Source organism: Lupinus angustifolius, chromosome LG18 (genome assembly GCF_001865875.1).
Source record: "Lupinus angustifolius cultivar Tanjil chromosome LG18, LupAngTanjil_v1.0, whole genome shotgun sequence".
Classification (NCBI taxonomy): Eukaryota; Viridiplantae; Streptophyta; class Magnoliopsida; order Fabales; family Fabaceae; genus Lupinus; species Lupinus angustifolius.
The window spans coordinates 181,872-251,085 of NC_032026.1; the positions used below are offsets into that span (position 1 = coordinate 181,872).

The following is a 69,214-nucleotide window of genomic DNA, read 5'->3' on the forward strand; positions in this document are numbered from 1 at the left end:
GAAAAATATTATTTTTTAATAATTATTAACTTTTTTAATATATATTTTTATATAATTTCGACTCTTAGGACTGATATTTGTTAGGAGTTGTGTCCACTTACTTTGAAGGGGTTAATTGTTTAACATTGAGATATGAGGATATCATTAGTTGCCTAAAAAAAGGATACATCAAAATTTACCACATTTTATTAATTCATCTCATCAATTTATTCTGTAAGTAATTTTCCTATTTCCTTAATGTTGATAACAAGGATAAACAAAATTCATTATTATCTTAATGTGAGTGTAAAGATTTATGCATAGTCAATATATTATTCATTATTTATTTATATAAATTTTTTGAAGTGAATAATAATTAAACATGAACGATAGATGATACATTGATAGTGTATAAAACTCAACACTTTTGATGATTGCATTTATTTATCTCATCTTAAACACTGAAAATCACAGTTGAATAAGAACATATTTTTTCTTAAAAAATAAAACTTATGAAACAACGTATGGATTACAAGACGTGAGAGAAGAAATTATGTTAATTATTGAGAGTTTAGATGTTGAAGACTATTTATCTTTTAATTACAGAAATTTACATATGATGATATTTTGACTATTTTTTTATACTACTAAAAATATTTCTTACTTTTTGGGTAATAAATTAATCTCTTTCATATCATATATTATATATATAATGATATTTTGACTACTTTATTATATTTTTGATGTATGTTTTTTATTTATTATTACCAAATAGCAAAGTAATACATTTTGAAGCAACTCTTACTTGTAATGCACGATTCTTTTTTCCACAGAAATCGTGGTTGTCAGCCATGACAACTTTTTCGAGAAAAATATTTTATTTTAATAACTTGTGGTATTAGCTACGATGTTATTTTATTTTTTTTAAATTGTGGTTCCCAACTATGATTTTGTTTCTTATTTCTTTGCTTTCAAGAAATCTTCTCTGGTAACCATAATTTTCTTATTATTTTTTTCATATAAATAAAATAAACAAGACTTTACATCTTATATTTTAGTTCAAACCTTTTGTTTTGTGTTTTTTTCTACTTTGCCATGTATTATATTCAAAAGGGTTATACTCTACGCTATGTGGCTAATATTTATAGTTTCTAAAACTTAAATAATCAAGTCAACTCAATTTTTTATTGTTTTTAATTTAAAAAATTATTAATAAAGCTAAAAACTATAAAATCCTACAATGTTTAATTCATTGGATTAGAGAAATGAACACACAACTTTTTAATTATTTTCCTTCTCCAATTTTATTTTCACTGTTTTATTCATTTCCCTAATCAATAACTGTAGAATTAAGATATGTTATTCCATTTTCCTATACCCAATATATTATTACGATAAGATATTAAATTAATTTTTTAAGTTAATAATATTATATGTGGTAGTATTTGATTAGTTGTGAATAGAAAGATATAATTATTTTGACATAGATGATTTCTATTCATAATTGTAATACTTTTATATGAAATTCAGTTTATATTTGTAAATAAGTAAATGTATTATGATTATTGAATTGTAAACATAAACAAAAGAGTGAAAAGTATCATGATGAGGATATAATTCCACTTTTTCGATTTTATTTTGTTTTTTTGCTTCTTTATTAAATGAAATAAGAGACAGAATTAATTAGTATTTTGTGCATGTTAAGAATAAAATAGTATCATGTACAATTAAATAGACTTTAGGAGAGAAAATAATAGATTATTTAGGGTTTAAATAATTTCATACAAACAATAAATATTGTTCAAGTGAGCATAACCCAAAAAAAATTACAAGAAGAAAGACATGTAAGTTTGAACTTGGACCTCTCCTCTAACACATAAATCACTAACTACTTCACTATTAAATAAAATTATTACAAAGTGTACATTGTTTATTTTATTCATGAACAAACTACAAAACTTAAAATAAGATTTATAAGAAAATGCATTACTTTAATAATAACTCAAAAAGTTATACAAAGATGATAAAATAATGAAAATAGCTAAAGTACAATTTTCCATTTTGGTACTATATTAAGATTCCTAGGACTTGTTGATTTTATCATATTATTATAATAAACATATGATCCCACTCTTTCTTATATCTTAATATTCTCACTCAACACATAACCTAATTAACAAACATACTCACTAGAATATTATTACAAAGTCTTTACACATTAAGACTTTAGTCACTCTATTTTTTCATGTCATCACTTTTCCATTATTGATTTAAAGCTCCATTCCTTAATTACTTCATGTATTTCCTTCTTGCCAATCTTGGTCTCCTTTGAAAATATCTACCTGAAAAGTAAAATAAGAACATATACAACTTATAATTAAGCAGCCATAACTTATCTATGATAAGAATTTTCTCTTATCATATTATCCAAATTTGATTATAGTCACAAACTCAACTTACCCTTCATAATATATATCTATATATTTGCATATCTTAGTTTTATGTATGAGTGTAATAATAAATATGTACTATCAGTGTAAGGATTTACACACAGTCAGCACATCATCTCTCATTCATTTGTATTACTTTTTTGAAGAGTTAGTGATGATTACAAACGAATAGTGAATGGTGGACTGATAGTGTATAAATTTTTTACACCGTCAATGCATATATTTTTTAGTGTAATAGATATACACTAACAGTTACAAAGATATATACATAGTCAGTACATCATCCGTCATTCATTTATATTATTTTTATTTAAAAGTAAAAAATAATTAAGAATGAATGGTAGATAATGTAGTTAGAGTGCATATATATTTTTTCTCATGTATTTTTCTCTTAAGTTTAAATACAGTTGATCATGGACAACGATATGAAAGTTTAGATCACTTACTCATAAGAGGCCGAAGAGTAATAACATGAATATATGCTCTAAAGAACTCTCTATTCTCCTTTTGCAACTCCTTCCATACTACACAAGGAATATAAATTCACACATGTTACAAAAGAACCTTTCATAATATGTGCAGGTCACAAATTTCCGAAATGGATAACTTGTGTCCAACGATGTTTCATTCCCTGTCCTGGACCAATCATATATTATCATATGAATAAAAGAAAATTTTTAAAAACAAAAAAAATAAAATTCTGATTGATTCGGAACAGGGAATGAGACAATGTTCGGAACAAATTATCGATGTCCACAAATTTAAGAATGATGTAAAATGTTACCTGTAAGTGTAACAAGTGGTTTAATCCCTGCATGCTCTAATAGTGCCTTTATGCATTGTTCCTGACTCATGTGAAATATCAAACATCTCTCTATGAGATTTTGAACCTGCATTAATTTTTCATGCATGAAGTAGGGTTAAGCTTATATACTATTCAAATAGTAAATAATGTAATACTCTAGTGAAACATGTTTATAACAAAAATAAGCCTTATGGGTATACATATATATAACAATAGTGTTGATTAAAAAAGGAATGAGATATTGATATATTACTATACGTACCATCCTAATATAGTTATGTGGGTGGCAATACAAACAAGGAAGAGGGTAGTGATGAGTGTGATGCATATTTTGCTTGTTTAGTTAGATAGGTTTGGACAAAAACAAAGAGAACAATAGAAGAAAGAAAACAAATGGGAAAAAGTGCACGAGGGTGAAGATATTTTAAGGAATAGGTTTAATATACAAATGAGTGTTATATCTTATTATGGCGTTATCCACACATATCTAGAGTGAAGGGCCAAAATAGCATATGAAATCCAAACGATGGGTTCACCTCATCTTCTAACAGATAAGAGAAATGAATCATGCATGGTGCCCCATCTCACTCTCTATTCATTATCGGCGTAAATATTTATACACAATTATCCATCATATTAATTTTTTTGAAGAGTTAATAATAATTAAATATGAATGATAGATAATACAATAAAAATGTATAAAACTCATACATTGTGAGTGTATACGTTTTTTTTTCTTTCTCTTTTTCTTGACATTGAATTTTGTGTGTTTACTAAGTAAAAATGTGGACAACCCAATAGCCACTTAAACCAGGACTCTCGGATACACTATATTAAAACCTCATTTATTGCCACTTATGAGGTCCTACATGTTAGATAATGCATTGTATTCATCCCAAGTCATGGAATAAAATGTGGAGATATAATTGGAGGATACATGAAATCCTTTTTTGATAAAGTAATCATCTTCCAATTGGGTAATATACTTAATATATTTCTCCCTCTATAATAGATGAAGAGAATGAATATTCACTATAATTCAGAATCATATATCTTTATTTATAGATATTATAAAAAGGAGAGTATATTTGCTGTACCACAAAGTGTGCCAATTCATATGACATTGCTTGTAATTAGTTGTAGAAAATATATTTAAGTTAAAAAAGTAATGATTAAGTATTTTTCTGACTAATCATAAATAATGACACATGAAGATACACTTTTATGGGACAACGGATTTTCACCCTATAAAGAGTGATGTAATTTTGAATTTATGGTCTTTTAGAAATATAGCATCTCGTTGAATTCAAATCTTTCATAAAGAGTGATTATCTACATTTACCATCTATGTGTTATTATTTTATGATTAATTAAACAAATATATTTAAATTAAAAGTTTAATGATTAAATATTTTTCTGATTAATTATATATAATGCCACATGTAACACCCAATTTTTTTAACAAATGGGATGAATGTATTGGAGTGGTCCCATGTGCATGGAAGCCACTTGCTTCCAAATGAATAGAAGTTAAATTTTTAATTAAATACCTTCAGCCAATTTCGTTTAAATACTAAAAGCCAAAAAATTAAATTAGAAGTTTCAGTGATATCTTTTGCTAAGCACATATCTTTAGGCTATTTTTGGTTGGGTTGATATTTTTTTGAAAGTGGATGAATTTATAAGTTTTTCATCCTTTGTTTTTACAAAGAAAAGTAAGATGAAAAAAAAAATGTTGCGTAACTCCCAAAAACACCACATTTTATAGAGAAAATGATCATAAACCAATCATCAATGTAGAATTACAATCTTACCCATAAGATCATCAATGATGTGTTATGGTGTGAGATAGACAAACACAATAGATTGAGTGATATTGAAATTTGTATAAATAATATTTTAATTAATTAATTTTAATATAAATATATTTTTCATACATCATTATTTATATAAATATTTAATTTTAAAATAAAAGTGAGTATTTGTATGTTGATATTTGTATTTATTTAGTTATGGATATTTATGTTATTTTGTCTCATCATATATTTTATTTCCTCTCTCTTTTCCCTTTCTCTTTCATATCAAACAACTAAATAATTATACTTTCGATTGTTTTTCTTTCTTCCAACTTTTATTCCTTAAGTTTTATTTCCTCTCATTTTCTCTTACAACTTTTATTCCTTAAGTTTTATTTCCTCTCACAAATCAAACAGTGTTAAGTTTTATTTCCTCTCATTTTCTCTTACAATTTTAAACTAAGGCTGTTGTTAAATAAATAAAAAGTAAAATCTTTAGAATCTGTTCCCGATTTGAGTTTTGGAGGAGAGGGAAATAAAAAATTACAAACCTACAAAAAGTTTCTAATTTGGTATTTGTGAAAGAAAAACTATTTAAAATAAATTAGAGCTAAAATTATTTTTTATACTTTTTTAACATTGTTCCATCTCAAATTTCTAAACAATAAAAAATATTTTATGATTTCAAATTTTTGTAAAAAAGTAACAATCACTCAACCTCAATTACCACCACTGATGTCACACTCATCGCCATATCCAACCACCACTATCACCCTTACTACCATCACTAGTAGTTAAAAAAATCTACTTCCTTGTAATTACAATGTTCATTCGAATATGAAGTCCAATCTTGTAAATACAACATATTGTTTTTTTACTACTTAAGGTTTTAATATATTTTGAAATCATGAAATTTCTAGTGGAGCAGGTGATATGCAAAAATAATTAGTATAACACCGTGAATTTTCTATGTATGTTTGATTAATTATTTATTTTAATAATGATTAATTTTAGAAATTAATCGGTATTGAATTAGACTAAAACGTAGTTGAGTGTTAGTCTTGTTTTGTGATTTTCTATTTTATGGTAAATTTTTGTAATTTTATGTGACGGAAAGTTTTTAAGCTGTTGTCGGACTTAAATTCGTCAGAATTTGGCCCAATAACGTGTTTTTGAGTTCCGTAACTTGGAATCAAATTCTGATTGCGCCATTGGCTTCAAAATATTATTTCGAGTCAAGATAGACATCAAGTTTTTCTAGAACGCATTTCTAATTATTTTTCACTCCGAATTCCGTGTTTCGAAGTTCTAACCATAAACCGAAATCGGGAGATTTTTATTATCCGACCGGAATTAGCCGACAATGCTCGTGAATGGTTTAATCGAGAATGTATCATCGAAAAGGTCACATCACTTTCATGTAATAAGCTTGCCTGTTAGACAATCAAAAATACATATTCTCTTACACAAAATCCCCTAAATCACTCAACAAATCCTTTCACTCCACCACCATTAGACACATCACATATGCTAGTATAAATTTACTTATTTTGTATTAAATTTTATGATTTGATAAGGGTGAGGCTCTCATATAAATACATCACATCATTCTCTCATTTTTGGAGGCTCTCCTATAATTACCTCACTCCATTCTCTCATTTTTACATTAAATTTCCTATACAAACTAAGGTAGTCTTTTATTTTTCTTTTTCATCTTCTTCTCATACTTCATAGAAAGTTATGAGTTTTTATTATGTTGTTCATAAAGTAGAGTTTATATTTTTTTTTAAGTATTTTATGAAGGCATAACTAAAGGGGATGATAATAAAATCATATGAACCTTTATGTAGTTTTTGGCTTTTGTAAATGTTGAAAAATTTTCCTTGTTCTTAGATGGAAAAACTATATCTTTGGAAAATGTTAGATGAGTTATTTGTTTGGAAATATTAGAAATTATTGTTAGTATTTGAATATGTTTAAAGGTGACAATTTTAACATCAAATGAACATGGAAATATTAGAAATTATTGTTAGTATTTGAATATGTTTAAAGGTGATAATTTTAACATAAAAGGAACCTTTAATGTGTTTAGGAAAAAGTTTGTATTTTATTCTTGAAAGTTTATGATGTTGATGAGTTGTTGTTGAAAATGTTTCATTTTTAGAAAGTATTATGTTTTAAAAGTGGTTTAGCATATTTTACTTTTTGATTTCCAAGTTAAAATAATGATTTGGGATAAAAGATGATTTATTAAAGTATTGACTTCATAAACTTAAAGTGTTACAAAGTTTTGGATATTAAAGTGGTAGAAAGTCTTACCTTAAGCTTTACTTTCATGACTATGAAATTAACACTTACTAACCCTTGAGGTTTTTTCCTAAAAAATTAGGAGGTGTTAAGATGTTCATGAAAATTTGTTTTAGTGCTATACTTGAAATAATGAGATTTACTTATAAACTTAAAGTGTTATGAAGTCTTAGATGGTAAAATAATTTAACAATGTTGAATTTTAGTTAAGTGAACTTACTTTAAAATAGCAAGATTTAAATGTATTGATTTTGCTTAAATTGACTAATTTTAAAAATGATAAGTCTAGCTTAATGATCTTATTTTAAAAGGTTGATTTTAGTAAAAATGTTTTACTTACAAAAAATAAGATTTATGAATATCGAAAAAATGTAATGAAGTGAGAATACATGTTTAAAAAGGTTATGTCTAAGGAAAGACTTGGTATTTAAGGGTGTCTTTACGACCCACCTCTCTTTCCTGGGAACTAGCATGGTGTATATCCACGGATTAGGACATAATTCAGGTATAAGTTTTATTGAAAATCTTACTTTAAAAAGTGTTATTTGATTGTAAGACTTTCAATGACAAATGATGATTCAAGGATATTCAACATTGAATCGGATGGACGAAAGCACTTAAATTCATTTTAAATCGCAAGTTATATCTTCGCGTAAAAAGTTATTTCTTAAGTATAATTATTATCGTCAGTTAACTAATTAATGTTATTTTGGCGTAATGAAGAGTTCAGGAGGAGATTAGATCAAATAAGCTCACCTACAAACAGAGAACCTAGCGACCCGACACACTCAAGTGAGGGAGAATACATCGCGACATAGTGGTGTCCGAATATGACACCCGAATCTCCTAAACTATCTCAAAAGTTTGGAGTTATATTTGTGTATTAAGAAAACCCGTACTTAATCAATTATTTTGCGTGCCTAGATTTTGTACGGATACTTTCTTAAGTTGTATGATTAGGATAACTTAAAATATCAAGTACTGTAGTGACTATCCATGAAGAACACCACTCAAGAAACTAAAATGCATTAGGATAAAAAACAGTGGAGAGTTTCAATCGGGTAATCCAAAAGGGCGAGGAAAATGGTTCTGGTGGCTGGACCACCTCGCCTAGGCGAGCCCGCCTCACTCAGGTGAGGGAGAAAACATTGTGATACAGTGGTGTCTGAATATGCATCCAGACCTCCAAACTTCCTCACAAGTTTGGAGTTGCCTTGGGTATTAAGAAAACTTGTTCTTAATCAATTGTCTGTTTGTTTGGATTAAGTACAACAATATTTCTTATACCGATTTATGTTATGTTTATATATGCAAATACNCTGTTTGTTTGGATTAAGTACAACAATATTTCTTATACCAATTTATGTTATGTTTATATATGCAAATATCATGTTTACTCTTGAATTATAATGTTTGAATGATTATTATGAGAATGATATGTATGTGATACTTGTTAAATTCAAGGTTTAAAAACATGTGATATAAATGAGAAATATTTTCTTGGAGAAAAGTAATTAAAATGATATTCAGACTCTTCTCGCTTGAGCAAGACAGCTCTCGCTTGAGTGAGAAGTGTTTAGAGAAAACTAATGTTTTAGCTCGGGGCGAGAGAGCTCTCGCTTGAGCTAAAATAGGCATCAAAAGAACTGATTGTTTTCTCGCTTAAGCAAGACAACTCTCGCTTAAGCCACAAATGCCTCAAAAATGGATGTGCCCTCGCTTGAATGAGACAGCTCTCGCTTGAGCGTTATGACTCCATACAGACATTACTTTTTTTAAGTCGTCTGAACGATAACTCTCATATATACGATAAACTAATGACATGTTTGCCATCAAGAAGTTATAAAGGTAAATAACTATATGAAATTCTTGAAAGAAATAAAAGTAAGAAATTGCTTTGTTAAAGGCAATAGCCCTAGCTTGAGTGTGAAGTGTATTTACCCTTGGGAAAGACCGTGACTCAGATGATTGAACCCGGCTCCTGAAATCGACAAACTTATACAAGTACCTTTGTTCTTGCACCTATTTAGGGCAAGATTTCCGACTGTGATTAGGGCGATGCCCAAAAAAAAGGATTACATGATACCACGCAGCGATGTCGTTTGATCGTAAGAGGCTTCCGAACAGATATTTCGTGTTTCCCGACTCACATTTTTTCTTTCTAATATCAAAGATTCATGTTTTATATATTTTATGTTGGTCGTTACATATGATAATATTTTTTTTTATAGAAATTAAAAAGAATTAAGTGTAAAATAGGAAAACGAAAATGATAGCATGATGATAGTTATTATAGAATAATATATTTTTTGGTACATGTTGTAGAAGAATATAAAAAAACTGATATATGATTTTTGTTGTGAAAATAAAAATATGTGAATGACAAAATATGGAAATATAAATTACACCATGACTTATTTTGTATTATCTCTTTTGTTTTTGGTTCCCATAGGTATCTTCGCACTGGAGGTAATCATGTCCGAGCCGGGAACATCCACAAGTACGTGAGGCTAACTTTCCTAGCGAACATTTTTTCCATCCACAATACTCGAACCCGAGACCTTGCTTAAGGAGAATCAAGCATGTACCACTTGAACCAACGTCTGTTTATTAAGTAATATAGATTTGTTGAGATCATTAAATAAATATGAATGATGGAATATATTTTTTGGTATAACCAATAGTATCCCCTATATAAGAAATTAATCAACTGTGTGACTGTCGCTTTTAACAAATATCTCTTATATAACTTAAATCATTAACATTTTATTCTATCTAATGATATGACCATGTTGTCCAATAATGATCTAACACTTGTTCAATAAAAATGTTGTCGTATATAATTGTTAAGTAATATAAGACTTTATTAGATTATCGTACAGACTAAAAAATAAATGTTTATTCTTATGAGCATACTTGTTGAGCGAAACAACCAAACTTAAACGGAAATGGATTATTTCCTTTAAGGTGAGGATAATATGGAGTTATTGTTGAATCTGTGAAACAACAATGGTAATAGTAGCATTGTCATCATCTTCACCACTCCCATGGAGAAACCTCTTCTCTTCATTACCCTCTTCAACTCCACCACCACCCACAACCACCACCACCTCCTCCACCGCCACCCCTATCCCAATCCCCAAATACCCACCTCCTCACAAAACCCCACCTCCTCCCACAAGCCCCAACCCCGGCTTCAAGTACCACCGCCACTCCAAGTACCACAAGCCAGTCCTCCCCGGCGAAGTCATCTCCTCCGACGGCGACCGCTCCGTCGTGATCGGAGAATCAGGCCTCTCCTACATCCTCCCCGGTGCTCCCTTCGAGTTCCAATTCAGCTACTCCGAAACACCGAAGGTCAAACCTCTCGCCATTAGAGAACCAGCTTTTCTTCCATTCGCTCCTCCGAGTATGCCGAGACCTTGGACTGGGAAAGCACCATTGAAGAGTTCGAAGAAGAAGATTCCATTGTTTGATTCATTCAATCCTCCACCACCAGGGATGAAAGGAGTGAAGCATGTTGAAATGCCGGGTCCGTTTAAGCTTGGGACTTATCCTAAAGAAGGGAAAACGAGGGAAGAGATTCTTGGTGAACCGTTGAAGAAATGGGAAATTGGAATGCTTGTTAGGCCTTTGTTGTCTCAAAATCGACAAGTTAATCTCGGTTAGTACTAATTAATTATACGTCGTTTGATCCATGTAGTAGACCCACCAAGTCAAAAAAGGCTGGACTGTTGTGCCTTATTTTATCTATTTATTTATTGGATTGATTTGTCAAGTACTTAAGCATATTATTTGAGTGTGCTGCTTTCTTGTTGTTTATGATTATTGTAATTTTGATAATTAATTGTGTTGTTTGAACTATATGTTGCTTGTATTGGTTTATGATGATAAATTGATAATTAGCTGGATTTTGTGACTTAAGGATATGGTGTTTAGGACTGTCTTAATGATGTTTAATTTGATGTCTAGGAAGGGATGGATTAACACATAACATGTTGGAGTTGATACATTCACATTGGAAGCGTTGCCGTGTTTGTAAAGTTCGGTGTAAAGGTGTCCCAACTGTAGATATGAATAATGTCTGTCATCATATTGAGGTATCGATTCTCATTTCTTCGAAATAGATTCCTAATCTTTTTGTAGTTCGTGAGCAAAAATTTCTTACCTCAAAATATGTCAATCTGTGGCCATATTGATAATTGACACAGAATACTTGCACAATATCATTCCTGGAGTAGATTTCTCAACACAGAATATAACCTGGAGATGATAATATATTATTTGAAATTATTGAGATGAAACTGTTTTTTCAATGAATTTTAAAGTTGTAGGCCTAGATGTGTTTAAAATTATCCGTCGCATATACTTGCTTTTTGCACTCTTGGGCATATAGTTTGGCCATACTTTAACCAATTAGGGAATCAACGCAGTGCGGAGCTAGAGTAGGTTGAAAACACATATGCATGGGGGTCAATCTTTAGGGGGAAATAACAAAAGTATTACATAATTAAGCAGTTTGAGGGCGGCCAACGCCTCACCCTGGCATTGAGCGATGTGCCGCCACTGAATCAAAGCTTTTTACATTCAACCTTGGGGAATTCACACTGAGTTGTTGAAACATACATGGTCATACTGATAGCTGATGCCCTTGCTGGGTGGTCTCAATGCATGGAATGCCGATATATTGGGAGATTGCTATATATTTTGATCCACATAGTTGTAATGAAGCCCATGGGCTACAAGTGCAATGACTTTTACAAGGGAGTCTGGCAATGAAGGGCTGTTGTAGCCCTTCTTCTCTTTTCACTACAGCAAGATTCAGTTGAAGTGTTTTTACGTCTTACGTTTCCTAGTTGAGATAATTGATTTTCTGTCTTCAAATCTGAAGCTAAAAGTCGTCAGTGATTAATCCGATTGGGATATAGATTTGTTGAGATTTTGTTACACTTTCACTTTTCTTATTTACTCGTCCCCCAGGGACATAAACTATTTTTGAACTATTCAAGAAAGTTCATGGTTGCATAAAATTATTTGTTTGCTTTGAAGCCAAATCTTTGTATGTTATTACAGGAGAAAACAGGGGGTAAAATAATTCATCGACATGGTGGTATAGTTTATCTTTTCCGTGGCAGAAACTACAACTATAGTACGCGTCCACAGTATCCAGTGATGCTTTGGAAGCCAGCTGCTCCTGTTTACCCCAAACTTATACAAGATGCTCCAGAAGGATTAACAAAAGCTGAAGCTGATGAATTACGCTTGAAAGGGAAAAACCTGTTGCCAATATGTAAATTAGGTAAACATCTACTTGGACATTCAGATCTTTATTTCTAATGCACACACCCACATTGCAGGCAGAAATTTGACAATGTAACATCATTATTCTCTTTTGGCATCGATTCGGTGCTCTGCCCATGAGTTTTTTAGAGGTGTTTTTTGTTAGACATGCTTTGTTGCATGGTTCTGTAACTTAGGTTTAATGTTATTCTTTTTATTATGTTCGTGAGGATAACTTATCCTCTGCTTTTTTAATTTTCACTTATCTTGTAATATAACTATTTTGTTATTAAAAAAATAGTCTTTATCTTCTCATGCATAGTGTAACTGAAGTCACTGAAACTCAAATTGTTTAGCTTTAAGTATTTCAAAAGATTGGCTGAATTACATTTTGGTGGCATTAGTAGCTGTTTTTGTTTTGGCCAGTGGGTACGATTGGCTTGGGATTAGGATTTGGCTCATTTTCCTCTTCAGCCTCTTTCTTTTCTTCAATCAATTGAGTTCGACCCGTTTTTAATATCTGAATGAGGTCTGTTGTTCAAGTGGATGGTTATATTTCTTTCCTCACTGAGTTTGGCTTGGGCAATTAAGTCTAAGAAATACATTTTCAGAACTCATGTTCTTCTCCTCACTGATTTTGGCTTGGTCCAGTATCAGAAAATGGGTCTCAACTAGTGCAGTTCCCATTTTGTCCTCCTTTCTTTCACCCCTTTTGGAGAATTCTTCATGGTGATGCCTTCATCTTCTAGGTCTCACCTCCCATTCCTAACTGCTGCTTCTATCCACTCTGTCTATACTGACATCATCTCCACGATCTGCCTTTTGAGGGCCTGGAAGCCCAGGGTGGAGTGAAAAATTGCCCCTCTTTACTCCTTATATTATTCACATGTTAATTGGGGATCCATCTGGTATATACTCGACAGAATAAAAGGGTAGCCAGAGGAAGGAAGGATAAATGGAAGACAAAGCGGTTAGATTAGTTAGAGGGGATCGACCAGACTAGTTATCTTAAATAGGGGGAGAGGACAGATGAGGGGGTATTCAGGCTTGTTAGTTTTGGGGAACCAAGCATCAGCTCAGTTGCAAAAGGGGGAACCCTTTGTTGAAGAGGAAGCCCTTATAAGGAGTTTCTTTTCGTTTTCTGTTAAGATTCAATCCATCACATTGGATTTGTTATATGCCTTTCTCTATTCTTTATATCTCTTAACTCTTTTTCTTGGGTTCATAACAGCGTCCATGAATATGATAGTGAAATAGAAATTGCAAGCAAATAAGCTGAAAAATAGACTCCAGAATTTCTTGGTTGGAGGAAAGACAACCAAAATCAAGTAAAATTTGAAAAAAATTGGTTTTTATTATATTTTCTTTTTTTCTTACGTATAGTCCCTGTTGCACACTTTTCTGTTTGCAGTTATTATGATATGACAGTCTTCTTTTGGGCTAATTACATATATTCATTTAAGACAAGTTATGATTCTTATTTCTATCTTTAAACTTCTAATTTAGTTCTACCATTTTGCAGCCAAAAATGGAGTCTACATCTCCCTGGTAAAGGATTGCAGAGATGCTTTTGAAGGAAGTCCTTTGGTGAAGATTGACTGTGACGGGTTGGACCCCAGTGATTACAAGAAATTAGGTGCCAAGCTCAAGGTATCTATATATCCTTTTACTTTTTGTGTGTTTGTGTGTGGGGGCTAGCCTAAAAGGGATCATCATGCCAATGTTAGAAATTTGAAGGCACCCGTATGGTTAACTAGGGAATGATTATGCCACGATAAAAATTTCTGCTTTCCACTGCTGAAATAGCTCATCATCCGTATCTGTGACAAAGCTCGGTATGCTTATTAGTGTTTCCAGATTCCTTTAGGTTGCAAATCAGTAGAAATTGGGGTAGTTGTTGCAATTTATTACTGCAACATATATGTTTTGGGCTTTGAAATTGAAAAGCCTCTAATAAGTATTTTTTCCATAGATTATTATGCATCATTATGTGACCTTAAGTATTGCTACAATCATTAGGAGCATTGTGCTGAATTTGTTTTTACCTTCTTTGTGTTTGCAGGAATTGGTTCCTTGTGTGTTGTTGTCTTTTGATGATGAAAAGATACTGATGTGGAGGGGAAAAGACTGGAAACCAAGGTACCCAAAGCCTCCTCCACTTTTTAGTCCCGTTGAAGCTGGCATTACAGAGGATTTGGACAATACAGGTACGTGTCTTAGAGAAGATTTGGTTAAATGATTTTGTATTTGCTCGTTATGACTCGATCGAATGCTTGTACAGTACAGATCCATATGATGTAAGTGTATACTGTGTATATCTTATGAGATATTCGCTCTAGTGATATAGATGGTGATGTTAGATGGTCTTATTTTTGCCTATTTGTTTTATATCATCCACCTAACCAAATGCCAAAATTTACATTTTGATTCATAACATTGGCTATTCTTTAAGGGAATGTTTTATTTTTTCACAATGTTTTTCAGGTGAGATTGATGATGATAATCAATCTAAGCATGACGGCTACATAATGAAGACAAGCTCAAAAATGCTGTCTCTCTGGAATCGTGCGATCGAGTCAGAAAAAGCTTTGTTGCTGGAAGAGTTTAACCTTGGACCTGATGCTCTCTTGCAGAAGGTAGAGGAATTTGAGGGTATTTCACAGGCCATAGAGCATTCCTATCCAGCATTTATTTCATCAGGTGAAGATGGTGTTAAACATTCAATAGCAAACTTTGGAGATGGCACAGAAAACAGTTATTCTAGTGATGAACCGGATGCTGAGGACGATGATGATGATGATTACGACGAATATTCTGATGACGACTATTATGACGATGACTTGTTTGATACAGTAGACTCATCAGTCCAACCTGGATCATTAGCTGTTGATTACATTGTCAACAGGCTGAAACCAAGAGAAGAGAGGTAAGGTAAAAGTAAAACATTTTGATTTGATACTCCTAAGACAAGTTGAGAACTTGTTATTGAGCAAAATAGGAAATGTAAGATTACAATAATGAAAGAAAATAGTGAGTTGTAAATAACCAATTGGTCTTTTTCTCAAATATTTCTGTGCCTATATTAAATTTTGACTAAATGATAATATTTCAGTATCAGTATGTAGATAGGATTAATGAATAATTTGTAAGTATTTACATAAAAACTTCCATAATCGTAAAATCTATGTAACTTTGGTGAGCCACACTATCTTAACTTGCCCAAACTCTTATTATAAAACGAAAATAAATAATTTAGCTAGGAAATAAAAAGGATAATACACAATGGATGTGAAGGTGGAAATGCAGTGTTGAACAAGTATATTATTAGGAAGAAAAGATAATTAATAAAATCTTGATAATAAATTAAAACTTTACCTAAAATTTAATCTTAAATAATAATATTTAATAATATAAATAAATTTGTCTCTAAATATGATATGTGTTCGGCAAGTTTTTTTCTCCATTCATTCATCATCTCCTTTCGGTACGTGGCAAATTCCAACGTCGACAGGTGTCACAAGCGTGGCGACAAACTAGTTTGATTGAACAGCAAAGCTGACATGATACGACGCCGTGTCCCAGCATTCCATGCGATGGCCCTGCAGAAAAGTTACCCTGCAACTCATCAACACCGTGCTCCTGCGTTTTCAAAATCATCACGCGCACCAAATAACTTATTATGTTTCCACGCGTTACACGTGGCATCATCCTATTGTTGAATTATGACGGTGCTGCCATTTACCCGCTCACCGAAACACCACCACCGCATGTCTTTCTTCAATTTTAAAATAAAAAATTGGCTAAGTAATAGATTTTTTCGGAGCACATCTACTATCTCATAAGTTGTATCATTATATGTGTCACTAGTTTGTTATTGGTTGAAAAAATCTATTGAAGTTAAAAAATTAATAATTAATTATTTTTCTGATCAATCGTAGTTGATGACACATACAATGATACATCTTATCGAACAATAGATGTGTCCTCAGTTCTTTTTCGGAGTACATAATTGCTTCTCTAATAAGTGTTGTTCCAAAAAATTGAACAAACAATCTTATGTTATTCTAATTTACAAAGTCTTTTATTACTAGACATAGATATTATTAGTTGGGAGATTATTAAGGAATGACAATGACTGAAAAAATATTATTTTAGCACTACTTTGAATATACTAATTTTTTTGGATAAACAACTTATCCCCTTGTATACATGGTTGCTTCTCATTTTGTCCTTTCCCAAAATCTTCTATGATATATAGAAATAAAAATTATCATCACCAAAGTAATAAGATGATTTTTCTTTACTTTTAAATCAAATCATAAATATCTTTCCTAAGATGAAAATATTTACATTTACATGATACTAAACTACATTTATCGTTAACAATAAGTGTTGGTTCAAGTGGTATATGATTGATTCCCTTTAAGTAAAATCTCGAGTTATAGTCTTGTGGACGGAAAAATATCTGCTGGAAGAATTAGCCCCACATACCTATAAATATTCTCAACTCGAATAAAATTACCTCCAGTACAAGAATACTGGTGAGAACAAAAAAAACTGCCACCAGTAAAGATAGTTTTGGTTAATAAAAGATTATCTAAAACTTGTAGAAATCTGTTATCCTTCAAATTTCAAATTGGATAACAACAACAACCATATATTACTCCTATAAATTTGATATTTAGAAGACATAAATTTGAATTTAAAATACACTGATGAAGCAAGTTAATTAACTAGGTGGAAAGGAAATAACAATTTGAATAATGCAAATCAATTAGCATCTGATAAGAATTAAACATTTGTTGTCTGTTACTTTGAATCTTTGACTTATCCTAGAATAGAATCTTGTACTATATAGATTCACTACATTAAATCACATAGTACCAAAACTTACAACTTTTGACCTTCACATTTATTTTCTCATCCCCAATCAATTAAAGATACCCTTATGCATGATTTAAACACAAATTTAATCGTTTAAATAAAGGTTTCTCTTTTAATAAAAAATAATAAAAAGGGTTTTTTTATCTTATGAATATTTTGCCACTATATATGCATGATTTAAGGGTTAATATTTCACTTCAATGCCAATAAACCTTTTCTTCAAAAAGGACACAAGTTCATACAACTTTGCACTATTTTTCTCTCTCCATTTTTTCTATGCTTTGGAGTGATTCTACTAGAGAAGGTTTTGGTTTGTTCAGAAGAGTATTGAAGAGGACATGCAGCATGTTCTTGGCTATGGACATGAAGAGACTTGCATTCTCTGAGCCATTTTTGTCACATAGAAGAAAAGTGTTCTCTGGGTTTAGTTTAGGTGTTGCAGTTTCTCTTATTTTTCTCACTCTCTTGTTTTTCTGTTATTCCCTCAGGTCTCCAAAATTTGAAGTCTTTCTTTCAGGGTTTGATAGTGTTGGTCCAAATCTTCCTTTTTCTTCTTGCCCCTTTAATAATAATAACCAATCTTCTTCAGAGTCTAAACCTTCTTCTGTGAGTTTCATTGAAAATGGTAATAATGCAAGTATGCATGCACAGAAAACAAATGTGAACAATGATGTGTCAGTGTCTGATAAAGGAGATTTCTTTGATCCTAATATAGTTTCAGACAAAAGTGGTGTTGAAAATTCATCTAGAATAGCCAAAGATGTTGGATTGCATGATGGCCAAAGAAGGGTGGCTTCAAAATCAAATCTTTCTGGTAAAGGAACACAGAAAACTTCTGAGGGAGACTTATTGAAGAATAACAATGCAGGAAATTCTTCATACAAGGGAAAGCATGGGAGGGATTTGAGTAAGAAAAATAATGTAACTGTTACTCAGAATGATTCCAAAGTGAAGAAAGTGCAAGTTGGTTTATATGAAAAGTGTGACATATTTGATGGTAATTGGGTGAGAGATGATTCAAAACCATACTATCCTTCAGGTTCTTGTCCCTTCATTGATAGGGATTTTGATTGTTACCTTAATGGGAGGCCTGATAGTGAATATGTGAAATGGAAATGGCAGCCAAAAGGGTGCAACATTCCAAGGTATGATTACTATTTATCACTAACAACAACCATGATGTATAATTGATCCATAATAAGGAAAATAAGTTGACTATAAACTAATGAGTAATGTCTAGAGAATATGAAACTAGAACTTAGTCTTTTGTAACATTGACAATGTGAAAGAGGGTTTGGGTTATCAAGAGTATCATTTCACCCAAGATCGAGTTACGTGACGGTCCTCTTAACAACTGTCGCTCCTTTACACCACTAGACCAACAACTTGGTGGTGGTTATATATGTTTAAACAAATGGAGTTAAGGGATCCAGTATGAAAATACTCTTCAACCAGCCTTGTGAAACTTAGGGATAGTGCCAAGAGGTTCTATAGCATTATGTGAATCCAATCTTCTTGAATTGGAATATTAAGTTTAATGTTTTAGGATCAGTTTTGGCTTGATGTTACATTTTTTAATCTCCTTGACCTAGTATCCCTACAATAAGAGCTGCAAGACTAACCCTCGGGCCACAACGATGATTAGGTAAAGTTCTCTAGAAGTCGTGACTCTTATGTTCGTAATCTTGACGTGCAGCATGGCTCAGTGCATAAGGCTCCCACCTAGTGGGTCGGGAGATTATATGTACCTAGCCTGACTAATGACATGTATCAGGGCTTGATGTTACTTTAATTCTAAGCAATGACATTTGATTTAAGCGATAAATGATGCGATTACTTTCCATGTATTCGGTCAAATATTGATTTCACATTGCTTCTCAGTTTGAATGCAACTGATTTTCTGGAGAGGTTGAGAGGACAGAGGCTGGTTTTTGTGGGGGATTCACTGAACAGGAACATGTGGGAGTCCCTGGTCTGTATCCTGAGGCAAAGTATCAGGAACAAGAAACATGTTTATGAAATTTCCGGAAAATCGCAATTTAAGAAGAAAGGTGTCTATTCTTTTAGATTTGAGGTAAGTTTCATGTACATCATCTATATAACATTTTGTAAGGTATAATAAATCATGTAATGTTTTCTCATTTACTATAATTTCTTTGCTGTATTTTTAGGATTACAATAGTTCAGTGGATTTTGTTAATTCACCATTCCTTGTTCAAGAATCAACTTTCGAAAGCAAAAATGGATCATTCGAGACATTAAGATTGGATCTGATAGATCAGACAACTACCAAGTATCAGGATGCTGATATTATAGTCTTCAATACAGGCCATTGGTGGACCCATGAGAAAACATCAAAAGGGTTAGTCCATTCTCTTTTTTCTTATACATTGCCATAAAATCGCCGTCTAGGCACCAACGAGGCACATTGGTCTAGTGGTGTAAGAAGAAAAGTACTAGGCCAAAGGTCTAAGATTCGATTCCTGGGATCGACACTTGTTCATAGTGACAACCATGCACCCGGAAAGGGATTAGTTTGTCACTGAGAATCATTGTCTAGACTCCAAAGTTGTCCTGAAATGCATAGATTAGAACAATGTTCATGAAGATGAAAAACAACAGAATTTGAGCATGATAGATTAAATTCTGATTTTGTTGCCTTAAGATTTGTGATTTTGTTGTCATGTGGTACTTTTACAGAGAAGATTATTATCAAGAAGGAAATCATGTATACCCAAGACTCAAGGTTTTGGATGCATATACAAGGGCTTTGACTACTTGGGCAAAATGGGTTGACCGAAAAATTGATGCTAGCCAAACTCAAGTTTTCTTCAGAGGATACTCAATTACACATTTCTGGTATTATTCTCTTTTACACATTTGAATTAACCACTTTCCAATAAAACTAACCTCATATCTTTAGACTTAACAAGTATCATATTTGGTTACTGTGAATTTTCCTCCTTCTGAAATTTGTCTAAGGTGATGACTTAAATTGAATGTTTTAACAATTTACTCATACATTTCCAACTGCTATGTCTTGACAAATATATTGTACTACACTGCAGGGGTGGGCAATGGAATTCAGGTGGACAGTGCCACAACGAAACCGAGCCGATATTCAACGAAAGTTACTTACAAAAGTATCCCTCGAAAATGCGGGCAGTCGAGCATGTCATCGAAAACATGAAAACACCAGTGATATATATGAATGTAAGTAGGCTCACAGATTACAGAAAAGATGGCCATCCTTCCTTATACAGAAAGGAATACAAGACAGCGGCAACACACGACTCCGCGGCTTTATACGAAGACTGCAGCCATTGGTGCTTGCCTGGAGTACCAGATACTTGGAATGAATTGCTGTATGTTTCTCTCTTGAAATATGGTAAGAGGACTTGGAAAAGTTGAGTAAGATTTCTTTAAATAAGGATTGTTCCACAACCACTTTCTTATTCTTTGTGCATACTTTAGTTTTAATCTATGTATATTATGAGTTTCCCATTGGAAAATCCTTCATAATAAGTGTCTTGAGTTATAACTTACTACTTTGATGTGAGTGGAAAGATTGTGTATTAGTTCTGTACTCATGTATTCATCTACTTTCAAGTTCCAAGCATGTGTTATGATACATTAAGGAGAGTAAAACTTTTCCATTGATTTTCTTCAAGTAGGATTTTATATTCAAGTCTTGTGATTAGAAACATAGACTAAAGGAGAGATTTGTTGTCTTGAATTTGTAACACCCAAATAGCTTAATGATAGCGACTCAGTGGGATAGTGACTATTTATCCCTGAGGTTACGAGTTCGATTTGCGGAAGGCTCCCTTGGAGAGGAATAAAATATTGCATGGGTATTTAAGCTTAATGGGTCTGGGATGTCGCATGCGAGACTGGAGTGTTACCGATGATACGCTTACTATATTCATGGGCCTTAGAGGTCGCATGTCAGAATTCGAGGTTACAGAATTAATCTTTTCAATTTTACATCAGTAGGAATTTAAACTAGTTTTCAAGATATAGAGAATCTTAAAATAAAATTAAATAAAATATCATATTATAAGTAGATGAGAGAAGATATCATATTAAGGTTTTAAATTTGTGACTTTTATGAGTTATGAAAATGTTATTGTGGTTGTATCAACTGCAGTTATAGTCGCGTAGACCATAAATACCCATAATTGTTTGAAGCATCAAAGTTTTCGAAGTTTCTAAAATCCCTACTGAAATCATTATTTAAAACATTGCATGCCACTTCCATTAGCACCCTCCATGTCTCCTTAACTAGGAATAAGTCCTCTGCCTTAACATCATATTCCATAATTCATATCACGTTGACTATATGATGATATGTCCCAACTGAACTCAAGTTTTGTTGGTCAACTTAAACATTAAGATGTTACGGTTCAAGGCAAATAAACGTGGGTTTGGTCGAAATAGTAATTATTATTTATCATTTGACTTCATGTTACTTTTGATCGTAAGGACATAACACACCAAACATAAGGATAGAACACATACATAGGAGAAATCAAAGAACAAACATAGATAATATATGTTTGTGTATGATTACATTATATAAAATGAAAGAAGTAAAATAGAGTGATACATAGCCCATATAATATTAATGGATTCCATTGCCTTTTTCTGACCAAAGCTTCTTGTATTCCTTTGGAGAATGCTTCGACTATACAGAAATGAAGGAATAGTGTGAAGGGTGAGGATTAGGGCTGGAAATGAGCCGAACCGAGTCGAACCAGAGCTCAGTTCGGTTCAGCTTGATAAGAATTGGTTTGGCTTGAAACTCAACTCAAGTTCGATACGAGTTATTATTTTAACTCGAGTTCGGCTCAGTTAAAATAACTTACTATTGCTTTTAAATAGGTGATGATTGATTAAGGAGAACTCATAAGAAATGGCATCTCCTATTTATTATCCAAATAACATTATTGCTTATACAAAGCGGTGGAACAATATAGTGCCCATTAAAAAAATAAAGAGAATAAAATATTTTATTATGTGATTTATTTTTCTTTTTATAATATATTTTAAAAGAGAATAAAGTATATTCTCATATCAGGAGATAACAAGTTTACTTAGTGTTTGACATGTGTCTTATTTGTTTTCTTTCTTTCAAGAAGTTTTTTTTGAAATATATTATAAAAGACATATATCAAATACTAAGTGGAGTTAATGAGATAAATTATATATTAATATGAGAAAATCATTCGTTCTAATTTTAAAATGAAAACTTCTTAAAGAAATAAGACACATATTAAGATTGAAATGATTTAAAAAGATAGATTATATTCTGGTATGGAGATACTTTATTCTTTAAAATAAATTACACCATAAAACATCATAATCTTGTCTTATGCCTTTTCAGTTTTCAACATTAGAATTATTTTATTATTATATGGTGAGCAACAAACACTGAATATGCTAAGAGCATATCTTGTGATGCTTTCTATCATATAATAACTATTGGAGTTCTTCTTCTTATTCTTATTATATTTCCTCACAATGGAATTTAAAATTAAACAGTAGAGCATCATACAATAATTAAAATTTAACTTTCTCCTAACTTTTTTGGATGTCATTTTAAAATTTACTTCCATATATATTACTATATATATCATCATTAAAAATTATTTTTTATATATATAATCATCTATGAGAAGAAAATAGGAAAAATTATATCTTGGTCGACTCTATTTTTATGTCCATATAAGCTATGAACTACTCATTCTAGACAATGGATCATCTTTCCTATAGTGTTTTCGTCTTCATGTTTTGAATTAATCAAACTTCACGAAATAATATAAAATATTAATTTTTGTTTTTATAATTTTTCTTTTTAAATGAATAATTTTTTTATCAATCTGGTACACCAAGTAAGACATGAATGAGAACATAGGTAGATGAGGCGTATGCAAATAAGCCCAAAATGACTTATTAGGGTGATAAGCCCAAATGATAACCTCTTACAAATATCACATAACAAGCATGGTTTTAAATTGCACTCAATAAGGAATCATGATTAATGCAATTCAGAAAACTACCATAGCAGTATTGCTGAAAAATTACAATTATTGATTGCAATTTAAAACCATGAAATCAGCATAGAAGAAACATGATACTGATAATAACTTTTTCCCAACCTGCAATGTTCATCCAAGTTTACATTAAAAAAGATGTGTATTTATAACTTGACACACATTATTTTTCTTGTCCATATAAAATTGGAAGGAAAAATATTAGAGTTTAAAATCGATGGAATGACGGTGTAAAGTTTTTACACTGTCGGCATATTATCTACTATTAATTTGTATTACTTTTGTTTGAGAATCAATGATAGTTAACAAATCAATGGTGAATGATTTGCTGACGACGTAAAAACCTTTATACTGTTAGTGTATATGTATTAAATCCAAAAAATTAATACAATGAAAGTATATGAGTTTTATACAATATACATTATCACTATATCATGTTTTATCATCATTGACTCTTTCAGATAGAAACAAATAAATAGTGCATAAATATTAAGCTCCTAAAATTAACTTTTGCAATATCAAACTATCAACAACTTTACTAGAAGAACTTTCATAACAACAAAAACTATTGGTTAAGTAAACTTCAACATTTCAAGCCATAACATATTGAAGAAGCCTAAGGAACAATCAATGATTTTGTAGTGTAATTTCATGAGAAGGAATGGTTGAAGTGTTAAACTTTGTACCTCTTTCACTTGTACAATTTTCAGCAAATTTCAAACTTGCATGATGAAAGCCTTTATCCTTCTCCATTAAGTTCCACTCAGCCAAGTAATAATCTTCTTCTGATACATTTTTAGATGATGATGGACCAAAAAACATGCCACCCCATTGTGGAAAGTATATTGAAAATAATGGTAGAGTGCATATTATGATCATTACACCCATTAGAGTTATTCCCTTTTCTTTTCTAAATGTGGATCCTTTGAAGAAAATTAACTGTGTCAAAACTGCACCTACATTTCCTCCACCTCCTACCATCCCAGATATCACCCCTAATGACCTGAAATGTATGTAGTTTGTTAATACCGAAATGTTTCGTGTACACCAGAGACTGACACTTTCGTGATACTTTTCAGGTTTATAGTATAATCTACCGATGTTTCGATATATTGTGCTATAAACCTGAAACGTGTTGCTAAAGGTTGCTTATAGGTTAATATAATTACGTGTTCGATTAAGAACCTTCATTGCCTTTTATGCTTTAGTTATAAGTGTGCATTTTCTAGTTTGAAGATTGAAATTAATCATTATAAATCAAAATATAGAAGATTAATAACTGAATTAACTTCTTTGTAAAAGTGAACAAAGGGGTAACATATTTTATAAAACTAGAGGTATAGTTTAAGTGATTTGATTGAAATAATGAGTGAAAAAATGTACCTTCTTGAAACAAAAGGAACAACTCCAAATGTTAATCCACATGCTGCTTGAACAAACACAGAGAATATGATCATAACAACAATTGACACACTTAAAGATCCTACTAGGCCAAGTATTATGCAGAAAACTCCCCCCAAAGTTTGGCATAACCATAAGGCCCAAAGCCTACCCCTCATTCCAAATCTCTTTCCAACTGCATCAGAAATAAACCCTCCTGCAGGTCTAGAAAATATGTTAGCCAAACCAAAACTAGCAGCAATCATTCCAGCTGTGTGAAGTTTGAGATCGAATCTGTCATAAAAGTATTCGGCTATGATGTTATCTATAGTTAACTCTACACCAAAGCAATATCCGTAAGTCAATGCTAGAATCCACCCTCTATAATTTGTTATACCATGATACAAGACTCTTGAGAATTCGTCTTTCGGTTGCTCCCCTGACTTCTTCAGTCGATTGAAGTTCCCGTTAGGCATATCTTGGCCTAATATCAGTACTGAAAATGCTGTCAACACTTGGAAAATTGCAGGAACAAAGAATGTTATTCGCCATGCTGTGAATTTTGTTGCACTGATATCACGAATGAGCGAAAATACAAGAGGCATGATCAGTTGTATTGCTCCTCCTCCAACATTTCCCCATCCACCTGAACAATATAGAACATAACAGAATCAAAAATCATCACATAGGAGCCAAATATTAAAAAAAAAGAAATGCATATCATTATATATTTGCTATAAACTATAGAGTATGGTGCAAGTTGAAACATAGGTAAAGTTGTTGTCTGGTGACCTATAACAGATTCAGAAATCGACCGAATATCATTTACGGGATACCCTTCTAAATAAACATAAGTACTCCCTGAGATGCATATACTAACTGTACAAAAATTCACCTGAAAGTCCATTGGCTGAACCAACAACAGAAGCAGAAAACATAGAGCTGATCCAAAACTGAGTGGAGACAAAAGTGGATAAGGAGAATCCAGTGAAGAAACGAACAAGAAGAAAAGAAGTAGGTGATGAAATTATGGAAGTTAAATAAACTGCTGGTGATGTTAATAGAATAAGAGAAGCAGATGCAAAACGTGGTCCAAATAAGTCACAAGCTGTTCCCATAGCAATTCTAGCAAAAACAGCACCAGAAACTGATGCAACTCCAGCATTTCCAATGTCTGTTGCTGTCAGATTAAGGTTGTCTCGAATTATTGGAATGAGTGGAGGAATTGCAAAACTTGAAACAAAACATGAAAAGAAAGAGACCCATGATAAGTGAAATGCACGCATGTGTGGTTTTGTTATGGAAAATAATCTGAATTCTGTGGCCTTATGTTCAGAATCCACAGAAAGATTAAATTTTTGTTGTTGAGATTCATTGGCAGATGATGGTAATTCTTCTACTTCCATGCTTGTATTGGATTGGATTGAATTGGAAAACACTGAAAGATTTGTATAAGTTGTAGGAAATGGCCTAAGAAACAAGAATTGATTAGTGGAGTGTCACTTTTTTTATATTTCGTTTACAGAAATCGAACTCGGCCTTGAAAATCAGGTAATGCATGCTAAAGTAAGTAATGATAGTTTATTCCCATTGGTCGATGAAATTTATCATGTAGTTTCATTTAAGAGTCAATGATAATTAAAAATAAACACTAACAAATGTAAAAAAATTCTTAAATTTTGTATGCATAAATTTTGTATTCTTTTATAATTTGTATCCTAAGATACAAGGATGCTTGCTAGCAGAGTAACCAAAAGAGATTGGATCGCAGAGTATTTTATAAACTGTATGTACGAGGTTCAAGGGTTCAAATCTAGGAGTATACTTGGTCAAATACAAAAATAGTTTTTTATTATTAATCACCTCATTTTATATATATATATATATAAAAGAAAATCATGCAATTGTTTGAAAGAGATAAAAAATTATTGTATTAAAATCACAGTGCTGCTTGTGACAGCACACTCTTGTTTTCATATGTTGTCTAATTAATAAGAGTAAATCGATATTAACTAAAATGTGTTGTCTAATTGTAAATTTCTTTTATTGAATAGTAGATATTGTATTTGTACTAATATATAAGATAAATATTATCTGGGAATGTTTTTATTTTCTAAAGTTGATTTTAACTTTTATATACTTATTAGGAAAAGTAATAAATGGACAAAAAAATGAAAAATAATTGGCACATGCAAAAATATCTAATTTTACAACTAATATTTCTTGTACTTATTTATATCTATCTCACATATTTCGTAAGGTGCTACCTCAAATATTATATATATTTACAATTTATATCGTTTTATAACTTTTATCTCCCTAAATTTTAATTTAACGTTAGCATTAGTTATAATAGATTTATCTTTAAAAAATTCGATTTAAGGTAAAAAAAAAGTAAGAGATATACTTGTTCTTTTTTTAATTATATTATCATTTCTTAATAATTGTACTTTTAGGATAATATTATTTATTTATTTATATGTCTCTTTAGAAAATCAAGATAGCAATTTATTTAATTAATATGTGAGATATTGAATGAATTTTTTTAATTATGATTATTATTTGGATACAGATGGTAAATTAAGAAAATAGTACATAAAATTAATATGATGACATGTATGAATTAAATTTCTTAATAAATCTTATGAAGTTTCCATGTTGTCGTTAGGAATGGCAATGGGCGGGTCGGGGTCGGGTTTGCACATACCCAAACCTGAACCCGAACTCAACGTGATTGAAAATACAAATATTATCCTCGAATCTGATAGGTTTCGGGTCTGAACCCGAAAAATACGAAAATTGTAAAGTATTAAAGAAAGTATGATGTTATTTTTGTGTGATTTTTCTCTAACATTTCTATTTTCTTTTGTATTATTTTATTTCTTTTATGTCTGAAGACCCAATAATATGTAAAGTAAAATTAGAAATTAAAAACAATGGACACATTATAGAAATTCAATTTTAAATTGAATTACCTTACTTCGGGGCGGATTTGTGTTATGGTTTTGCTATACTAAACCTGAACCCGAAATTTAAACCCGGGTAAAACTCGAACCCGAATCCAATCATATTGGGTTTCCCTATTAAATTCATGTTCGGTTCAGGCGGATACTAACGGATTCGATTTTTATTATCATCCCTAGTTGGCAATGTATGTTCATTCCATGTATTAAATCATTTCCATAAATCTGATTATTATTGAATCTTTGACTTGGCATCCACAGGATGTTACATAATGCATGTCAACATAATGCATTTCCATAATGCATGAATCTGATTATTTATTTATCGTCAACTTAATTGCTAGTAGGTCTCTCTATGCAATGTTAATGTCACTCCCACTTAGCAATGTTAATGTTAAGTCCATCATAATGTTGACTTAGGTCACTCCCACTTAGCAATGTTAATGTCATTTTTCTCAATATAATTATGACCCACTTACCAACATCAAGTGCTCCTAAATACCCTCTACCCATTTCTAACCAAACATGCAATAAACAAATTCTATGTCAACACCCTCTTGTTTAACACATGCTCAAAAACTTTACAAGTTGCTTCTCTTTGCCACATTTCATCTACATTATGTCAATTATGCCTTTGGAATTTTTATCCCAAACGACATAAGCATGGGATGACTTCCCAATACAAAGATCACATAACTTTGCACATTATGCAATTGTAGATAACATGGATACCTTCCTTTCAATATTTTAAATTTAGGTTATCGATCGTTCTAGACGCCAATATGTCAAGATTTTAAGAGTCACCAAAATTGTATTATTAGTGTCATAGTTGACAAAATTAAGATCTTACGTAAGATCGGAAGGGAGAAGATAACACATAAAACATGCGACCATAACTCGAATCATAAGATCTTACCAAACATTAAAAAATATATTTAAACTTAAACATATGCATTTAAAATAACTTACATATCCAAAATTATATTTAAAGGTAAACTTATCTATATAACCAACCTCATTTTATGAGTATAGTGATAGGGTGATCAGTGAAGACCTAATATTCTAGTGAGATCTTGACTCGCTAGGAGAATTAAAAGCATAAGATCATATTATTTCACAAGGATCGAAAAATCACAATCTTATCAACCATAACTATTAAAATTATGGCCGACCACAATATCTAAAATATACATATTTTAGATAAGTTTTCTTTAGTGTACAATGGCGATGTAAGTGTAAGGGTAATGGGAGGATTGAAATGCAAGAAAACAAAGGAACCATGATCATCTCTTCCCAAAATTTTATGTCATTGTGTCCCAAATCAATCATATCCCACCAAATAACATAAAAATTTTATCTTATGTTTTTTATTTTTCTTTTCAAGTAGTTGCTAATTCTCTGTTGGATTGAGACACAATGAGACATAAAAAGTGGACAACGATCTTCATTCAGAGCTATATGATGGGATAGAGCACATTGAGTTAGGATCTCTCTATTAATGGAGAGGTAAATACTTCAAAAAGCAAAGGAAAATACAATTTTCAACGACACATTTATTCCTTTGATTGAATTAAAATGACATTTTGTCATTGAAAACAAACAGAAAAACATACACTTACTCTTTATTAATGGAAAATATTCTTATTCGGGTATCTTTGTCCCGATATGCTAGGAGAAAAATCTAGAGATGGCTATGATATATCTTTGGTGGTCCATATCATGTGCCTCACCACCAAAGCATACAAATCGCCTTCAGCCATGTCTATTTAAATCTTTTTCCCACATTTTTTTCTTCTTCAAGGGCTCATTAGCTTTTTAAATAAATCCACAAAGTATTTATTTAAAAAAGAAGTTTAGGTAAGTTGAATCTTGTATATTCATCAAAGACACTGCAGATTTTATATATTACTCATCAATGAGACGTATAACTTTATTAGCTATACTTTCTTACCAATGATTTCCTTTTTAATATAGAAAAAGTGATGATTTCTTTGTATACTTTATTTTTTTGGAAAAATAGAGAAAATAAAATGAAACATTGTTAACGTGTTAAACTGATAGTTTTTTGAGGAAATGAGGATTTATTGAATATTCTTATAAAATATTGAAAAATAAAAATGCAAATAGAGATAAGATATTCATGGCCTCCCATTATTCCAAGCATTCCGAGGAGTAGATGTGTCAATCACGTACCAAAATGTGAATAGGATTTTTTATTTATTTATGGAAAAGAGCAGTGTTATGAGAACCGGACTCGACCGAATGATCCGACCGGTCTAACATCTGAGTGGACTTGAAAATAATTTTAGTTTGCAGTCTTAACTGAGTAAGGGTTAAACCGCTTTGAAAACGCAGAAATTCCAGTTCGACCATGTTAAACTTGGTTCAACCGCTTTAACCCGGAAAATAAATTAGACGGTTCAATTAAAAATTTGAAAAAAATGCAACACCACTCAAATATTTTGTTTTAATTTTATCCAAAAATGATAAAGATATATTAGTTTAATACAATTATACATAATTATTAATTGGGAATGGAGTATCTCCTTGTATAAGGAGATAAGTTATCTCCTCCTGCCAGGTGAAATCATGACATGTGTCATGTTTCATCATTTTCTATAAAAATATTTTTAAAAATAAACAAAATAGCACACATGTCACATTTTTATTGGCTAGAGGAGATAAGTTATCTCCTTATATAAGGAGATACATTATTCTCTTATTAATTATATAAAATCGTACATCTACATATAATTATATATTTATTAATAGAAATTATTAATTATGTATAAAATCATCCAATCAAACCAGACGGTTTAACCATTTAAACTAATTAAATCTAATACGAGTCTTCTTTCGATTTGACATCCAGATCAACGTTGCATATTAATAGTTTATTGGTATAACATAATTCTATATATATATATATATATATATATATCCAGCACCTTGGATCCATCAAGTCAAGGTCCTCAGAATCTAGAAAAGCGGTCTGCTCAATTTACCAATGTGGCAGATCAAATGAAGGAAAATTACAAAATTGGTACTATTCATAATCAATCCACATACCAATAATAGAGTTTAGTTTCTATTAAAATATTTTCTATGTCGGCATATTTTTAAGAAAAATAAGTAAAATAGAATTTGTAGCATTACATTATAGTATCTAATTTAAATTTCTTTATTTTCTGTATAATGAAATGTATACTCCATACTATCCCTGTATATAATTGATTTATTTTAAAATATGAGATTGTCACTCATAATAAGTGTACTTCATACCTACTTATAATATGAGAGTAAAATATCTTCTCATATCAGAAAATAATTTATTTTCTTCAACTAATAAAAGTATGACATATGTATTATTTTATTTTAGAATATTTTTATATAAAATAATTAATTAATACACTTGTCATAATTTTAATGATCGGAAGAGATAAATTATCTTCTTATACAAATAAATAGTTTATTCTTGTATAATATATAGAAATTAAGTTGAACATATCAATAGACCAATACATCTTTAATAAACACATAAAGAACATACTAAAAAAGGAAATATAAACTAATAATTTATGGACTAAAAATGACTTTAATCAAACATTAGAAAAATTAGAATAAAAATAAATTACATAATATGCAATATAAAAATTTATACGTACTTAACATATTATTTACTATTCATTTATTTTTGTGAGTAGTCAATTATTAAAAATCAATTATAAATAATATAATAATAAGATGGGAAATTCTTACAATGTGAGTGCCTAAATTTTGTCTTAAAAAATAAATTGATGAAGTTAAACATGATATTTTTTGGTTAAAGAAATATGTGTGAAATATTTTTTTTGGTTTCTCACATGTATCCTTACACTTGAGACAATCTGTCCGAACCAGAAATATCTACAAGTACGTGAGACTAACTCTCTCAATATATATTTTTTTCATCCTAATAACTCAAATTCAAGATTTTACTTAAAGAGAATCAAACATCTACTACTTGAATTAATTTCCATTTGTAAATATATGTGAATATGAGAATAGTGGTGAGGATTAATTTGGAAAGAAAGGTTTAAATAAATAAATATCAGAAAAAGAAAGTATCATCTCTCACTCCAAAGATACCGCACGTGACAACCTTTTCCTCTCTAGCCTCATCCAATCACATTGCGCCACGTAATGCGGACCTTGATATTAGTATCTCTTAGTTAAAATGAATAAACCGCTATCATTCATTTCCACTTAGTTCGAAGCGCGAACAAACACCTTCGCTCCCAACACATTATTATTATTAATATTATTATCATTTTCCTTTCAATTTCATCTCTCATTTTCTCATCAGATTTCAATCTCAAACTCAACAAGGTTCATTTTCCTTCTATTTTCTCCCATATCATTTACGCATCGTAATTTTTACTATAATCGATTTCCTCATCTACTCACAATATATGAGTTTTATATACTGTTGTTGTATAATTCATCATTCATATTTAATCATCATTGACTCTTCAAAAAAACAATTAATTAAAATGAATGTTGATGATGTAGTGAACTGGCAGTAAGTAGATATTACACTCGTACTAATAATGTAGTAACTGAATGAAGCGTCGATTTCGGTCATAAATGAAGTCTTGTAATAATAAATGTGAACCGAATAGAATGCGTAATGCTCGCCGGAAGTGGTAGTAACTATGATTTTGAGTTAATCTAGTGACATGAATAGTAATTTTTTGTTGTTCTAGAAACGATGTTAGATTGATGGTTATGATTTGATTGTGTAGAAGAAGGAGTGGATCGAAGGATATGAGTAACAGTGTGATATTACACCAAACTTTGCTTTATCAAAGTAAGGTGGTGAATTCTTGTGGCAACACTTTATTCCAACCAGTGAGTTTCAACAAAGGATCCAGGAAGAAGTTTCTGCTGTCTACGAATTTTCGGGGGAACAGGTTTAGTGTGAGGAAACTGAAACAAGCCATGGGAAAACACCAACACGGCTTGGTTATTCCTTGTGCTGTGTTAACCACCAATGCGGCTTCTGGAGAGGTATGTTATATGGTTAAATACTTCCATCTTTTTTATTTCTATTTTTAGATTTTTGAACATGTAGGTACCGGATTCTCTCGTTAACCGTACATATCGCATATTGAGATCACACCGTACTATGTGTTTTTTATTAACTTGAAGTTGTATTGACTGCATTTATGGCCCAGGAGCAGCTTTCAAGGAAGTTCAACCTTGAAGGAAATATTGAGTTGCAGGTGATATATTGAATTGTATGTATAACTGATAAGGGCTTAAATATGTTTTTGGTCCCTGAAAGCTTAACCAGTTTTGGTTTTAGTCCCTATAATTTTTTTCTCCAAAGTTTTGATTTTCAAAAACTTGGTTTTATTAGCTAACACCTACATGGAACACATGCGCTGAGTTGAACAATTGTGATGTTGATACATCATGGACAAGGAGCAAAACCAATTTTTTGGAACATGTAATGATAAAAACCGAAGGAAAAAATTTTAGTGACTAAAACCAAAACTCGCTAAACTTTTGAGGATCAAAAACATATTCAAGCCTAAATAATAAATGAGATTGTAATAACCCTTTAGCTAATGGGTGCTTGTATTCAATGGAGCAGGTTGTTGTTAGCTCCTCAGCTCAAGGAGCTGCACAAGTAGATATTCAGGTTTCAAATAGTAATGGCTCTCTGGTTTTACATTGGGGAGTTGTACATGATAGGCAAGGGTATGTTGAGTGCTAGTCTATTAAATTGTTTCTATAATCCTCAAATGTTTTCGGTGTTTGGACTAGGTAATAACAACTTGTAATCTACTGTGTAACTTGAAGGATATTTTTTTAATTATACTTGTTTCTTGTTTCTAGGTGGGTACTTCCTTCCCATTCCCCAGATGGAACTAAAGCATATAAGAACAGAGCTCTTAGAACTCCTTTTGTGAAAGTAAGTTTCCAAAAATATTGCAAAAAAGAAAAGGTTTCCAGGAAAAATTATATACTGACTTGACTGATATAAATATAGATTCAACTCTGGTTTGACTAGTATTTTTTTCCTTTTCTCTTATTAGTCGGGCTCAGGTTCCCTCCTTAAAATAGAAGTTGATGATCCTGCTGCACAAGCTATTGAGTTCCTTATACTTGATGAATCTCAGAATAAGTGGTGTGCCCCCACCCATATTCAATTTATAGTTTTACAGTAAAATTGAACATAATTATTTTTCTTTTTCTATGTACAGGTTTAAAAACAATGGTGAGAACTTTCACATCAAGTTAGCAGTAAAAGATAAGCTAGTTAAACAGGTTTCAGTTCCTGAAGAGCTTGTACAAATTCAAGCATATCTTAGGTGGGAACGAAAGGGTAAGCAGACGTACACTCCAGATAAAGAGAAGGTCAGTAATGAATGGTGTTCATGTGTTGCATATTTTCATTTAGCTTCACAATTTTCAGTTTGCTTCCTACTTTGTTTATTCAGCAGATTCATTTTTCGACTACCCCTTTTCCATTTAGTTTGTTATGCTCTCTGGTTTCATTTTCACATTGCTTTGTTGCTTCACCTTTGAAGAAAATATTACATTTGTTCTTCTGAGTTATAGACAGTGTACGTGTTCTTGAATTTGCATTCCATAGAAATCACTTAAAACCTTTAGTTCTTTACATTCTTCCAATTAGTGCTGTGTTCAAGTGAACTTATGTATTCTTTACCTTTACTTATGGTGCTATCCTTATTTAAGTTGGTTCTAAGATCCTTTTCAATGTGCTTTAGAGCTTCCTCTCTGGTATGCTTGACTTTAGTTTCCATGAAATAGGTAGTCAGAAAAAAAACAGGGCTTCAACTTATGGTTGTGAGTAAACCTACCAGAAGCAGCATCCCTTTCTTCACTACTATGATATAGAAATAAGAATAGTATTTCTTTGAGCAGGTCGAATAGGCACTTTCCTTGTAAATTCCTGTTGCATGGACATTTTTTTGTCTACAAGAGTACTTCCTATTTATTCAAAATTACCCTTTGAAGTCCACACACTATAGCATGATAACCACTCTAAAGAAGTTGATAACTGTTGCAGAGATTGGTTATTAAATTTATGTTTCTACTACCTTTCGAAATGAAATAACCACTTGTTAAAACATGACAGCCATTTTGTTGTGGCTGTTTATTTATGGAAAGTGATAATTAGAGTTCCATAGGTTTTATTTGATCACAATCTGTACTGTATTGTCCATGCGTAGATAATCCAAGATGATATGGGAAATGGCTTTTAGCACAATGCTGTCATCCTTTTGTGGTTATTGGAATTTGTTAGAACCGTGAGATATGTATATGATTTTCCCCTCTACCATGTTAGGAGGAATTTGAAGCTGCTCGACGTGAACTATTAGAGGAAGTAGCTAGGGGTACTTCTTTACAAGACCTCCATGCAAGGTTAACTAACAAAACTGATACCACTGAAGTCAAGGAGCCTACTGTTCATGAAACAACGACCATCACAGATGAACTTGTGCAGATTCAAGCTTTTACACGCTGGGAGAAAGCTGGGAAGCCTAACTACTCTCCAGAACAACAACTTGTAACTTCATATCATTCTTTTGATTTCCCCCTTTTATGCTGAGTACTGCTTTCTTAGATTGTCAAAATTGTAATGTTCATTAATTGCTTTAAGTATCTAATGAGACTCGACTTCATGTAATGCTTAATTTACAGATGGAATTTGAGGAAGCAAGAAAAGACTTGCTATCTGAGCTTGAGAAGGGAGCTTCCTTGGATGAGATACAGAAGAAGATTGCCAAAGGAGAGATACAAACTAAAGTTGCCCAACAATCGAAATCCAAAGACTACTTTCACATCCAAAAAATACAGAGGAAAAAAAGAGATTTGACAAAGCTTATCAACAGAAGTGTGGTGGAAAATATAGTTGAACAATATATTGAATCTCCAAAGACCTTGACAGTAATTCAGAGTTACGCCAAGGCAAGGGAAGAGTATGATGGGAGTCTTGTTTTGAATAAGAAAATTCACAAGCTTGCTGATGGTGATCTCCTGGTGAGACAATTTCATCAAATTCATGTTTTCCCTTTTCTGATAGCTGGTCTTATTTTGATGAATATCCTAAATTGATACTCTTTCATATCATTAAGGTTCTTGTTACTAAGGATGATGATAAGACAAAGGTTCACCTGGCAACTGACTCCAAAGTGCCTGTTACATTTCACTGGGCATTATCTAGAACACCTGGAGGTGGTGAGTGGTTGGTGAGTTTATTAATTTGTTAACTCTAAAACTGACAATTATGTCTCTGTCATATCTGTGTCTTCATCTTATTTACATGAACCACACTGGCAATCTTAGGTACCACCCGCAAGTGCTCTCCCCCCTGGTTCTGTTACTATGAAAGAGGCTGCTGAAACTCCTTTTAAAGCTGGTTCTTCATCTCATCCTTCGTATGAGGTGTCTACAAAATTAAACCAAAGTTATATTTTAAATCTCATTGGCCTTTGAGATATTAGTTAAAGAAGATCTAATAATATAATTCAAATTTTCAGGTCCAGACCTTAGACATAGAAGTTGAAGATGATACTTTTAAAGGAATGCCTTTTGTCATTCTGTCTGGCGGAAAATGGATAAAAAACAATGGGTCAGACTTTTATATTGAATTTGGTGATAAGAAGCAAATACGAAAGGTTATACTTCTTGACATTGTAATACTTGTTCCTCTTTATCAACTTATCTTCATTGGTCTCACCTTGTTATTTTAATCAAAAAGAGTTTCTTTTTTGTTCCATTTAAAGGATTTTGGTGATGCCAAAGGTACAGCCAAGACTCTGTTGGATAAAATAGCCGAACTGGAAAGCGAAGCACAAAAGTCCTTCATGCATAGGTAAGTAATCCCTTAAAAACACTTACTGATTTATTAAATTATTGTTATCTGTCATGAAATGCTATAAACAAGGTTTTCTTAATGGATCTTAAGAAACGTGGCTTAAAGATTAGGACAACCATAGGCGAACCGATTAGGAAAATACGTTGTCTTACCCTTGTAAGTGGAGAGAATGCTTCTGGGTTTTGAACCCATTACCTCTAGATCAAAAGGCAGCAATGATACCTATGCTATTGTATTGAATTTGAACAGCTTGATTTTCTTCTCCCTTCTTTGTATCTGTCTCCTCTCTTTGAATATGTGAATGTGATTTGGTTACTGATCATGTTATTCATTCCCTATCAAATGCATAGTCTTTGTTGGTATTTCTTTAAGCATGATCGCTCATTAAAAGTAATATACAATAACTTCTTTCTTTCCTTTTTCTAATGTAAATCCAGATATGATGCATTTTGCTGAGCATAGTACCACTTGAATGTGGAATTGTTTTTTGGCATGTTGTATTGCTTATAATAATCCATAACGTGATAGTTGAAAATTTACCCTTAAATATCTTACATAGCATTGTTTCTGATTCGATGTTTTGACAAAAATATTTCTTAGGATCTCACTTGTTCTGTTGAGTCTGGGTTGACCACTCATGCACTTTTTTCTCAGATTTAACATTGCATCAGATTTGATAGATGAGGCCAAAAATGCTGGTCAGTTGGGTCTTGCGGGAATTTTGGTGTGGATGAGATTCATGGCTACAAGACAGCTCATTTGGAACAAAAATTACAATGTGAAGCCACGGTATGCTTCTTATAATTTGTTTATTTCTCCTGCTTTACAATATCTAATTTTCTGCTTTAGGTTTGGCTTCATTTGCTATACATTTTAAGATAATGTCTTTCTGTCTGTACTTGTTCTTTTTCTGATCACAAGTATTGCTTACCTATTGGAACAGTGAGATAAGTCAAGCACAGGATAGGCTTACAGACTTGCTCCAGGATCTTTATACTAGTTATCCACAGTATAGGGAACTTGTGAGGATGATCATGTCTACTGTTGGTCGTGGAGGTGAAGGTGATGTGGGACAGCGGATTCGAGATGAAATCCTTGTTATCCAGGTAGATATTTTGTTTATGTGCTTGTTTGTTCTTCTTGGTTTAGATGCAATCCTTGTTGATCCTTCCTGTCTGTCACATACATGCATGGATTTTAACTTGCATGGAAAAATTCTGTTTGACCTCCAGAGGAAGAACGATTGCAAGGGTGGAATGATGGAGGAGTGGCATCAGAAGTTGCACAATAATACTAGTCCTGATGATGTTGTAATTTGTCAGGTAATGTAGTCGTTTATGTCTTTGTATTTCCTTTTTGTTTGCCACAGCATCCTCACTTTTGATATTTTGGTAAATCTCTCCAGGCACTGATTGATTATATAAATAATGACTTTGATATTGGTGTGTACTGGAAAACATTGAATGACAACGGAATAACTAAAGAACGTCTTCTGAGCTATGACCGTGCCATCCGTTCTGAACCAAAATTCAGGAGAGACCAGAAGGAAGGTCTTTTGCGTGATCTGGGACACTACATGAGGACTTTGAAGGTTTGATTCATATATGTGGCCTTAATTCAATGTTGTATTTTTTTTTCTTTTTCATCTATTGCATGCACATTACTTGAAAGTTCTCTTGGCATCTATTCAGTATTTTTTCTTTTTTGTTATGTTTCTTCTTTATACCTACTACTGGGATTACGATCTTGTGTTCTCTACCCCAGTACCCCCCATGACATATTTGGCTCACCTTTGGTATTATAATTTTGTAATTGATTATTTTGGTTGGATTACAATATATGCAGGCAGTCCATTCAGGGGCAGATCTTGAGTCTGCTATTACAAATTGTATGGGTTACAAATCTGAGGTAAATTGAGTTTTAAATCTTCTTGTTATTGAGGGAACCATCCTGTTATATTTTTTGAAATCTCAATGTTATTAATTTGTATGTTATTGCTCTTCAGGGTCAGGGCTTCATGGTTGGCGTGAAGATAAATCCGGTGTCTGGTTTGCCTTCTGCTTTTCCTGTAATGCTATCTAATCTTTATGAGACTTTTTGTAATGCTGCTATGTTTTCTTAATTATGAAAATAATGTGTTTCATTTGTCTTGAGCAGGAACTACTTCAGCTTGTGATGGAAAACATTGAAAATAAGAATGTCGAACCACTTCTCGAGGTTTATCCTGCTTTGATAACGTCAATAATCATTTTTTGTTTGCTATATGCCCTAAACATTCCAGTACTGATATATGTGTGTGTGTTTCTCATGTTTTTGCCATAGGGCTTGCTAGAGGCTCGTCAGGAACTCCAACCATCACTCCATAAGTCCCAAAGTCGTCTGAAAGATCTTTTATTTTTAGATGTTGCTCTTGATTCTACAGTTAGAACAGCTGTAGAAAGGGGATACGAGGAGTTAAACAATGCTGGACCTGAGGTGATTTCCTGTTCTAATTATTCTTATATTGTTCTCACCAAATCTATTCACGTCAAAGTCTGATATGTTGACATGGACTATCCAGAAAATAATGTACTTCATCAGCATGATTCTTGAAAATCTTGCACTTTCTTCAGATGACAATGAAGATCTTATCTACTGTTTAAAGGTAGTGATTTTGGAGATTTACGTCTGCTTTTATTTCATTCTCATTATTCATTAGTCCTGTCATTATTTCAGGATGCATGTTCAGGCTTATAAAGCATATATGTGTGGCCTGTCATCTGAAACTTTTTCCACTTACAGGAAAGAGTTGAATTTTGCACTGTTTTAATCATGTTTGGTTTAAATGCATGTTGGGAAAATTAGCAATCAGGATATAAGTTTAAATAAATTAAATCCATGATGTGTGCTAAGGTTGTTTCTGGACAAAGTCGTGACCTTTGTTATTATTTATTGATGTTCACTCTTTATGTAAAAATATGTTTTTCTTGGTCAAAGTGGGTAGTTCTTTTCAACAAAGCACCTTATAAATAAACTTAATTCAACATCACTTTGAGATTACTTTGTGCACAATCGAATGCTAGAATACCACATATGCTGTTGCATATAGGTGCAAGTTGAAGTAATGTCTAAGTGTCCAAGATGTTCATAGTCTAGTTGTCTAGACAATTGAAAATATCCACCACACTTCAATGTTCCTTTTTGCTCTTTTGAAGGGATGGGATGTTGCCTTAAGCATGTGCAAGAGTAAAGATGCTCATTGGGCATTATATGCAAAATCAGTTCTTGACAGAACTCGCCTTGCACTCACAAACAAGGCAGAGTCATACCAGCAAATTCTGCAACCATCGGCAGAATACCTTGGATCACTGCTTGGCGTGGACGGATGGGCTGTATGTTTTCTATTTTATTTTATGTTTTTATCCCCCCACCATTACCACTTTTTCTGTCCTGAAATCTCCTGTTGCAGATTGAAATATTTACTGAAGAAATGATACGTGCTGGATCTGCTGCTTCTTTGTCTACTCTTCTTAATCGACTGGATCCTGTACTACGAAAGACAGCTAATCTTGGAAGGTGGAATTGATTATATTTCATCTTCAATAAATATAGTTATCACATTAGACTGTCATATCATTTTCAGTTGTTTTGATAATGATAACCTTCTATTGCAATTCTGGATGGCCTAGAACAGCTGGCAGGTTATTAGTCCAGTTGAAACCGTTGGATATGTTGAGGTTGTGGATGAGTTGCTTGCTGTTCAGAACAAATCATATGAGCGGCCTACAATTTTGGTAGTCAAGAGTGTGAAAGGAGAGGAAGAAATTCCAGATGGTGCAGTTGCTGTCTTGACACCTGATATGCCAGATGTCCTATCTCATGTGTCTGTGCGAGCAAGAAACAGCAAGGTATCATTGTTTGGATAGCAATTTTATTTTGTTTTGTTTCATTTTTCTGCTTATATATGAGGCAACTATCATTGAATGATGGATCTGTGCATTGTATGTTCAATTTGGTGCTTGATAAAAGGTACCATTCAAGATTAAGGAAAAGTTCTACCACATACTATAAGACCTGTAATGCTATATGGGACTGAATGTTTGACGGTAAAATGTCAACAAGAGAATAGAGAACATAGAAAGAATAAAAATGTTGTGTTGGATGAGTGAACACGCTAGACAAAATAGGATTAGAAATGAATGCATCAGACAGAAAGTTACAGTAGCTCCTATTGAAGAAAATATGGTAGGATCACAACTTTGGTGGTTTGGACATGCATGGAGGAGATCGGAAGAAGCCACAGTAAGGAGAGTAGATCAAATGGAGGTTAGTCCAATTCCTAGAGAAAGAGGTAGTCCAAGATAAACTATAGACGAAACGATTAGGAAAGATTTAGAGATAAATGTTTTATCAATGAACATGATTCATAATAGCTCATTATGGCATTGTTCGATTCATTTAGCCGACCCTACCTGCTGGGATTAAGGCTTGCTTGTTGTTGTAATGTATGGTCAAACTGCAAATTAAGAACACTTATCAACAACTATATCTTAAAAGCAATTCTTTAAAATTACTATGTTAGAAACAATTAAGCCTCATTCCAATAGATTTTGAACTTGAATATCATTGACTTCAACATCTTACCAGTGATATTGCTTGAATTATTAATTCTGTTAAAATTAAAACTTGAACTTTTCTCCAAAAAGAAATTAATATTAACCAATTAAAATGTTGAGACTTGACACACTTGTACCATCTCCTAATCTGTTATATATAGAGTTTAATTTTTATTAATCCAACAAATAAATTGTAGTTATTGTCATATTGATCTTGCATGCCAACATTTTGAAAATTTGGATGGCAATAAGCATGTAACAAATAGGTGATTTCACATCAATGTTGATAAATAAAATCATATATGTAATGATATACATATATAAAGTAGAGGGTGGGTTTCAACGCAACGGTAAAGTTATTTGCCTTGTGAGCTGAAGATCATGGATTCAAATACTGGAATGTATTTTCGCTTGTGAGAGTAAGGTTACATACATCTACCCTCCTCATAACACACGAGGTGAGAGCCTCGTGCATTGGGCAGTATATGTGTGTGTGTAAACTCCTCCCCAGTGAGATTTATTATAAATCCATCCAATAGAAGATATTTAGTTCTTTAAGATTTATTTGATTTATTTACACGGAAGGAGAGGATACTTTCTTTCTAAATAAGATTTTAATATGCATTGTATCTCAAATACTTAAGTCTCATGTTTTCAAGGTGTGTTTTGCTACATGTTTTGATCACAATGTCCTGGTTGAGAGAGGGAGAGGGAGAGGTTTCTTTCTAAATAAGATTTTCATATGCATTGACTGTCAAATACTAAATTCTGAAATTTTCCAGGTGTGCTTCGCTACATGCTTTGATCCCAATATCCTGGCTGACCTCCAAGCAAATAAAGGAAAGTTGTTGCGCTTAAAACCATCATCAGCTGATGTTGTTTATAGGTAATATTTCTGCTTTATCTCCAATCCTGAAAGACGTTCATTGGCTTGTTCTATATGCATATATCCCATTATATGAGATGAATTACCTTTTTCATAAAGCAACCAAGTCATCTCCTGCACAACCTAAATTGGCCTTTTTTATTTCCTTTCTTATACTATTTTTGTCTCTTTATTTGGAATTTCTTAAAAGTGAGGTCAAGGAGAGTGAGCTTATCGATGACAAATCAACTCTCCTGCAAGAAAATGGTTCTGGGTCACCCATATCTTTGGTCCAAAAGCAGTTTATTGGGAGATATGCTGTCTCGTCTGACGAATTCACTGGTGAAACGGTTAGATTTTAAAAATTGTACCGTGAATCTTAAGAAGTTAATGTTGTAGTTTTTTTTACTTATTTCTTTGTCTTTCTAGCCACATTCTGGCTAAGCACCAGATATGTGTAAGTGCACTGTCTTCATATTGTGTTCCTTCAGCATAACTAGCTTATGGTTGTGTCTTCCCAGGTTGGAGCCAAATCACGAAATATCTCTTATTTAAAAGGAAAAGTTCCTTCTTGGATTGGAATTCCCACCTCCGTTGCCTTACCATTTGGAGTTTTTGAACATGTCCTTTCTGATAAATCAAATCAGGTTCTGCATATTATCTTTTTATTTCCCGTACGTTATCGTGTTACGTATGTGCTGTGCAGATTTATCTTCTCTTTGGATTTACCATGTTTGTCAAGTAATTAGGTTTCTTCTTTTGTTTGATGACAACAGTGATTTGTTAATATACAAACTGGCTTCTGATTCTAGTAGTTGAATTGCTAATCCGTTGTATTAGATCTAGGACTGTTTTGCTTTTTATACAAAAATAATAATTACTCTTCATTGGAACATAAATTTGAATTTGTATTGCTGTTGTAAAATGGAGTCCCCTCATCCCCCTCCCTCTTGATGTTTTTGTTTTAGTGTTGGTGTTTGGTTCAAATTACAAAAAAATCAGACTATCAGGTAATCTTAATAACTAAAAAATCCAGCTTCAAAAATTCTCTAAGTTTTCATCCAAAAGCAGCTGCAGAAAACAGATTACATGGTTGCCAAACATCATCCTCTGCATATTATTGTTTTGGCCAAAATACAACTGTTTTTTTCTAAAACAAATAATCTAAACCACTAACCAAACACCCTTGTAAAGGATTATTAAGATAGGGTTATGGCATGCAAACTCTTATATTAAAGTTTAATTGTCCTTTGGATTGAAACTCTATGATTGACTAAACTATCTGTCTCTTCTATTAATTTATCTATTTTTTGTGTTTGCTCTTTTAAGTTATAGTTTTTCAAGACTTTCCTGTAGTTTAATGAAGTTTTGGACTGTATATTAACTAACAGGCCGTGGCTGAGAAGGTCAATGTTCTGAAAAAGAAGTTAACTGAAGGAGATTTTAGTGCCCTCAAGGAGATTCGTGAAACAGTTCTGAAGTTGAATGCACCATCCCAGTTGGTATGTTCTTTATAGCTGTATGTGTAACATTCATTGACACAATATGACATTTTTTCTTCTAGTGGACTACCAAGATTGGTATGTAGCCTAATTTGTTTTTTGCTATTTTGATAAAAATTTTGACAACTCCATGTAAAATGATGTAGAATCTTACAGACTTAGGCAATGAATGAATTATTTTCAGGTAGAGGAGTTGAAAGTTAAAATGAAGAGTTCTGGAATGCCTTGGCCGGGTGATGAAGGTGAACAACGCTGGGAGCAAGCATGGAAAGCTATAAAGAAGGTAAGACTTCCTTCCACATAAAGTGCATTAAACTAACTAGATTTGATGCTTGTTTCATTAAAAGTTTATGTATTGCTCTATTGTAAGAGTTCCTGGTCCTACAAATAGAATAATTGTGTAATCATACAGATTGTATGATGACTAGGAGAAATTATTCCTTGCCTCATTTTTTGTTCTTTTTTAGGCAAGTAGTTAATGCTATTAGCATTAGAAATTGAAATGAACCATTTTACATTTAACTCATTCACAAATAATATTCAACGTCTCCTCATTCAAAATTGTATTGGAGCTCTCAGTCTAGGAAGACTTTGATTTTGTGCCAATTAGCCTTGTCTTTGCCACTATAGTAGCCGCCTTCATCGCCAATGTCACTCTTGTTTTGTGCCTTCATCGTGCACCTAATGGCTGCTCATTCCTTTTCCTACAACCTAGACTCCATGGGAAGGAACAGGACTTGAGCTGTATAGTAAATTTCAAGGGTATACAACAAGGATAGGCAAGTCTGGCCTGATTTGATTCTAAATAAAAACAAAAAGAGAAAAGATTGAGAATGTTACAAGGTGATTTTGGTAATATCAAAGGCACAGAAGGTTGAAATTAATTGTATTTTGGAAAAATGCATGCTTCCAAAGTGATCTAAGGTGATGTAACCAATATATTTGATAAGAGTCTAGACACCATTATCTCTAAAAATAGGAGGAGCCTCTAGGGGGTGAAGCATCAAATCTTCAAGCCAAAAAATTGAGTCAAGTGGAGAGTTGAGTTTTACAAAGTTGTACGTGTTATCTTTTCTTATAACTCTTGAGTGAGGTACTTGGGTTTGTAGGTGGTACACATCTCGGGGTGAGTTTTCATTCAGGAAATATGCAATTTTCATGAACCTCCCTTTTACATGATATTTGAAGGACACGTTTTAAAGAGAAAATTTTGAGTTTAATGTTTTGCTTTTCTCATATAAATCCTTAATCTGACACCTTGAATGACATTAAACCCTGAGAAATTTTAATTAATTTAAGTTTATACAATCAATTTCTCCCAATTTTTTGTTTCCCTAGTTGGTTTTATTACATTGACCTCAATTGTTGCACTAAGACATTCTGCAATTGAAACAAACGTCATTTTAGATGTGGCTTATTTATCTTCAAAGTTTAGTAAAAAAAACTCTATGGTACTCAAGTATATGATCATATTTTAGTGCTCGTGAAATCAATGTCATTGATTTGTTTGTTTGATTCACAAAAAGGTGTGGGGCTCAAAGTGGAATGAAAGAGCATACTTCAGCACAAGAAAAGTGAAACTCGACCACGATTTTCTTTCCATGGCTGTCCTTGTTCAGGAAGTGGTAAATGCTGACTATGCTTTTGTCATCCACACAACTAATCCATCCTCCGGGGACTCATCAGAAATATATGCCGAGGTATAGTTCACTGCTTCATGTTTTTGTGGCTATGCTTCCACACATTTTGCAAACACATTCACCATTTGAAGAAAAAATAAAAAGTAGCTAAGACATCCAGTGTGATACACTTTTGACATAGGTGGTTAAGGGACTTGGGGAAACACTGGTTGGAGCTTATCCAGGTCGTGCTTTGAGTTTTATCTGCAAAAAACATGATTTGAACTCCCCTCAGGTAATTTTGTTTTGCCGCATAATTTTTGCAGTGTCAGTAATTCCATTCTTTTAATGATTATGTTCATGGTGGACATATGAAGCCTACTTTTGCTGGTACTGCATCTGTGCAATGAATTTGCCATTATTGTGCTAATAGTTTTGGGCTTCTGTAGGTCTTGGGTTATCCTAGCAAACCTATTGGCCTATTTATAAGACGGTCGATTATTTTTCGATCTGATTCCAACGGTGAAGATCTAGAAGGTTATGCTGGTGCTGGCCTTTATGACAGGTAAACTTCAACATCTCTTCAATGAACAGCTTCGTAGAAATAGACATTTGAAGAACCACTTGAATTTACTTGTTTAATTTTATCTAAACCAAGTACCTATCACTTAACTGTTTCCCCTTAAAAACAAGATGAAATTAAGACAAACATTAGAGCAAAGATGCAGAAGTCATATTCAAAATTTGTCTTTAGTTTAAAACTTTTTGGTGTAAGGATGAAACTATAGTCTTTTGTTTTTGGTGTAAGGATGAAACTATGCAGAAGTCATATTGAAGTGCATCTGACATTTTGATCTTTTATTTTTGCTAAATTTCTTACCCACCCTCAGTTGAAAACTATCAAGTTTCTTTATTCCTCTCTCTTTTTTTTCCTGTCTGAATTTCTTTTCTTTCTCATGTCTCCACTTTGGAAGCACCTTTTAACTTCATATTTGGTGAGAGAGAGAAAATGGGATAGTAAAAGGATTAAAATTGTCAAAGGCATGTTACTATATTTACTAATAAAGCCTATTTATTTTGCTAACAATTGATGTGTAGGGTTTCAGTTTGTGTGCAATACATGGAGGGATTAATTTGTCCTTGAGCTCTTAGGATTACTATTTCCTACAATTCTATTTCATCTTTTATGACATTAGTTAACTGAGTTTCCTTTGTAAACAGTGTGCCCATGGATGAAGAGGACAAAGTGGTGCTTGATTACTCATCTGACAAATTGATCATTGATGGTAGTTTCCGGCAGTCGATCCTGTCAAGCATTGCTCGTGCAGGAAGTGCAATTGAAGAGTTGTATGGCTCTCCTCAGGACATTGAAGGTGTCATCAGAGATGGCAAAGTCTATGTTGTCCAGACCAGACCACAAATGTAAGCTTCTACTCTTCAACTACATTCATGCCGGTCCAGCATGGCTCTTCAAACACGAGTGAGGTAGCTTCTGCTAGTTTGAGAGTGATCCTGCGAATTTAATGGAAAGTGATGTTATATGTTAAAACAATAAATATTTTATAAGTGTAACACTGACTTATGTAAATCCAGAAAATCTGATATTCTATACTTTTTTTCCTACTACATATTATATGTGCTATTTCTTCTTCCAAGCATGATTCAATGTTTACTTTGTGATCTATGTGTTATGGTTAGGTTCAATAATGGAGATTGAATTATCATTTCAGTATTTATTTTTTCATTTAAAGTTCTAAATAGTGTATAACACTATAACGCAAGTTAATAACATTAGTTTAATGCTTTTGATGGTGTCATTGAATTTGACTTTACAAGACAATAAAATAGTTGGAAGGTCCCCCTCTATCCATAGAAGATATTAATCTATAATCACTCTACAATAAGAATAAGGATAAAGTAGGAGAGATGAGGGTTTAGTGAAGTACCCACAATGGTGATTTTTATTGCCATGTCTAATCTTTAGTGTGTGTTGGTGATTCCATCTTGTACCTTGTTTCAATGATTTTTATATGGTAAAGTCCTACGTCTAGAGAATGGCATAATGCATGATCAACAAATCAATAAATATATCTTTCAAATGCTTACAAATGCTAGTCATTAATGTATGTATTGATTAAACATCAACTTAGTGGGTCATTTTTCTTAAGAAAGCCATTTTATTGCGTCATTGGATAATCAACTAAGATTTAAAATGTCCATATAATCAATCAAGCTAATGTGATAAATCAATTAGCTAGTGATTTTAACATAAAAATAACTAATTTTCACTATCATCTACTTTTTCCAATTACATATTTAATGCATATAATACCCATTTCCATACAACACAGAGAAATCTAAGTGGTGAATTGATAGAAACATTGAACTTTTTTCACATGTTTTTTTCTTGAAAAATGTTATCGATCCTTTCAAATTTTCAAACTGTTGGACCAGATTATATACACATCTTAAACCAAAATCTTAAAACATTAGTTTTATAAGTTTTTTTTTTTACTTATCAATTCTTTCGTTCCTCCTCACATATTCAAGGTGAGACTTCGTACTTGAATAAATCCAACACAAACTATAAGAACTAATAAAATTATAAAAGTAATAAAACTATGTTGGAACTAATAGGGTCCAGTCCAAACAAATCTGGGTCCTATATAAAGAACCCCAGTGATGAGTGTCTGGTTCAGTTTTCAAAAAGTTCAAAAACTGAAAGCGAAAAATGGCGGGAACTCTTGCGATGATTCCAACCAACTCTCCCACCACCATCAGAGACCAATGGGAGATTTGTTACGCGCGCTTCATCCCCTACTCCGCCACCGCCACCACCACCACCGCCACCACCTCCTCCGATCTCATCCCTATCCCTCCTCGCATCCGCAACCATCCTCCTCGAGGCAACTGGATCTCCTCCTCTTCCGTTGCCTTCCTCCGCCTCCTCACCGACTACTCCTCCGATGACGTCATCCTCACCGTTTCATTCAACTCCAAACTTCTCGTCAGTACTCTTCTATTTCTTTGTTGATTCGTAACTTGCTAGAATTTGTTTATATTTTAACTGAAGTAAAACGTCATTGTACATTCATATCGTTCGATAATTAATTAGTTTTGATATTTAAAAGATAGCAATGCTAGAAATACAGTTTTTTCGATAGTGTCGTTATTATTGGATGAATTTCATGTGAAATATCGGGACCTACTAGATAGATGATGGATTCGTGTAATTTAGTGACTCTTACGAGTAGAACTGATAATGAACCAAACTAATTGAACTTGAGCTAAAAATTAAGTTTGTTAAATAAACAAACTAAACTTGAGTTTATTAGAGTTCAACGCGTTAGTTTTATGACTTGGTTCGACTATATAAATGTGTGTATATGTATATGTGTGTAGAAAATCTTTATTTTATACATATTAAATAAATTATCATCATTCGAACTGGCGAATAAATCAACCGAGCTAATGAGTTGAACTAAATAATTCGTGAATTCTTGACAAACCAAACCAATTCAAGTTGACAAGTTGAATCTAATACTTGGCCAGCTTCAATTGATTCAAGTTTGAGCTGGAAACAGCTAGTTTTGAACTTGAATCGAGCTGAAGCAAGTTGAGCCCAGGTTCCACTCGGTTCGGCTGATTTTTAGTACAAGAAATTCACTCCACAATAAACAAGTGTGTTGATGACAATGTAGAAAAAAGTGTGTTAAATTCTTAATTGTGTTGTGTAATATGTGACAGGAAGAGCACTATGTTTCGAAGCTGTATTTTTCATGGCCTCAGGTGTCATGCATCTCTGGATTTCCTGCAAGGGGTATCAGAACTGTGCTAGTGAGCTACAGAGATTCCTTGGGCGAGGCAAGATTGTTCTACATGCTTTAGTATTTAGTGTGTGCATCAATTGATAACTTGATATTCAAAGTGATTTTCATGTGACTTGAGAAGGAAGTTAAATATATTAAACTCATTTTTGTTCACCTTGCATATCTCTTTTCGGATACAATACATTTTGGTTGGAATGCATTGTACACTTGTTAATATACTCTTAAACTTTTACTACGTGTCATTCCCTATGTTATTCTGGTCGACGACTAGCCATAATGTTTTATTGTAACTTGAGTTGCAAACTAGAAATACACTGTTGATGTTTGACCTTCATATTATAATTTTTGCATAAAAGATATTTGGGTTGGTAGGGCATGACAGGGTTGCTAATTTATTGAGATTACTGCAAATCCGGTCAGCAATATAACTAGCTTTCTCATAAAAGCTATAATAGCTTTCTTCTTGACCATCAACAGAGTTACTGCAAGGCTAATATAGCTACTTTTTCCTCTGTCAGATTCAAAAGTTTGCTATGCGGTTTCCTACAATCTATGAAACAGAGTCATTTATCAATTCTTTGAAGGTGAAACCATTATTGCTGATCATTGCATAATAATAATAAAATTGTTCACAAAGCAAAATGCATGTAACCTGGGCTGTGCTTCTAAAACCATATTATTTTCTTGTCAACTCTACATTATTATGTTCCTTGAAGGAGATCGTGAAAGATGAGAAGAGCCCCTGTCGCACCGGTGTTCACAGCCCTGAACCTTTAAATACCGACTTTGGATCTGCAATTTCAGCACAGTCAGAGTTCATGTCATCAAACAACCACTCCCACAGGTTTAAAGGAGTTTGTTGTGGTTGTTTAGGTTATATTGGGGGGGATGGGAGGATGTGGCTGTGTAATTATGCCTTGATAGATTGTCAATTGTTATTTTATATATGCTTAATACACAATTCCTACTCTTCTGTTTCTATTTTCAAGCATATCCTTAGTTATTTCCTTTTCCCCCAATTTTGTCTAGTGGAGCTATATGTTTCTCATGAATTATGTTGAAGTATCAGTTGAATTAATTGTTGTGATGGAAATTGGAAAATATTTACTGACCCTGGCTGTGTTTGAAGAGCTTGCGAGGAACCTAGCTTTATGACTCCGGTTGGCAGTTACATTCCGCAAATGCCACAAAGTATAAATGGTCGAAGAGTGACACCTTCGGGCACCCAAGAAAAGGCAACAACTCCTTCTCAAAACTTTGAAGGGGTCCTCCCAGCTTTGCCACCCAGTTTTACCTCACTACTCATGGATTGTTCTGAGATCAACCATGGTGGGTGAACTTTTTTTGTTTTAACATAACATTTATTTTTATTTTTGCACCACAACCTCTTTCATTTGAATAAGAAAATGTATTGCAGCTCAACCAACTGTTTCCAAGGAGGTTGATCTAAAGTCCCAAATTATGGTACATTTCTTGAAATTTTGTTAATATACTACAGGCTGATGTTTTTGTGTTTTGATTACCACAACTACATTGACATGGTGCACATTATAATATAAGCTTTCTCTCTAAGATGCAAATATTTGGGAAGTACAACTTCTATACTGATCATTTATTGTTCACAATATTGGTATTACTTTGATGCAGAGATACATGGAAGATTCTTCCTTCCAAGGTAGCAACCCCTCTTTCTTATTGCTCACCTCTCTTACATTTGTTAAGTCTTATGTGTTTCTTTCACCTGTTTAGTCTCCAGTCCTAAAGTAGAACATGAGTGGTAAACTATTTTAAGTTTTAAGTTTCTAGTTCTACTTTGGCTTGAATGTGAATATTTTTATGCACCCCATAGTTTTATGTACCTCGCCAGCGGCAGTTTATAGTTATGCTCTTCATGCTTATGTATTTATATATTGGTCTGAACTTGAGCTCACTGTGCTACATCCATTCTTTTGTTAAATATTGTCGGGTCAGCTAAATTTTGTTGTCCAACATACTTATGTAGCATTTCATGTTTTTAGATATGTTGATTAAGGTGGAGAAAGTTATTTGCGAAATGGGGGGTGATTTGTCCCTCTAGTTGTTCAGGGCAATGAAAATGGCACACAGAGAGCACCTTAGCATCTTTTCCAGGTTATTACTGAAGCAAGGTGGTCTTCACCACATTCTTCCCAAACATTGTATAGTGGCTTTCCATCTGAAAATCTCCCATTTATTTCTCTCTTAACAGTAAGCCACAATGCAACTTAGTTGCTTACTAATTCTAGGCTAAAATTCTTATTAGCTCCTTTTACTGTTCAGGAATTAGAAAGTCAGATTTATCAGAATACAGGAAATGTATGATTGATCAGTGAGTGGTTTCTGTTTAACAAGTTAAATTTAAAAGGCAATGTCAGAAATCTTAATCCAATCCTGTTTGGAAATCTTACATTGACCTTTTTTTCCATTATGACTCTAGATGTTATGAGATGGAGTCTAACAAAATTGAAGCATGGCATTTCTTTTCCAGTTAAAGCCAAATTCATGTAGAAACTCATTACAACATAGTTTCCTAGCTTATCCTAACCTCAATGATATTCTAAATGGTTGAGTCAAAATGTTTAATTGTGGGGAATAATAAATGGCCCACTTGGTAATGGTAATATGCTATTAAAATTTTGCTAATGAATGATCAAAAGTAAGCTACTTAGAATAGTTGTTATTGTAAAATAAATGATAACAAATAATATGGATAATCCATTAAACAATGACAATAAAATGTATAAACTAAATTTAAATTAATTGATAGATTAATTTGGTTTTGTATGGTTGTGTGGAGACAGGAGAGGATAGATTTAGATGGGGGAGCCACTGTGTTGACCGATTTGAGCCATAGGTTTTGACTGCTTTGATAGTTTTTTTAACTTTTATGTGCTACGTTTGCATATCTTGAATGGTGTTATGATATGTTTACTCAATCAATTATTTCAACGACTTATTTTTGTGTACGACTAAGTGTATCTTTCTACCTTTGGTTAAAAAATTAATCTCTTTCAGAGTTTGTGGCTGCTCCTCCTAACAAGTATTGCTCTCAGAAATCAAACCATTGACTTTTTGGTAATTGTGAAATCAAATAAAGTCTTATATCACTATATTAACATCTTCTTGCTTTGGACAGATTTATTTAGAACAAATAAAACTTGACTGAATACTAACCAACTTCATACTTATTTAAGGAACTATGGTGATGTTTTGCCTAATTTAAATTGATAACTATTTGAAAATACTGTTTTATTTTTATATATAATTCTCAAGTTTCACTTTACAATTCTACATTACAGATTCTGTCACTCTTTTCACTCAAGAAACTTTGAAGTCTTACACAAACTCCTATCATCTATGAATTTTCAAATTTTAACAATCCATTGTTTTTCATCCGAACACATTGTTTTAAACTTTAGGTTCAGTGAATATAAATTCAAATATGGTTATGGCATATAATAAATAATATTAGTGTAATAATGAAATAAAAGCAAAGGATTTGCGCCTGACATGTATTTCCTTAAATAAATTAGAGAATTTGAAAACAATATTAATGCTATTAGAAGAATAAAGATTTTGGAATGATTTTGACTGACCAAATCATAACATGGCATATGGATAATCTCATCTGTAAGTATTCAAATTGAGTCAATTACAATATAAAGATACTTCTTTTTTCTTATAAAATAAATAAATTCTGAATTATATAAAAATGTTTATGTTGATAAAAAAGGTGTGTCCATTATATTCCAATATTATTATTTAGACATCAATTATATAAAAAATAAGAAAAATGTGGTTGAAAGGCCAAGGAAAGCAATGTTTATCCCATTTCCTAGAGCTTTCCTAGTTAGTAATTTCTTAGCAAGTGATAATGTTATCCATCATATAAAGTTGATGCCATCTTTGGATGGATCACAAAAATCCCCAAAGACCAACATCATCCATTCAATTCTGTTGAACTTTCATCCTTATTTCTCATCTGGGTAAGTATATGTTGTTTTTGTTTTATACTTCCTTTGTTTTTAATCCTATATAAACAGGTAGTAGCAGTGGTGGTGGTTTCAACTTTGAATTTGAAGGTGGAGATTTGGATTCCTATTTTTTATTATGTTGTTTGCATACTAAGCATATGAATCACCTTCAAATTAACTATTGTTCCAAGCCATTTTTTATAAAGACATTTCCTTTCTTTCAGAACTCTCTGCATGCAAGGATTAAAATCCTGTTTTTCCTTCTAAATCATGAGATCTTATGGTTTTTTTTTTGTTCTTAAACATTATAGATAGTGGTGAGTGTCATGTCTCTTCTTAAAATATCTTGTATAATTAGTTACATATATATACCCTGATCGTAATTAAGGTTGTAATGTTTTGGTGTTTGCAGTATTCACAGCTGCAATCATAATTGTGTTGCATCAGCCATATTTTTATGCAATTGTACTGTCACTATGCATCAACTGCATTTAAAACCAAGACCAAATTAAGCTTTGTTAATTAACTATAACTATCAAATTCCATTACATTGTTTCACATGTTGTTGCAGGAGTAATATATAATATAACATGGCTGGTATAGCAACTGCAGAGATTTGTGACACAAATGCAACACATATAACAAATGGAGAATTGAGGATTCTGCATCCAGATTTCAACATTTATGGTCAGTCAAGGGCATTCTCAGGGCCCATTGTGACTTTAAAGGTGTTTGAAGACAATGTGTTAGTTAGGGAAGTTCTTGAAACAGAAGGAGAAGGGAAAGTTTTAGTGATTGATGGAGGAGGAAGCAAAAGATGTGCCTTGTTGGGAGGGAATTTGGGACAGTTAGCCCAAAGCAAGGGTTGGTCTGGGATTGTGGTGAATGGGTGCATTAGAGATGTGGATGAGATCAATGAATGTGGCATTGGTGTGAGGGCATTGGCTTCTCATCCACTCAAGTCAAATAAAAAGGGAAATGGTGAAAAACATGTTCCTGTTTATGTTGGTGGAACATTCATTCGTGATGGAGAATGGTTGTATGCAGATAATGATGGTATCCTTGTATCAAAATTTGAGTTGTCAATTTGAATTAGTACTAGTGTAATGAATAAAGTTCTAAATCTCATGGTTTTTTATTAGTACAAGAATGAAGATATTAATTGAGTTTTGGCATTGTAGGAAGATATGGCTCCATCATAAATTTATAACCAATGTGAGTGATAAGCATGAAGCTATACAATTTCGGCTCCACTGACTAAGAAAACAAATTGATGCCTAAGGCCTTCAAGTGAGTTTTTCAACTCGCTGTTTATGATGTCCTAAATTAATAGTAATTTAACAAAACAAAGAGAATCAAGAATAAAAAAACCAAATTATTCAATCCGATCCACACTACATTGCAATTTTTTTCACTTACAAATGACATGAGTTTAAGTTGTTGAGTTATGACTATACTTAAAATGAAGCATAAGTGATAAGATCCCCTGGCACAAAATTGTTATTTTTATTTCCAATGTTCTTTTTGGGTGTGCATATATCTTCTATCCGCGACATAAATTAAGTTTATATTTTCTGACTAATGAAAATGAAAAGGTACATATATTAATATACATTTTGAAACAGAAAATGTTGCTTCGCTTAACTACACAATCTACGGAGCACATCTTCTGTCACAAGATATGTATCACTCCATATACCATTTCATTCTCACTAATCAGAAAATATAATCTTAATTTATATTTTATTTTTCTGATCAATAAAAAACAAGGATACATAAAATGGTACAAACTTCGAGACAGAAGATATGGCCCGCAATCTATCATTTGTAGTTTGATATAGTGCCCCCAAGAAATTGGTTCTTTAAGAGCTATTTAAGAAAATCGAATCCTGCATATAGTGCCCCTAGATTCCCATGTAACCTTGATTCTTCCCATCCAAAAAGTTTCATAACAGTCCAGATTATTGCATACAAAATCTAGCCACCATAACAACATCTAGTAGTATATCGTTACAAAATATGCAAGATTTTAAACAAAATATAGCAGTATAATTGTAAGACACATGGGTTTGCTTACTTTGGCCAAAGAAAGGTAAGAGAGGAGCTGAAATGGAGCAAGAAATTGCATGGAACAAGTGAAGGGTGCATGGAACTAGCCAAAACAGAGTATTACTGTATTAGAGAGTGCAACACAGGTGTAGTATTCTAAGAACTTGATCAAATAGGGATGGACACTGCCCGGATGAAATCCAAACAGAGAGGCTACAAAAATCTATGTGTCATGGGTTTGTGTGACAAAGGAGATAGGACTGTGCAACGGTTTTGCACAAGGAAGAAAAAGAAGAACAAGATGCTGTGACGAGGAAGAGGGTCTGGGTGAAAGAAACAGTAAAAGGTAAAATGGAAATTGAGTAAGTTTAAATGAAGGTAAAGAAGATGCACAACAAAGTAGATAACACAGAATAGGGTTCGGACCCTCTTCACAGCAGTGGTCACTATAGCTGCAAACTCACCAGCTACAGAGGATGCAGGTTCAAATTGCAGCACCTGTCTGGCCCAATGCAGAGCTGCTATATGCCACCATTTATGCATCTACAGTGCCACCATTTAATGCATGCACTATATAATGGTCTATAATTTGTCAAAAATAAAATACAACTTGGATGAGGGCATAAAATTAATACATCACCACCAACATGGCCAGTTTTACCAGCAGATATACTTCCACAAAATCTAAGATGATAACTAACAATAGACCACAAGTACATACATAGAAGCAAAAAAGAAACAACAACCACAAATACATACAACTATTAACTCTGAACAAAAAATGAAACCAAAAGTTAATACAAAATATAAGAATTATTCAGAATACTGAAATTTATAACAGTCAAAAGTTAATACAAAATATAATTGATCATATCACATTTTTTGTCATTTGAATCTTATAAGCACACAAGATCACCCAAAAGATTTATGCAATATTGACATAAACCACAAGCAAAACACACCAACCATTTGAAGCCCAAACAAAGAAAATTCAATCAGGAATACCTCCAGTCGAGTGTTGGCTTACTCTGTTATGCTGCCATATTTCATGAATGCCTCAGCGTGATAGCAAGCATACAAAAGGATCCTCATCCAAGTTCCAATAATTTTTAATAACAAAGTCAATGCCACACAATTCCACAGGGAAAAGGTACAGATAGTTTTCATGATTTTATCAGTTTTTAAACTAGAGTGTTTTAAAGTTAACATACCATGAGATAGCAACAGCATCACAGAGCATGGACAATAGTTACCAATACCAGAGTACAAAAGAAGCCACAAACACAAAAGCTAAATAGATAGTAGCAAAACATGCACCAGAATACCAAAAGATAAACTATGATGCTAATGCTAGTTTGATGACTTGTAAGCCTCCAATATCAACCTAGCCTGCTTAGCAATTAGTTCTACACGCTTTACAGAAAGCTCCAATTCAATATCTTGCAGTTCCTTCCACTGCCCCTCCAATTCTTTCCTTTTCGATGCTCCAATTAACTCAATTCCTCTTTTTACCGCATCCTCACTCAGCCCATGCAACCCAACACCCTTGTTAACCTGAAACACTTCCATTAGATACGAAATTGTATCGGTCTCACTTGCATCAGTCAATTCAACAATGTCCATCTTCAAATCTTTGTTCGAATCAACGGATCTCGCCTCCAATTTCAATTCAGGTTTTGGAGCAGCAACACTTGTACCTTTAACTCCCTTCTTCGGACTCTTGACAGCATTCCCATCAGACTTCGCCTTTTCCCCAGATGCTGCATTGCCCCAAACCTTCTTTGACAATTCAAATATTTCCCGGTCAAATTGTTTCGAAAACTTCGGATCTTCGCCACTTTTTCCTCTCTTTGCATTCTTCTCAAATTTCAGCTTCAACCTTCTTATCTTCTCCTTCAACTGGTTACTAGAAGCCTCAGCATGCAGCGATTTCTTCATGAAATCATAAAAAGCATCAGCATATTTATAAGGATCTTGTCCAACCTTTGAAGTGAACTCAACCATTCCTTTCAATATAGCAATCTCATCTTCCTCACTCCACAGCCTCTGAAATAACTTCTTCGAGTTAGACTCTCCCCCTCCACCACTCTGCTTCACATCCTTCATCTCTTCGTCACCATCAGCATCGGCATCAGCATCAATTCCCTTCTTCTTAGCCCGTTTCGGAGGATCATTAACCAGAACATTGATTGTCTTCGCAGGGCGCTTCAATGCATGTCTATCCTTCACGGACTGCACAGAATTCGAATTCGATTTCGGAGTCTGATCCAGTGGCTTCAATGCGAGGGGTTTAGGTTTGGAATTTGGAAGAAGAGTGTCGGAATCAGATTCAGAACCAGAATCAGTTTCAGAATCGGAAGATGTAGCAGATTTGTTAGGTGGAGTTTTGACAGAAAGGGGTTTAGGGTTTTGATCTTCAACTTCTTCTTGGGAAGAGGATTGTGATTCATCGGAATCATCATCAGAATCAGGTTCAGGAACATTGTGATTTTTGGGAGGAGGTGTGAGATGATATTCATCTGATGAAGTTTCAACAGAAGGAGGAGGAAGAGATGATTTTGGTTTCTTCGCCATTGAGAAATTGGGAATTAGGGTTTCAACGGAGAGAGAGTGTGTGAGAAAGGAAAAGATGCACACAACACTACAGTAAAAGATTTGTGGCTTTCAACGTTTTATCCTTTTGTTTGGACGGAAATTGAATTTGAACGAAAAAAATTAGAGGGAAAGAGTGTTTTCACTAGCAATTACAACTAGGGTGAGTAGGACCGACCTGTATAGTCCGATTATGATTGGAATTGAATAAGGTCGGATCTTATTGAGTCTAGCTGGATTTCAGGTTCAAAAATTAGATTCAATCAATATTTAGGATTGGGTATGAATCAAATATGACCCGACTTAACTCATAGTCATTCACTCATCATATTTTTTATGTATCACTATTCAATTATGAACACATTAATTACATTTTTTGTCGAAATTATCATTGATTGTTTAATTTTTTATCATAAATACATGATTACTAATATATATCATTTTATATGTCAAATTACATATTCATATTAATAATAAATATTGAAATGACTTTATCTAAAACGAGTTTGTATTATATTTAATCAAATCTAAGATCGGGTTCGGGTTTAAAGGTTGACCCGATTGATATTAGTTTTGGGTCTAGGTCTGGGTACAAAAAAATGAATCAACCAACATTTAGGATAAGGTAAGGGACAGACCTTAATCCATCTCAACCCGACTCATATTCATCCTTAATTAGGGTGATATGTTTGTTCGCCTAAATTAGGATAAGCATGGGCACGTTTTTTAATAAGGCATGAAATTCATGTCTTGTCCATCATAAATATGGGAAGAACAACTTACGGATCGTTCTTTAGACATATATATGAAGGTAAAATATGTCCAAGAGATGTTTAGGTACTTAAACATACATAATTTCTATTTTTCAATTTTGCCCTTACTATTATATAAATGTAAAATATGCTTAAATGACATTTAGGTAATTGAATATATATAATTTCATTCAATTCCATTTAGTAACCTATCACGACATAATTTCCATATTATAATTTTATCGATTTGTAGCATCCCAATAATAACTACAAGAAACTTGCACATGTTCTTTTATTCTTTTCCATCGTATTATTATTATTTCACATATTCTCCTACTTTTATTTTCTCTTTTCATCACTTCAAGAATAACAACTTTGAGTGACATGAAAAAACATCCAATGACACATTAATCATTAGTAGTACAAGTTGAAAATTTTATAGAAGTCAGAAAGAAAGAAAGAAAAAAAGAATGTGGATCGAAAGGTACAGAGTGCCGATCGACACGCTAACATATATAAAGAAAAAATGTATGCACTGATAATGTATGAGGATGATGAAATTTTAATATTATTTATATTATGATTCTATCTGAAGTGAATGATTTAATCTCTAATATACATTTTCCGAGTTCTCAATATGAGGAGGGTGGGTGGACTTGTGATGACTATGCAAGAGGAATATATGTCACAAAGTTAGGATATTGGTGGTTCAAAAATGGTGTGGAGGACGATAATCATATATGTGACATATGTAAGAGGAACATATATTCATTACCCTCCAACGAGATTCATTTTAAAAGGAATAAGACAACGAATCCATTTTGTAAGAGATGCCATGTAGGAGTTGAGGATCTTAAGCATATATATGGGGACAGTAATGAATCTTCAATGTTATGGCAGAGATTAGGTTTGGTCGCACCATCGTTTTAGGTGACTCAAACTTTTCAAGACTAGTTGTTGGAGAACTATAGACATTGTCACAAAGTAATATTTATGGTAATGGTTTAGTGGATATGGAGGTGGAGAAACAATTCCAATCTAGGCAATATACTTGGGATATCACTTATGTGACACATAGTGTTCACCAAGTCTACTTTGAGTGGCTATGTGGGATCACAAATGAACAGTTGTTACAGGTGCAATGAAATTCTTGAAAAAAAGATAACTAAATATGAATGTTAATGACATCGACATCATGGGTTGGTTGACGAGGTTTTCAACAAGTGTCGGAAATGGTTCTCATATATTAGCGTAATTACTAACAATGCATCAAAGTTGGAATTATATTGGAACTTGAAGTATAAAAACTTGATTTTTGAATGTGATTGTCTTGAAATTATGCAAATTATCATAGATGGATTCCATATTCAACTAAATCATATTTTGCATGTACTGAACACTATTCATCCAATTATATTTATATTTATTGTGATAGGCACATTTCTCAGTGAAGTCAAGTTTGTACTAGTTTAGTACTTTCAATGTCTCAATCATAGTTCCATCAAAATGACAATTATATTTTGATTTATTACCTTCATATTAGCTCATTTTTTTTTTGTCGTTTTTGTTTTCAATGTACCAAAATAATAAATAGTACTAATTTCTTATCACAAATAAATAATATTATTTGTTATAAGAAAAATGTATTAAAAGTATATAATAAAAGAAGTTAAAAAGTTGAAAGGAGCTTTGAGATCGAAAAGGAAGTTTTGTAATCTTTCATAAAAAATCAAATTCCTATAGAACTAATCCGGTTTACGATTGATTAACAACAACAAGTCGTTGTAGTATAGTGGTAAGTATTCCCGCCTGTCACGCGGGTGACCCGGGTTCGATCCCCGGCAACGGCGTCTTTATCTTTTTTGTTCCAATTTTTGATTTCCAGGATTCAAAGATACGTCGTCGTTTCATTGTCTTCTAGTTGTGTGTTTCATTCAACACACTAATCTTTTTTCCAATTCTACCCTCCTAGGGTTTACTCTCACACTCCACCTATATATATCCACAATGTTGAACCTTGCATCCATGCCTCTGCTGCTGAATCATACACTCAAAGCTTCTTATTCAATTTCTCCATCCATTCCCTTCTTTACTTATTTCATATCCATTCCCTTCTTTACTTATTTCATATCCATTGTTGTCATGTTATGTACCCAAGGAATGAAATTTATATCACATTTTTTCTGTGCATTAGTAAATTTCACTTTTTTTTTGCATTTTCATATATGGGTATGCATATAGAGTTATATTATGTGCAATGGAATAAATTCACTTTTTTTATTCATCTGCTCATACCCAATAGTTACAGAGATCCACTAACTCTAATGGGTAGGTTCATTCAAGATTTTGTGAAATTTGTTGTGTAACTTTTGTACTATAGAAAAAGTGTGAATATGGAAATTGAAGTGTTAATAGTCTTACCCTCTTTCTGTGTGTTATGTTTTTAGAATCAATGTTCATTTTATTGTATTGGGTGATTTATAAGATTCAATTTTGATTCATGTTTTTGAAATGTGAGCATTACTATTCCCCTGTAGTGTATTCATTAGACTTGAGGGGTTTGTTACTCATAATGCTAAAAATAAAGATTCAATGGAATTAGTCAGGCTTCTTGTGCTGTTTTAAATGTGCTTGGAGTTTGGAATATATTCCTACATCTCATATAACTCTTCATTATTAGTTAATTTTCTCTTGTAATTCATTGAGTGCAAAGATTCATTTTTTTAAGGTAATGGATTGGTGGACATGAAAAGATTCATTTTTTAAGGTTTTGAAGTATGAGCATTACTATTCCCCTTTAGCTTGATTTATTAGACTTCATGGGGTTGTTACAATAATGCTCAAAATAAATGTTCTTTGGAATTAGTCAGGCTTCTTGTGTTGTTATCAATGTGCTTGGAGTTTGGAATATATTCCTACATCTCATCTTATTTTCATTACTTGTTAAAACCATGTGTGCATTTTTCTTTGATGAATATGTTTTCTCATGCTTAAGAATCCACAGAAAATTTAAGATGTTATTTTTGTACCATGTTCAAGTATTGTTGTACTATAATATTTGTTGGATTTGTACTCCTGTTTCTCTCTTGGAAATGAGAAATGCATGGGTTTGAAATTTGAATATTTTCATTGTTCAGTATTACTTGAGGAATTTTGATGGTGATATCTGTCAAACTTTTAAGAGAATGATCCATGCAATTTTCAGGTCATGTTAATGAAGTTTTTAAGAAAGGGATTACAACTTAAAATACATGTATATACACACATATGAACACAACCTCATAGGGACTTAAAAGTGATAGAACATGACATGACCAACAACAACCAAAGCTTAAATTAGATTAAGTGGTTGAATAATATATACAACAGTATCAAAATAAACAATATATAAATAAATCTTAATTTAAAAGAAAGAAGTAATCTTTTAAAAGTTAGCATGGGTCATTGCACAGATAATAAAATGTTGTCATTTATTTATTTATTTATTATTTTAATACTTTTTTTATATATTGGTATAAAATTCAAGAAATAAAAATGGAAAATGTACTGAAAGTATCCATCCTAGGTAGGAAGACCTTTGCTGCTCTTGTTATTTTGTACCAAAAAGTGTGTTATAGTGTCTGGTATGTTTATGTGCTATTTTGAAGTGTATGTGATCGGAAACTGATATATCTTCCTATTAAATCTTTTTACCTATCAAAAAGTGACATATGTCATAAGATGTTACTTTAATGATTAGTTTACAAGTAACATATGTCACTTTCCTGTAGATAGGAAGATTAGTAGGAGGATATAGTTGAAAGATATAACATTGCTATGCTTGTATGTGATTTATAGATGAAGTTGAAGAGTTCATGAATTCAGTTCCAACATGTTTTGTTGGCTGCTGGAACTTATAGGCAACTGATACTTCTGTATGTCACAAGAATGTAATGAATTTATCCTAGTTGATCATGTTTCTTGTCATTTTATGGTGTAAAGTTGGGGATTACTTTTGAGATAACCTGCAAGGAAAGATAAAACATCTCAATCCCAATGGTATGTTGTATGATCAGATATTAACAGAACATCATTACCTCAAATCAGCATATAGCTCATATGTAGATATAATAGGTAAAAAATTGTTCTCATAAACATGTCCAAAGAGAAAAAATTCTGAGGCAATTTCATGCATATTACAAGTTCATATCTAATGTCAATCACGAGTACACATCTGTTGTCCCACAAAGTGTGTAACTGCAAGTACCATAAGATGTTATTGGTCAGGAAAATGATTAATTATTAATTTTTTAACTTCAAAATATTTTTCCAACCGACCATAGACTATAATACAATTTGTAGGACAGCAGATTGCTCCTGTCAATCACCAGAAGGGTACATTTCCTCTTGCACCATATCATCTACATCTATACATTACATCTCAACCTTCTAATGTGATCATAATTCATATTACATAGACCATAAATATGAAGCTTAACTCTAGCTAGCAAATCAAGTCCTACTACAATGGCTGCATTGTTTTGGGCATTGGCTTTAGCAAGCCTATGCTACCCTTTAGCCTCAATCAATGCCCAAACACAAGCAAGTGCACCTTCATCAAAGTTGCCAATTACAACCCCAAATGCACCTTCCAAGTTACCTGCCACAACAACACTAGGTGCACCATCCAAATTGCCAATCATAATTTCCCCATCAGTAGCTAAACAACCACCCTTTGTGGCTGCAACCCCTACTGCTTCATCGAAACCACCGACAGCGAGCATAAACACGGCTGCACCATCTAAATTGCCAACCGCAACTTCCCCGTCAATAGCTAAACAACCACCAATTGCGGCTGCAACCCCGACTAGCTCGTGGAGACCAGCAGTGGCAGTCTCTCCCACTTCTAGCGAACCGCCGAGAACGGCCAGCCAGCCACCTACTATTGCAACAGTGAAACCAATATCTCCAACATATGCTCCTGTGAAATCACCCCTTCCTAAAATTGCATCTCCAGTACTTGCTCCTGTTAAATTACCATTTCCCAAGGTTACACCAACTTTAAGCCCTAAAGCACCATATCCTAAATTTCCACCACCACAGCCACCAACAAAAGCACCATCTCCTAAAATACCACCACCACAGCCACCAAAAAAAGCACCATCTCCTAAAATTCCACCACCACCACAGCCACCAAAAAAAGCACCTTCTCCTAAAATTCCACCACCACAGCCACCAAAAAAAGCACCCTCTCCTAAAATTCCACCACCTCATCCACCAAAAAAAGCACCTACTTCCCCACCACCTGTTTTATCGCCGTTATTATCACCATCATTGTCGCCATCAAATGTATCACCAACACCTGCCAAAGAAACACCAGCACCAGCTCCTACACACAAAAAGAAATCACCAAAAGCATCACCTGTTCCTTCACCATTAAGTAACTCACCAACACCTGCACCAGCCCCTATATTAGACACACCAGCACCATCACCTGAAGATGATGAGCCAGAGCCACCACCCCACAAGCACAAGAAAAGAAGACACAAACACAAACACAAGAGACATCATGCACTATCTCTAGCTCCAGCACCAACAACAATTATTAGGAGGAGTCCACCAGCACCACTAACTGATGATGCTACAACTACAACAGATTCACAAGAGTCACCAGCACCAGCACCAAGTCTCAATGTGGTAATGTCTTTCATCATTTAAACATCAAATTACAATTGTATTATATACATAAACCTTTGAGAGTCTTTATCCGGAAAAATTACGTAGATAGTGTAGTCAAACTATACTATCACATGTTTGGTATATGTTTCAAAATATTTACGGAAATAGTGTAGTTTTTAGAGAACTCGTGGACCAGGAATGCGAATTCCCTGACACATTCTCTCCTCCATGGAAGTCGTGTTTCCCATCCACGATTTTCACTTTTTTTAGAAGTCGTGTAACCTAAACACGATTTTCATTGTATATTAATAAAAAAAAATACTTTATAGCCTAGTGACTCTTGGTCCACGACTTCCCCAAACTCGTGGATCTCATCTACGAGTTCCCTAAAAACTACATCACTTCCGTAAATATTTTGAAACATATACCAAACATGTGATAGTGTAGTCAACTACACTATCCACATAACTTTTCTGTCTTTATCCAACTAGGTAGGGCCGACTATATCAATCGAACGAACGATGTCATAATGCTCTATCATAAACCATATTCATTGAAAAATCGTTGTATACTTATCATATCACACTATTATCACTTGATCATAATGTTTTTCTGTTTCACAGAATGGTGCAGAACTATACAATGAGCAAGGGAGAAATATAAGGGCAATGATAGGACTTGCTATTGCCATTTTGTTATCTTTCATATGACACTTCCAAGTTCCAATATATGGTGATAATGGAGATCTCTATGCAACTATTTGGTTTCAGAAATATAAAATCTTTCATATTGATGAACATGAATAATCAAAAGATTGTATCTATAAGTCTATAACTTATTTATTTCTTATTTCTTTCTTTTGTGATGTTTGTTCCAAAATATTAATGAATATATGAATTTTTCAATTATTGAAAAAAAATGGCTATACTCCATGTTAATTTATTTTCTGCCAATGTCATATATTCTTAAAGATGAATGGAATGATTTTTAATTTTTGTAATAGAATAAGTGTGGTTAATACAAATGTGGCTATTTCATGAAGAAAAGAATTTGTAAATGTTGAATTGAATGGAGGAATTAAAGAGCAATTGTATGGATTATGTTTAGGCTCGATAAATCGAAGTATAATGTGTCATGAGTTGATCAATTATTTTTTTTACTAAGAATCTATTTACGAATTGAGTTTTGCAGATAAATGAATGAAAAATAAATACTTAAAAATCATGTTCATTTTGCTCAAAAAATCGACTCACATTGGGTTCCTTTTATCTTTATTTAAATTTACATTTTTCATTTGTTTTTTCAATCAATTTTAGATATTTTCAGGCAAAACTGACTTGTAGTTGTCACCTTATAGTTTGTGAGTACAAAAATAACTAGAAGCTATAGTTGTATAAGTAACTTATTAAAGTAGAACTATCTGATACAATTAATTCTGAAACTATTGAATTTTAAAAATGACTAAAAAAAAATAAGTGTGTTTTATTTAGATGCAAATAATATAATTTTTAAATATTTTGAAAGAGAATTGATATGAGAAATATTGAAAACTCCTTTCATTCGTTGAGCCTTACTTCAACTAGTTTTCTCCATAGAACACAACACAATTCCATTGTCTATGTTCTTCATATATATAATATTGCAAATTGATTTTTTCTTTAAAATAATCTAAAGCTTAGTTATAAATATTGTACATTTGGTTAAACTAATACAAAGATATACTAGTCCCTATACCTATACAATACGACAATTATATCAAATCAACGATTAAATAAGTCAAAATTAGAAAATATTGGTTAAACTGTATCATACACATCAAAATCGGGAGTATAACTACCCCTTCCAACAAATATAAATATCAGAAATCTAATCTTAAACAATTTATTCATTCCGAAAATTAGTGGGCCTGATCAATATCTTGTTGGTAAGTGATATATATTAGAGATTAAAATCTGTGCACTGATAGTCAGCATATTATCCACCATTAATTTGTTTTTACTTTTGTTTCGAGATTCAACGGTGGTTGACAAATCGATGGTGGATGATTTGCCGACAATGTAAATAACAATGATGTGAAACATTAAATTAAATAAATGTAAAGAAAGAAAAAAGAGTAGAATATGAGAAAAACCAAAACACAAAATTGTATTTAAGACTAATGCATCCCTAATCTCTGACTCTGCAATTTCCTCTCTTTCGATTCGATGGATTCATTCCAACAACCTCCTCCTCCTCACAACTACATTCGACCACCACAACCACCGTCACAACCACCTCCTCACACGGCGGATCCCTATAATCAACACTACTTTCACCCTCCTTCATTCTCCACACAACAACAATTTCAATATCATCACACTCACTGGCCTCCACCTCCACCTCCACCTCCACCTAATCCTTATCCATACCATCACAACCACATCACACACCCTTATCCTCAGGTTTCGCAATCTTCTTTACCTTTTTGGTTAACTAGGGTTTCTTCAATTACTTCTTATTTGTTTTATTCATTCATAATATTATATTTGCTTTTTCATTTTCTAGGAATGGACCAACCAAGCTTGGCCTCCAAACCAACCCTATCCAGGTTACTTCTTATTTTACAAGTTTTATTTTCATTCTGTTTATTAACACTTAATCTCCAAGTAAGGGTTATTCATATTGTATCAATTTGTTGTTGTTATAGTTGATTTATGCCCAGTTTACCTGGACCAATTACATTGTTTTAACTCTTCGGGAAAAAATTGATTCTACCTATGTTTTATTCGTTTGTATTCATGGGCATTACCCTGACTGTTTGAGTTCTTACATGGCACTGAAGTGTTGTAAATTGCACTCCGCAATTGTAATATTGCAATTTCGGGAGGCTCCGCAATGGCATGGCGGCCGCGTTTCCTACAATTTTCCGCCAATGCGGTAAAGTTTAAAACACTGAACTGAATATTGACCTAGACAGATATATGTGTGCATACGTATGAGATGTTATGATCAAACTTATATGCTTGTTTTCGGCTGTTGTTTGTAATGGGTGATTATAATATCTGGCTTGATATGCAGCCAATGGAATGATAACAATTTAATGTATTTGTTTTGTGTTCCCTCATGTGTGCTTCTGCATACTATTTTATTTGGCTTCTTCGAAATGTATGTGCCTTTCTTTTCCTCCCCCCTCCCCCAATTTTCATGCATCCTTTTTAACAGAGTGAGTTTTGTCATTTTTGATACGACGGTAGCTCAAAAGAATGAAGAAGATTGGGCTGCTAAGGCCAGAGCATGGGCTGATGCTAAGACTGCAATGGAAAGCCAGCATCCACAATCACATTTTTCACCTGCTGGAAGATTGCAAGAGCAAAGCTATTATCATGATCAGTATCAGCAACCTGTAGACTCACATTATGCTGAGGTTCAAAACCAGTCCCATCCACCATCAAGCTATCAACAATTTTCCTACGTGGATGCATCTGCACATCGGTTTTCAGGACATTCACAGGAGGCTGCACCTGTCGGTTTGGAGACATCTTATAATTCGGATGGACATTCATACAGTGCTAGAGATGGGACCAACATTGGAGGTCCAAATGCTTCATTTGGACAAGGAAACCTACCAACAAATTCATCAGTTCACCAGCAGGAGGTACCTTCTAGTTATAGTTCTGTTGCAGGTAATGATTTATTTAGTACTTTGAAATTGCAAGTGAAGCTTTGCTCAAGTACTGTGTGGTAAACTAGAAATGGCTCATAAATCAATATTTGCAAATTTCCCTGTACTCAAGTATTTGTGATATGAACATGGTAAAACTTCGGGTCCTTTCGACCCTTTCACGTTGTCATGCTATCTCCTTGAACAAGATAAGTTATCAGGCTATCACAATTCTTGTGTTGTAGAGAACTTGTATGATTTTATAGATTTTTATTCATAGAAAGAAACAAAATATTATTCAAGACACCGCAAAGCTGAAACAAAATATTATTCAAGACACCGCAAAGCTGAATCAAAATAAAAAGTAAAATCATCCATAGGAAACCACAAAAGTAACACAAAGCAAGGGGAAAACAAAACAAGAGATCACCACATCCGCCCAAAACTCTCATAGGGAATTCTTTCTACGTAACATCACAACAAAAGGGAAAACTAATAATAAAAGAAACACTAAATAGGGCTCTTCTTTTCCTTCAACAAAGAAGGCAAATTTAAAAAAATCTAATTAAGTCTTCAAAATAACTTGGTTGGAACATATTGTGAATTGTAAGATTCATGAATCGAAGGGGAGCCTTAGTGCAACTGTTGGAGTTGTTGCCAAATGACTTGAAGGACATCAGTTCATGTCATGGAATTAGCCTCTTGCAAATGCAAGGTAAGACTTCCTATTATAGAGTATAGACCCACTATTATCCCCTGGACCAATGCATAGTGGAAGCTTTATAACACCAGGTTGCTTTCCATTTTCATAATGAAATTATAAAAGTATGTTTATAAGTAGGTAGTATAATTTATTTATTTCCATCTCAATGAACATTTACTATTTGGATTTTCCATAATTTTTCCTCAACATTAATTATTACTATTCATAACAATTGTAAGATAGTAGAACCTTGCGGCAGAAAGCCTAATGTTTTCGCCACCCCTTTGGTTTCTCTCCCCTCTGCTACTGTCGATCTCAGATGTGCAGACCTGAGGTGTGTTTCACCTAACATCAACCCCACCATCCTCACTACTAGTGCCAGACTGTTGTACCATCTGAGGCTTGTCATCGGTGGAGCATCCATTCACCCCCACACCACACCTTGATCACTACTGTTCTGAGCTATTTTCAGGAAGCCATCTTCTTATACCTCTCTGATTTTGATCCTACCCACACCTACCCATATTTTCAGGAAGCCATCTTCTTTAGCCAAAGTTTGCTTTTTTGTTTAAAAATATAGTAAACCATTTGTGAAGCTGCTTGAATCCTACCTTTTCAAGAAAA

At 33.0% G+C, this 69,214-nt stretch overlaps 10 protein-coding genes, 1 long non-coding RNA gene and 1 other non-coding gene across 25 annotated transcripts in view; 8 read left to right on the forward strand and 4 right to left on the reverse strand.

Annotated features, from left to right (window-relative positions):
* LOC109332896 lies at positions 2,127-3,674 on the reverse strand. Its single transcript, XM_019568038.1, has 4 exons — positions 3,497-3,674; positions 3,214-3,319; positions 2,876-2,953; positions 2,127-2,321 (listed from the first exon to the last, which is right to left on the reverse strand). The coding sequence occupies exons 1-4, from the start codon at positions 3,560-3,562 to the stop codon at positions 2,269-2,271; spliced, it is 303 nt and encodes a 100-aa protein (XP_019423583.1). The 5' UTR covers positions 3,563-3,674; the 3' UTR covers positions 2,127-2,268.
* Positions 10,315-15,575, forward strand: LOC109332893 (CRS2-associated factor 2, chloroplastic). Its single transcript, XM_019568034.1, has 6 exons — positions 10,315-11,001; positions 11,310-11,437; positions 12,411-12,636; positions 14,140-14,267; positions 14,680-14,824; positions 15,102-15,575. The coding sequence occupies exons 1-6, from the start codon at positions 10,347-10,349 to the stop codon at positions 15,545-15,547; spliced, it is 1,728 nt and encodes a 575-aa protein (XP_019423579.1). The 5' UTR covers positions 10,315-10,346; the 3' UTR covers positions 15,548-15,575.
* LOC109332342 (protein trichome birefringence-like 2) lies at positions 17,696-21,165 on the forward strand. The gene is made up of 5 exons (XM_019567295.1): positions 17,696-18,646; positions 19,383-19,575; positions 19,673-19,863; positions 20,202-20,360; positions 20,570-21,165. Exons 1-5 carry the CDS (start codon positions 17,778-17,780, stop codon positions 20,910-20,912), a joined length of 1,755 nt encoding a protein of 584 aa, XP_019422840.1. The 5' UTR covers positions 17,696-17,777; the 3' UTR covers positions 20,913-21,165.
* On the reverse strand, positions 24,126-26,389 carry LOC109332656 (high affinity nitrate transporter 2.5-like). The gene is made up of 3 exons (XM_019567670.1): positions 25,833-26,389; positions 24,941-25,583; positions 24,126-24,560 (listed from the first exon to the last, which is right to left on the reverse strand). Exons 1-3 carry the CDS (start codon positions 26,341-26,343, stop codon positions 24,185-24,187), a joined length of 1,530 nt encoding a protein of 509 aa, XP_019423215.1. The 5' UTR covers positions 26,344-26,389; the 3' UTR covers positions 24,126-24,184.
* LOC109332623 (alpha-glucan water dikinase, chloroplastic-like) lies at positions 32,191-47,056 on the forward strand. Of its 5 annotated transcripts, none has more exons than XM_019567619.1 (34): positions 32,191-32,268; positions 32,685-32,949; positions 33,117-33,164; positions 33,539-33,645; positions 33,784-33,859; positions 33,984-34,075; positions 34,152-34,305; positions 35,261-35,482; positions 35,617-35,955; positions 36,051-36,164; positions 36,262-36,360; positions 36,456-36,593; positions 36,702-36,790; positions 37,448-37,582; positions 37,737-37,899; positions 38,026-38,115; positions 38,199-38,384; positions 38,639-38,701; positions 38,799-38,861; positions 38,951-39,010; positions 39,116-39,268; positions 39,354-39,437; positions 39,988-40,164; positions 40,242-40,348; positions 40,467-40,680; positions 42,171-42,274; positions 42,465-42,603; positions 42,775-42,900; positions 43,645-43,755; positions 43,940-44,038; positions 45,282-45,455; positions 45,577-45,669; positions 45,824-45,939; positions 46,596-47,056. In XM_019567619.1, exons 2-34 carry the CDS (start codon positions 32,707-32,709, stop codon positions 46,798-46,800), a joined length of 4,383 nt encoding a protein of 1,460 aa, XP_019423164.1. In that variant the 5' UTR covers positions 32,191-32,268; positions 32,685-32,706; the 3' UTR covers positions 46,801-47,056. The 5 variants fall into 5 exon arrangements, with proteins under 5 accessions (XP_019423164.1, XP_019423166.1, XP_019423167.1 ...); XM_019567621.1 differs by having other exon boundaries at positions 33,123-33,164; XM_019567620.1 differs by having other exon boundaries at positions 32,246-32,268; positions 32,688-32,949.
* LOC109332630 lies at positions 34,995-53,215 on the reverse strand. The gene is made up of 3 exons (XR_002105912.1): positions 53,142-53,215; positions 52,532-52,548; positions 34,995-35,005 (listed from the first exon to the last, which is right to left on the reverse strand). It is a non-coding gene; the product is annotated as an uncharacterized LOC109332630 (long non-coding RNA).
* Positions 48,053-51,530, forward strand: LOC109332628 (protein POOR HOMOLOGOUS SYNAPSIS 1). Of its 4 annotated transcripts, none has more exons than XM_019567636.1 (8): positions 48,053-48,381; positions 49,122-49,238; positions 49,723-49,788; positions 49,921-50,048; positions 50,334-50,533; positions 50,608-50,668; positions 50,852-50,879; positions 51,223-51,530. In XM_019567636.1, the coding sequence occupies exons 1-6, from the start codon at positions 48,106-48,108 to the stop codon at positions 50,652-50,654; spliced, it is 834 nt and encodes a 277-aa protein (XP_019423181.1). In that variant the 5' UTR covers positions 48,053-48,105; the 3' UTR covers positions 50,655-50,668; positions 50,852-50,879; positions 51,223-51,530. The 4 variants fall into 4 exon arrangements, with proteins under 4 accessions (XP_019423181.1, XP_019423180.1, XP_019423182.1 ...); XM_019567635.1 differs by having other exon boundaries at positions 50,622-50,668; XM_019567637.1 differs by lacking the exon at positions 50,608-50,668.
* LOC109332629 (putative 4-hydroxy-4-methyl-2-oxoglutarate aldolase 3) lies at positions 52,994-54,325 on the forward strand. Of its 2 annotated transcripts, none has more exons than XM_019567638.1 (2): positions 52,994-53,208; positions 53,768-54,325. In XM_019567638.1, exon 2 carries the CDS (start codon positions 53,787-53,789, stop codon positions 54,285-54,287), a length of 501 nt encoding a protein of 166 aa, XP_019423183.1. In that variant the 5' UTR covers positions 52,994-53,208; positions 53,768-53,786; the 3' UTR covers positions 54,288-54,325. The 2 variants fall into 2 exon arrangements, with proteins under 2 accessions (XP_019423183.1, XP_019423184.1); XM_019567639.1 differs by having other exon boundaries at positions 53,142-53,209; positions 53,787-54,325.
* On the reverse strand, positions 56,334-57,881 carry LOC109332627 (GLABROUS1 enhancer-binding protein-like). The gene has a single exon (XM_019567632.1). The coding sequence runs from the start codon at positions 57,817-57,819 to the stop codon at positions 56,596-56,598; it is 1,224 nt and encodes a 407-aa protein (XP_019423177.1). The 5' UTR covers positions 57,820-57,881; the 3' UTR covers positions 56,334-56,595.
* Positions 60,368-60,439, forward strand: TRNAD-GUC. The gene has a single exon. It is a non-coding gene; the product is annotated as a tRNA-Asp (tRNA).
* Positions 62,419-65,096, forward strand: LOC109332626 (lysine-rich arabinogalactan protein 19-like). 3 transcript variants are annotated; one of them, XM_019567631.1, is made up of 3 exons: positions 62,419-63,190; positions 63,225-64,265; positions 64,871-65,096. In XM_019567631.1, exons 1-3 carry the CDS (start codon positions 63,134-63,136, stop codon positions 64,955-64,957), a joined length of 1,185 nt encoding a protein of 394 aa, XP_019423176.1. In that variant the 5' UTR covers positions 62,419-63,133; the 3' UTR covers positions 64,958-65,096. The 3 variants fall into 3 exon arrangements, with proteins under 3 accessions (XP_019423176.1, XP_019423174.1, XP_019423175.1); XM_019567629.1 differs by having other exon boundaries at positions 62,420-64,265; XM_019567630.1 differs by having other exon boundaries at positions 62,420-64,262.
* LOC109332624 overlaps positions 66,422-69,214 on the forward strand; it is an 8,005-nt gene continuing 5,212 nt past the window's right edge. For all 4 annotated transcript variants that reach the window (XM_019567628.1, XM_019567627.1, XM_019567625.1 and 1 more), the window contains exons 1-3: positions 66,422-66,688; positions 66,792-66,834; positions 67,478-67,909. In XM_019567628.1, the coding sequence (XP_019423173.1) occupies positions 66,452-66,688; positions 66,792-66,834; positions 67,478-67,909 (712 nt within the window). In that variant the 5' untranslated portion in view covers positions 66,422-66,451. The remainder of the gene's footprint in view (positions 66,689-66,791; positions 66,835-67,477; positions 67,910-69,214) is intronic.

What these genes read in the sequence shown, in the direction of transcription:
- LOC109332896 (XM_019568038.1), bottom strand. Translation starts at nt 3,562, where the DNA reads ATGCATCACACTCATCACTACCCTCTTCCTTGTTTGTATTGCCACCCA. An exon ending in CACATAACTATATTAGGATG is followed by an intron (nt 3,320 to 3,496) that starts GTACGTATAGTA and finishes AAATTAATGCAG; the next exon opens with GTTCAAAATCTCATAGAGAG. An exon ending in ACCACTTGTTACACTTACAG is followed by an intron (nt 2,954 to 3,213) that starts GTAACATTTTAC and finishes TTCCTTGTGTAG; the next exon opens with TATGGAAGGAGTTGCAAAAG.
- LOC109332893 (XM_019568034.1), top strand. Translation starts at nt 10,347, where the DNA reads ATGGTAATAGTAGCATTGTCATCATCTTCACCACTCCCATGGAGAAAC. An exon ending in AAATCGACAAGTTAATCTCG is followed by an intron (nt 11,002 to 11,309) that starts GTTAGTACTAAT and finishes TTTGATGTCTAG; the next exon opens with GAAGGGATGGATTAACACAT. An exon ending in AGAGGATTTGGACAATACAG is followed by an intron (nt 14,825 to 15,101) that starts GTACGTGTCTTA and finishes AATGTTTTTCAG; the next exon opens with GTGAGATTGATGATGATAAT.
- LOC109332342 (XM_019567295.1), top strand. Translation starts at nt 17,778, where the DNA reads ATGCTTTGGAGTGATTCTACTAGAGAAGGTTTTGGTTTGTTCAGAAGA. An exon ending in AAAGGGTGCAACATTCCAAG is followed by an intron (nt 18,647 to 19,382) that starts GTATGATTACTA and finishes ATTGCTTCTCAG; the next exon opens with TTTGAATGCAACTGATTTTC. An exon ending in CATGAGAAAACATCAAAAGG is followed by an intron (nt 19,864 to 20,201) that starts GTTAGTCCATTC and finishes GTACTTTTACAG; the next exon opens with AGAAGATTATTATCAAGAAG.
- LOC109332656 (XM_019567670.1), bottom strand. Translation starts at nt 26,343, where the DNA reads ATGGAAGTAGAAGAATTACCATCATCTGCCAATGAATCTCAACAACAA. An exon ending in TTCAGCCAATGGACTTTCAG is followed by an intron (nt 25,584 to 25,832) that starts GTGAATTTTTGT and finishes TATATTGTTCAG; the next exon opens with GTGGATGGGGAAATGTTGGA. An exon ending in GTTCCTTTTGTTTCAAGAAG is followed by an intron (nt 24,561 to 24,940) that starts GTACATTTTTTC and finishes CATACATTTCAG; the next exon opens with GTCATTAGGGGTGATATCTG.
- LOC109332623 (XM_019567619.1), top strand. Translation starts at nt 32,707, where the DNA reads ATGAGTAACAGTGTGATATTACACCAAACTTTGCTTTATCAAAGTAAG. An exon ending in TTGCTGATGGTGATCTCCTG is followed by an intron (nt 35,956 to 36,050) that starts GTGAGACAATTT and finishes CATATCATTAAG; the next exon opens with GTTCTTGTTACTAAGGATGA. An exon ending in ACGAATTCACTGGTGAAACG is followed by an intron (nt 42,604 to 42,774) that starts GTTAGATTTTAA and finishes GTGTCTTCCCAG; the next exon opens with GTTGGAGCCAAATCACGAAA.
- LOC109332628 (XM_019567634.1), top strand. Translation starts at nt 48,106, where the DNA reads ATGGCGGGAACTCTTGCGATGATTCCAACCAACTCTCCCACCACCATC. An exon ending in CATTTATCAATTCTTTGAAG is followed by an intron (nt 49,789 to 49,920) that starts GTGAAACCATTA and finishes TGTTCCTTGAAG; the next exon opens with GAGATCGTGAAAGATGAGAA. An exon ending in TCAAACAACCACTCCCACAG is followed by an intron (nt 50,049 to 50,333) that starts GTTTAAAGGAGT and finishes CTGTGTTTGAAG; the next exon opens with AGCTTGCGAGGAACCTAGCT.
- LOC109332629 (XM_019567638.1), top strand. Translation starts at nt 53,787, where the DNA reads ATGGCTGGTATAGCAACTGCAGAGATTTGTGACACAAATGCAACACAT.
- LOC109332627 (XM_019567632.1), bottom strand. Translation starts at nt 57,819, where the DNA reads ATGGCGAAGAAACCAAAATCATCTCTTCCTCCTCCTTCTGTTGAAACT.
- LOC109332626 (XM_019567629.1), top strand. Translation starts at nt 63,096, where the DNA reads ATGGCTGCATTGTTTTGGGCATTGGCTTTAGCAAGCCTATGCTACCCT. An exon ending in CAGCACCAAGTCTCAATGTG is followed by an intron (nt 64,266 to 64,870) that starts GTAATGTCTTTC and finishes TCTGTTTCACAG; the next exon opens with AATGGTGCAGAACTATACAA.